Source organism: Lepidochelys kempii, chromosome 1 (genome assembly GCF_965140285.1).
Source record: "Lepidochelys kempii isolate rLepKem1 chromosome 1, rLepKem1.hap1, whole genome shotgun sequence".
Taxonomy (NCBI): Eukaryota; Metazoa; Chordata; order Testudines; family Cheloniidae; genus Lepidochelys; species Lepidochelys kempii.
In genome coordinates, this window is record NC_136380.1 from 311949199 (window position 1) to 312021287 (window position 72089).

At 42.7% G+C, this 72089-nt stretch overlaps 1 protein-coding gene across 1 annotated transcript; it reads right to left on the reverse strand.

Annotated features, from left to right (window-relative positions):
* Nucleotides 1-25031: 25031 nt before the first annotated feature.
* On the reverse strand, nucleotides 25032-44908 carry GPR37 (G protein-coupled receptor 37). The gene is made up of 3 exons (XM_073328240.1): nucleotides 44150-44908; nucleotides 42683-43924; nucleotides 25032-26299 (listed from the first exon to the last, which is right to left on the reverse strand). Exons 2-3 carry the CDS (start codon nucleotides 43802-43804, stop codon nucleotides 25481-25483), a joined length of 1941 nt encoding a protein of 646 aa, XP_073184341.1. The 5' UTR covers nucleotides 43805-43924; nucleotides 44150-44908; the 3' UTR covers nucleotides 25032-25480.
* Between the last annotated feature and the right edge of the window lie 27181 nt (nucleotides 44909-72089).

Consider the following 72089-nt stretch of genomic DNA (forward strand, 5'->3'; position numbering starts at 1 on the left):
ACAAAAAAGCTAGAAACAGACACTGGAGGCAAAAAGGCAAAGTGCTGTGAAAAGAACAATCTTGGAGCTAAAGCAGGAAGTTTTTATAAGCACTTAGTAGATTTAGGAGCACAAATCCCATTGAATGTCAATGGGGTCTGTGCACCTAAGCCCTTAGGGACATTTGAAAATCTTCGCCAAGAGATTATGAGGATCAGAACAGAGCCCAGAAGAGAGCAAATGAGACATGGCCACATGTGGGGCCAGATTGCCCTTCCTGCAGTAACAAATGTGGGAGAGGGTTGAAGGGGGAGAAATCTCATTGGAGATCCCCTCTCATTGAGTTTCCCCCATCTTACATGGTGGCAAGGTTTGTCCCCTCTCACTTTGGGGAATAAGCTGTGGGTCCCACCGAGAAACCACATGAATCTCTTTGTACTTCCAGTGTAATCCTGTGCCCCTGACAGCCCTCCCATTCATACTTAGCAGTACAACTCCAATGGTTTGGCTTTGGCTGCCTCCAGAAACTCCCACTTAATGGGAGATTCCCACCACAAAGGGAGCTTCACCTTATTTGTGAACCTCCCCATCCCCCAGTCTGATCAGTACCCATCCTTCCAACCACTTGGATCCTCAGATGCGTGGAACACTTCTCTTGCGTTCAAGGAGAAGGGAAGACAGCTCCATGGAGGCCTTTAAAATACATTAAAACTATTTAATTTCATGAGAAAAAGTAACTCATAAACAAAATATTGTGTGTTATTTAGGGCTTAGAAAAGGTGCTTGACTAAAGTCCTCGTTTTATCCACAGCACAAGCAGTAACAAAGCAAACTTCCCCAGGATGCCCCAAGGCTTTTATAGCTAGTGCCAGATTGTGGAGATAGACAAGTTATGTTCTGTAAATTTCTGCCCAGCAGGATTAGAGCAGCACTCATAGCAGCAAAAGAGACTGATGTTCAGCACCTAGTAGTCCCTGGACTCTCCAGTTGGATTCCAGCTTCTCTTGCTCTGAGCAAAGCTCATGCTGGCTATTTCCAGCAGAGAGGATGAAACGACAAGGGGCAAACTACTTTCAGCTCCAAACTGCTAGGGGCTGAGGAAAGTGGCATCATTCCTTCTCCATCATTCCAGTACTGTGGAAGCCCATTCCTGTGAATGTCAGGCTTCAGGTACGTGTCTTAGAAGCGCTGGGAGAGAGCAGTTCTTACGGCACCACACCCCTGAAAGCCCGCCGGGATTTATTTTCACCAGGAAAACTAATGCTGACAGGGCCAATATCAACATAATGCAACTCCCACTCCAAACCCTAATCCCGCTCCCCCAGCCTGGAGATGGGGCTAGATTTGCATGAAGAGACCAGATCCTGAGGGAGCCTGGTTGCTTTGAGGGACGTGTTGGGTGGCCCACAGCTTGTCTGAATATGGGAGAAAAGAGTCAGTGCTTTGTACACCCCAGAGATTATTCAACCCTCCCAAGGGCAGGGAGACCTATGAGGATGATCTGATTAGTAAATGCTAGTCAGTCAAGTTAAATCTACCTGGGATTGCTTTAATACTGACACTCCCCCTCCCCCCACAAAGATTAACAGACTTAAATGTATTCACAAGTAAAATAACTGTTATGTCGCTCAATGTCCTGAGCACCTCGAGTTGCAGGAGACACAGCCAAATTCTATCACATTGACTTCAATGTGAGTTTTGACTGAGAGAGTAAGGACTGTTGTATTATGGAATAAATGGGCCCCAAAAGTCAAAGGTGTTAACATGACCCTGAAACTGTCCAACACTAAACAGTTTAAAGATTCAAGGGTTTGGCACAGAGAGACCTCAGTTTGCTTAGTTCTATGGCAAACCACTAAGAAATTCAGGTTTGCAGATGTATTGGTTAGGATACATAAGAGAAAAGGAGCTAAAACAAGTTATGCCGCACTTTAAAAATGAAATTGAATGAATATATAAAACAAACTTAACCAAAACCTAGCAAAGTCCCAGGGACAACCCTTCTTGGTGGGGAGGGAAGGGTTAGTTTCATTGCTCAGTTCCGAGATATGAAGAGTGGTCACTTTTCCTGCTTTTGACAGACAGAAACAAGTGAGAGAAGAGATGAAATTGTAAAGGTGGGGGAAATATGGCATTTGTTGATATTCTCAGGCCTACATGCAGCAGGTTGGTCACATATGCATGTTCTAGGTTGGCAGGTCGACCACAACAGCATTTGGCCTGGGCTCTGGCTCATCTCCCAGTCTGGGATCTCTGCTGGTGTAGTGGTGATGGGCTGGTGTCCCTGCTGATGTGCTGAGGCCTGGGTTTTACAATAATATATTGACCTTCAGGGTCCCTGGGCAAAGGATGAAATTCCTGGAGTGGAGAAGAAGCGCGATAGCCTTCCCCCTTCTGCAGGAATCCTCCAGTCTACATGTCCCCACCCCCAAAAGTCTCTTTTCAAGTGCCCCAAAGAGCGGTAATAGGCAGAATAGTCCATCTTATTATTTGGTTCACCAATCAGGCCTACTTTGGTTCATTGGCTTCTGGTCCCACACTCTTCTTGTTTACCAGGTATGGTCTCAGCACAGTCATTGAGTAGTATCAGTAAAGCCTTATTATTTAGACTAACTCAGTCTCTGTTTTTTCACTTTTACTCATTTTTGTAAGCAATTTTCTGTATAGGCTGATTTGGACTTTTGTTACCTTTTCCCACCAACATTTGTTATTACAGGTGACGGAACCATTCCATAAACTTCCCTCCTCTTTCTCACAAATAGACTCACAACTGAGGTAGGCCTTCTCGGTCCCAGTTATTACAACAGGAGTGAGGGCCAGATTCTGTTCCTTGATATACTGTTGTATGTCAGGAGCAACTCCACTGTTTTACACTGGCATGAATGAGAGCAGAGTCCTGTCCTCTACCTTTCAGCAGGATTTGGTCTGGAGAGTTTGTCTCATTCTCCCCCATTCTGTTCTTTTACACTGGCACATCTCCCTTCCCATCAGACCTGACTGGATTCCTGGGATGTACCTTGATTACCTGGCAAGTGAACCAACTAGCCTCCCATAATCACAACTGGAGAACACAAGAGCTTTATCGAGGGGCAGATTAGGGTTTCCCCCCTCTTACATGGTGGCTTCTCCCCACCCCTTCTGCCAGCAGTCCCCCTGCTGCCCCTGCACTCCTGCTGGGGAAATGGGGTAGGGGCGCAGGGGCTTGCCCTGCTCTGCCCAACCACCTGCCCTGCGCTCCTGCAAGCCCCAGCGCCCAGACCCCTCTCCCCAGCAGGAGCGCCAGGTGGGCGGAGTGGGTTGGGGCATGGGGGCGCTGATTTTTGGGGGGGCCCCCAATTGGCTTGGGCTCTGGGCATGGTCCCTGTTGGCCCAGTGGCTAACCCACTACTGGCTTTATGCATTGCACTGTGTGTGAAAATCAGAATAAGCCATCAGTAAGAGGAGAGCCACAAATAAACAACTATATATTCACTTTCATCTATGTTTTTGTAAAGGGATGGTTTAAAACTGGATAGAGACCTTCATTATTTACCTGAATACTGTTATGCAGTTATAGCTTCTCTGGGTGAGACTCTGTGCTCTACCTCTAAAGACCTTTCACCCTCCCAATCCTGGACTCCAGTGAGGGCTGGAGAGACCCGCTCCCTCCAGTATAACTTGATATCCTGGCTTCCCTGCCTAAGTTACAACAGCCTCCCGGGCTGCAGCGATGCTCAGGATACCTGCAGTGCTGTGTGCTCCAGCCCTATTCCTGACATGCATGCCCCTCCTTCCTCTCCAACACCACGGCCTGCAACCTTATGGCTGTCTTCCACAGTGCTTGTACCTGGGAATCCTGCACTTGCTGGACCATGGTTCTTAGGGCCCCTTTATGCAACTCTGGCCCTTTTACACAGTATAAGGAGGCTGAAGCAGGGATAACATCTCACCTTCTCTCTTAATAAACCTGTGAGACAAACCTCCCCAAATTTTGGGAGTGTTCAGATCTCGAGTTTTGGTTTGGGCCTCATCTAACATCCCTAATAATTGGTGAATTCAGATAATGTATTCTTAAATAATCTCTCTGGAGTCCAGTATTATTATAATTGTATTATAATGCCACACAGCTCCAATATTTGAATATATGTCATCTTTTGACCTCTCTTAAGAACAGGATTATTCCAAATGGGTACACAATACCTATTAATACACATGTCTATTTCCTCTTCTTAGTACTCCCATGAGGAGCTGACTGAATAAAGGATTCCTTGTAAGTGGAGCTTTGACTAAGGTGAAGTGGAGAGTAGTTAATGACCTAAAATGGAGAAATGGGCCTTTTTTCCTATGTTCAGCCATTTTAATACAACTATATGGGGAAAAAGAAATCCACCTACTTCTTGCTCACATAAGAAATGATAAATGATAAAGTTTAAGGTCAGACAGGCCCATGTATCCTTAATACCATCAGCACTTTATTACTTAATTTGATATTCAAGATCTTTTGCTCTACCAGATTAAAACTAGAAAGGTAGTATTTAAATAATTAAATATCTTTGTTGGGATTTCAAAGGCAGCCTACTCTGAGACAGGAGTAATGTAGAAGCTATATTCACTATAAATATTTCTAGTCTTCAAATTAGGAAAGTTGGAAGTTTTATTGTTCTTCTACTGTTGAATTTGGTATGGTTTTTTATCCATACAGCTTCTTGTCTGAAGTAAAGATTTTGTTATTTCTTCCTAAAGTGACATCTACATGATAGATAGATTGGATATGAATCTGAATGTAGCTGTTCAGTTAGGTCAACCGGCTCCTTTACTTTATATAGAGACAATTTGCTAAACTGTCAAACAGTTGGCTGGAGGCAGGAATTAGGTGCTCTAGAATGACTTAGAGGGCTAACTCATTATCAGTGTGCAGAGCTATTTTAAAGTGACCATTTTAACTTTCTTAACAACAGGATTAAACCTGCTTCTCAAGCCAAGAGGCCCCAAAGCCCAATTAAATAAGAATGAGAATGGATAATTGTATTGCTCTTAAGCTTTTTTTATTTTTAACAATTCTGAAGTAAAAATATTAAAAGAAATGGCAGCTGTTGGAATGCTCAACAGACATATGTCCAAAGTATCATGGTTTTCCCCAGCCCACAGTGTACTCTTTTGGGAAGAGAGTCTTGCTTACTAAATGTTTGAACAACACCTAGAAAATTGGGGCATTGATTCTGACCTGAGCCTTTAACTTAATTGGGAGTTAGGCACCGCAATACCTTTGAGAATCTGGGCATAACACAGTACAGATAATAAATGTAGATAGTAAGGTCTTTGGTGCAGGTGGTGTCTTTCTGCTCTGTGTTTATACAATGCCTAGCACAGTGGGGTCCTAATCCATGACAGGATCTCCTAAGCACTACAGTAATACGAATAATAATTAATAGTGAATTAATAACAATCTGAGGGTGAAATTTTGGTGATATTGAACTCAATGGCAAAACTCCCAGTGAGCAGGATTGCACCCTGAGATTGGTGCATCGGGTACATGAGCTTTCTAATGCTAACAGATGTCAAGCAGCCTTTAGAAGAACCAAACTGCTCTAAGCATACAAGGTTCAAGAGGAGATGATCCAATCTGGCACTTGGCATGCTGAAATGAATTTACCAAGTGCCTTTACCAGAGAAATAGGTCTGGACTGATCAGCGATAAGCTGCTTTTAATTTCAAGTCTTTCCTTACCATGAGAGTAATTAAAATGGTTCTTGTTTCTCTGCATAACTGGCTGTATTGTAGTACTTTTTTGAATGTAAGATTAAAGGTTTTATTAATGTTTACAAAGACATCATCCATACATGAGGCTCTTCATACAGTATTAGCGGGTTTTTTTATTATACCCATAATCTCTTTCTATGTGGAGACTAAATCCAATTTTAGTCTAGGAATGCTCCTTTTTTAATATATATAGTTTATAAAGTGCCTAGCCACTGCTCTGGGTGTTGTACAGGAAATGAAAGACAATACAGTCCAATGAATCAAAAAGTCAGTTCTTTAGGAGTAAATATTCAAGCTTTTAGAAGTATAGGCTGAACCTCCAAAAATGTGCCTATGTGCAAAAAATGTGCTCAAACCAGTTAATTGTGCACATAACTGGTTAACAGGTACATACAATTTACTGGTCTAGGTGGACAGTTTTCATGCATGGAACTCTGGGTCTCCTCTTTTAAAAAAAAAAGTGCCCTAACCTTTGTATGAATGGGTAAGGTGCCTATTGAGATCATAGAAACCCTCTATATGGAATGAAATGTTTGACACAATACCTGTTAAATACTGGTGGGATTTAAACATTTAAACTACTACAAAAATTTGGGCTTATTTTTGAACCACTGAAGTCATGTGAGTCATGCAATTGACTTCAGTGGGAGCTGAATCAGGCAATCAGCCAACTGGAGAGATATAAGAATCACTTTTGCCATGGGTTGCTTGATTTCTTCTAAATCTCTCAGATATGGACTTTCTAGCTCCAATTTAACAAAACACTTAAATTATGAAGGGAGAAATGAGTTAGATGGAATTGCTCTGCCTGTGCTGGATGAATCCAGATACTTACCCAGTCCAATATTCTGTTCTTCTAAGGTCATTGACACTGTACTTAGACATTCTATGGGTGTTTTATATTTCAACTCCTTTAGCTGGAACAATGCAGCATATACTCCCAAGAAATGTAAGTGAAGAGTTGAGAGTTCCTTTTGCTCTTATACAGTTATTGAATGGATTGGATCAGCATCTGATGTATTTAGACATGATTATTTTCCTTCTGAAGAGAAAAGTTTCTAATTTGGAATACAACTTGTCCTCTTGGCCTCTTTAGATTCTGAAGTACTTCATTTTTTTTAAAATGGGCCATATCAGCAGTCTAAATTCCAATTTACATTTTTCTTGTGTTCACAATTTATCATGAGTTTTATGTAAAAATTTTAAAAATAGGCACTTAAGTTCTAAAAATATTCACATTTCAGTAAGGTCGCATTTACTAGATGAGCTACTAATTTTAAAAAGTATTAAAAATCACTCTAAAAGTGCAATCACAACTATTTATTTCAGTTTTAATGCTGGTACAAGCTTAGCAAGGACACTACACAAAAGAAAATCCGGTGACATGTAGATTACCAGATGTGCTGGTAGAAAAATAAAGTCAATTTTGTTTTCAGGCAATCAGCGAGGGTACCAAAATAAAATAATAATAATAATTAATAAATAATATTAATAACAAATAAAAAATAACAATAATAGTCTAAGGTTAGGAAATATGGGCCCTGATTAAGAATATGCTTGATAACCTGAATAAGGCTGTTTTTTCTAAATTGTGGTGATGACCTGGCTGAGGCTGGTATGTGCTACTGCAATATAAATATTTAATAATAATAAATAGTAGGTAGTCCTTCATGTCATTGAGGACAACTGCACAATGGACTAGCCTGCCAAAAGACGTGAGAAAACTGTTATTATCTGAGATACTGGGTATGTTCCTCACCCCTACTCCAGCTCATTTGTGTTGGGTAAAAAGGTCAGAGAGGTCTGATGGGACCTTAAAACTCCAGTTTCAGGTGCTGGAGGATTTCCCCTGGTGCAGGCATTGTGGGGGACTGATGTAAGGCTGCCTTATAAAGACCTCCTCACAAGCTGTGGCATAGGACAGGAATGGAGGCAGCGGAGGCGTTTTGGGAGTAAGTCTTCAGCACAGCAGAGATTCTGGGTAGTGCGTTCCGCAGGGCAGCATCAGGGAGGCTGCTGCAACTTAGACGAGTCCCCAGGGCAGTGCATTCTAGTGTATCTTGGAAGCAAGAGCAGCTATTAAACATCCGACTTCTATGGACTCTCCCAGACTTTATCCATCCCTGTGGATAAAGATGCTTTTAAGAAATGTCTAATATCTTCATTTTCTAAAGTATATTTCCTCCAAGATACACAGTACTGAAGATATTCTATCATTGAAGAATGGGTAAATAAGTTCTTTTGCTGAATCAGGACCTTATAGATAATAAGTGCCTTGATGCCTTTCTCATTAACAGGGACTCTGCTGATGAGCTCTTTGAGATTTCACTTGTTATATTCAGTAAAACCAATTCAGTAAAACCAGGCCAAGTCACATAAAAATGTAAATGGCAACGAGTAAGGCATTTTGAAAAGTTCATTACATTTTTACATTGGCTACGGCCACATTTTATCTCAGAATGCCTGATCACTGAATGTAAACAGTGAAGTACACAAAGCACATTTTTGTGACAGCCAAAATGAAATAAATGTCATCCTAAGAGATAACCAAGGTGTCTATATTCCATACATTGTACTTGTCATATACATTTCTCACACCACTCTCAAGTTATGGATTCCCAGCAGTCTTTCAAGTATTTGGAAGATATGGTTCTGAGCTCTGTTACTGCATTGAATGGAAAATATGGACAATCATACTTTCCTTCAGTTTACCACAGAGCTGTAGTAAAGCAAAGCATGTACATTATCTGCAGCATGAGTGGACCTTGTGTAACCTCAGGCTTTTCTGTGGTTCTCTGTGGTTATGACCTATAATGGCAATGGAATCTTTTGCTTAGCAGAAAGTAGGCCAATTTAGAGTCTAAGGCCAGGTCTACACTTAAAACTTTTTCTGGTACAGTAATATCAGTTGGGGTATGACTTTTTAACAACATTTTTATGCCAGCAAAAGCCCCACTGTAAATCTATAGCTCTACCAGCAAACCTTTTCCAGTGTAGTGTAGGCCTAAGAGATCTACAGAAAAAGCATTAGTGTTAGGGAGAAGGTGTGTATTTAAAGCCATGCCAGACCGACAGCTGGGAGGGTTCAGAGAGGCTGCTATTGCCTTACGACTGATCACCCAAAACGAGAACTATTTTGGGTTGAATTTCCTCTGAGTTGGATACGAACTAGCAGAAGCTATAACTCTCCATGACCTTATTAGACCAGCGTGGCAATTGCTAGATATTTTGCAACGTTGCTAGATAAGGCAATTGCCTTGCTGGGATGACGTCATAAAGAATTATGAAGCCTGGCAGTATTGGTTACATACCTCTATATACAACTGCTTTGTGCACCCTCCGGATATTAATCAATATGTGGCTATTTTCCAATTTCAGATAATTCTGCTCTTTCCATATTTCAGGTGGTGCATTCTACTGCAGTTCATAAGGAAAAAATTGTAAGAGAATACAGCACAAAAAGAGGACTCTTTCCTGGGAAATGAAGCACAGGAAATTAAACATGAAACTGAGGATTCCATTTGTTTAGGCCACATTAGAGGTACATGGATAATTCCACCAGTGTGGAACACAAACAGTACTTTATTTAAAAAACATTTGAAAAACATTTTGACCACTTGGAATCAAAGATATTTCTTTCAAGAAATTAACACCGAAAAAAGCATGAAGACATCACTGCAAGATATATATCACTGCATTATGGAGAGTTTTTCCATTCATGATGCCAGAAAAAGTGATATTGATATTTTTTTAAAGAACTGCAGCTTAGTTACCATCATCCCAAAAGACATAACACTATAGTAACCAGCAGGACCTCCTAATTGGCTGTAACACATAATTCACACACAAAAACCAGGAGTCTTTTCCCACATCGTAACAATTATTGAACAACAGAGTGCTAGGGTGAAGGCCACAAAGACATCATTACTGTGATAAAATAAGTTACTAAATATTTATGAGCATAGGGCCAGATTCACTAATTTACTCTGGCTGCTTTGCAGTGCTCCAGCAATCCAAAGCAGCCATAAGCCCCGGGTAACTAGTTAAAGTAAAGTATAGTATAGTATAGTAAAGTATAGTAAAGTATAGTACTTATTATAAAGTACTATACTAAACTGGGAGGAGTGGTAGATACGCTGGAGGGCAGGGATAGGATACAGAGGGACCTAGACAAATTGGAGGATTGGGCCAAAAGAAATCTGATGAGGTTCAATAAGGATAAGTGCAGGGTCCTGCACTTAGGACGGAAGAACCCAATGCACAGCTACAGACTAGGGACCGAATGGCTAGGCAGCAGTTCTGCGGAAAAGAACCTAGGGGTGACAGTGGACGAGAAGCTGGATATGAGTCAGCAGTGTGCCCTTGTTGCCAAGAAGGCCAATGGCATTTTGGGATGTATAAGTAGGGGCATAGCGAGCAGATCGAGGGACGTGATCGTCCCCCTCTATTCGACATTGGTGAGGCCTCATCTGGAGTACTGTGTCCAGTTTTGGGCCCCACACTACAAGAAGGATGTGGATAAATTGGAAAGAGTCCAGCGAAGGGCAACAAAAATGATTAGGGGTCTGGAACACATGACTTATGAGGAGAGGCTGAGGGAACTGGGATTGTTTAGTCTGCAGAAGAGAAGAATGAGGGGGGATTTGATAGCTGCTTTCAACTATCTGAGAGGTGGTTCCAGAGAGGATGGTTCTAGACTATTCTCAGTGGTAGAAGAGGACAGGACAAGGAGTAATGGTCTCAAGTTGCAGTGGGGGAGGTTTAGGTTGGATATTAGGAAAAGCTTTTTCACTAGGAGGGTGGTGAAACACTGGAATGTGTTGCCTAGGGAGGTGGTGGAATCTCCTTCCTTAGAAGTTTTTAAGGTCAGGCTTGACAAAGCCCTGGCTGGGATGATTTAATTGGGGATTGGTCCTGCTTTTGAGCAGGGGGTTGGACTAGATGACCTCCTGAGGTCCCTTCCAACCCTGATATTCTATGATTCTATGATGATTGAAGCTAGGGAAAACCCATCAAAAAGACCCTGTGAGCCTCAAACCAGTGAGGAGATGCAGGAGCTCCATTCAGGAGTCCCTGTGCCCACAGTATTTTCAAATACTCAAGGAATTCACAATATTTGGCGTGGCACCGTGGGCTTCTCTAAACTGTGTTCGGGCAACTTTGTCCCACTAATGAAGGAATTTCGAGGAACCTCCTCTCAGAGTTTCCCCTCCTGCCCCACCTTTCTATCTTTTTCACATGGGAAAGGCACAACCTAACCCAGGGATCGGCAACCTTTGGCACGTGGCCCATCAGGGAAATCCGCTGGCAGGCCAGGACAGTTTGTTTACCTGAAGCGTCCACAGGTTCGGCCAGTCGCATCTCCCACTGGCCGCGGTTTGCTGTTCCTGGCCATGGGGGGCTGTGGGAAGCAGCGGCTAGCGCATCCCTCGGCCCACGCTGCTTGGCCTGGAATGGCAAACTGCTGCCAGTGGGAGCTGCGATCGGCCGAACCTGCAGACGCTGCAGGTAAACAAACTGTCCCGGCCTGCCAGCAGATTTCCCTGACAGGCCGTGTGCCAAAGGTTGCTGATCCCTGATCTAACCCATTAATTTGGCCAAATGTCAAGGGCATTTAAAAAGAATGAACACAAAAAAAGCAGCCTTTTAAGGAGAAATAGAACAAATCTCAATATAATTCAACTTACTTCTCATCAGTGACCTAGAGACCTCTTTCCTGACCTACATGATGCTAGAGAATAAGGCATGTTTGTCCTAGATTTGCTGCTTTTTATTTTTAGAGAAATTATCATTCAATATTAATCAGCAGAATTTTGCCCTCTGTGCAGCTAAAGAGGTACAGAATCATCTAATAAAGGACTGTGATAAACAGTAAAGCCAAGTAGGTTAAAAGAAATATAGCCCACATATTTGAACTGTATAAATAAATAAAACAAAGCCTCTGTACTGTTGTAGCTGTGCCACAGAAATGAAATTGTGATATAGCCTGAAGTAAATGATGCCATGACAGACTTGACCTGACAGTTTTCTGTCAGGAAGATGTTAGTCTGCCTTAAATTATTCCAGACTAATAAGCACATTAATACAGCGCTGCTCAAATATCTATAAGTTAACCCCAAAAAGGATATTAGCAAAAAGATGAAGCCAAACTACTGACCGAAGTAACTCAGTTCAGTTGGAAGAGAACCAGATAACCTCACTCTTCACTTTAGACTTTCATTCTTAACATCAATAACTTAAAATACAATCTCCCCTATATGTCATTGACACTACACATTTGTAGCTATAGGGTCAAAGAGGCAAACAAAGAAATCAGCTGTGGCAAACAAATACAAGCAGCTAGCTTGGTAGCTCAGCTTGGGGAAGAAATGAATTGTGGCAAGGCACCTGTAAAACTTCCCGCAGGTCATCAGGCTGCAGAAGCTTAAAGATGACATATTGTGTAGTGTCCTCAGTGAGATGATTTAAGTTAAGCTAATAGGTTATTGTTTGTAACAACAGTAGCAATTTTTTAAAAAAACTAGTACTCCAGTAGAAACTCATGTACTCAAATTGCATTTGGTCTTAGGTTTTTATTTTGTTTTGTTTTTTTAATGGGAGAGGAAAGATAACATTTTAACACCCATGAAAGCGAGAGACTAATAGCACTGGTGAAAGCCGAACATTTGGTGCAGTCAAAGCGTGAAAAGTCCCTACCCAGTTTTGCCAGTGTTATTCATTCCCACCGGTAACACCCCTATTATTCCAGTGCAGAGCAGACTGCCAGCCCTGCTGCTGCATTGTACTAAATAACATGGTGGGTCTGTGATGCAAATAAAGGTTGACTGGGAGTCATCACACTGATTTCACTTGTGACCACCTGAGCCATGGGTCTGCCCTAAAAGGCAAATCCAGCCCCCACCTCTGAGCATAGCAGTCTCTCTGATAGCAGAATGGATGCAGTTTTACTGTAAAAGGATTTGGGGGCCACTAGAAGGTGCATACCTCTGCTCAGACCATAGCTTTGCAGGGATTTCCTGTACAGAGTGGTGGGGGCTGAGAAGGGTGGAGAAGGGATGGAGCCAGAGGATCCTCTCTGATACACAGATCCTCCAGTCCCAGAGGGCTACTGCAGTCATGAGCCTGAAATATCTGGTTTGGAGCAGCTGCAGAGTCTGCACAGGAAAGGAATATTCAATGGATGGCTTAGGTCTCAGGTAGGCCACCCCCTAAATGAGGAACCCCTTAAAGGGACATAGACTGCATGGAATGGTTTGTTGCACTGATTCCTATTGCTGTGGTTTTGCACATTGGCACTATATTTTTGACAGAACTGTTGTGGTGCATCACTTATCACTTAAACACTTATCAACCGTTGTTATGCCTATGTGTCCTGGGACTCATGACTCACCTATATTTCACATTGCCCAGCACTGTTTTTGAGGAACAGGTATGTGGAAGATTGACTGTTGGCTGTTGTACAACTCAGATCCACATACAAGTGCTGCAAGCAGCAGTGGTTTCTTTCAATGCCTTTTGCTTAGTGCAAAAAGAAGCTTTAGTAAGAAAGGCCACATTCTGATCTCAGGTTTCAGAGTAGCAGCCGTGTTAGTCTGTATCCACAAAAAGAAAAGGAGGACTTGTGGCACCTTTGAGACCAACAAATTTATTTGAGTATAAGCTTTCGTGAGCTACAGCTCACTTCATCGGATGAATGTAGTGGAAAATACAGTGAGGAGATTTTTTATATACACAGAGAACATGAAACAGTGGGTGTTACCATACACACTGTAACAAGAGTGATCAGGTAAGGTGAGCTATTACCAGCAGGAGAGCAGGGGCTGGGGGGGATCTTTTGTAGTGATAATCAAGGTGGGCCATTTCCAGCAGTTGACAGGAACGTGTGAGGAACAGTGTGGGGGAGGGGGGAAATAAACATGGGGAAATAGTTTTACTTTGTGTAATGACACATCCACTCCCAGTCTCTATTCAAGCCTAAGTTAATTGTATCCAGTTTGCAAATTAACTCCAATTCAGCAGTCTCTCGTTGCAGTGTGTTTTTGAAGTTTTTTTGTTGAAGAATTGCCACTTTTAGGTCTGTAATAAAGTGACCAAAGAGATTGAAGTGTTCTCCGACTGGTTTTTGAATGTTATAATTCTTGATGTCTGATTTGTGTCCATTTATTCTTTTATGTAGAGACTGTCCCGTTTGGTCAATGTACATGGCAGAGGGGCATTGCTGGCACATGATGGCATATATCACATTGGTAGATGTGCAGGTGAACGAGCCTCTGATTGTCTGGCTGATGTGATTAGGCCCTATGATGGTGTCCCCTGAATAGATATGTGATATGCCAACTGTGTCCACATATCTATGAATAAAGACTGGGAGTGGATGTGTCATTACACAAAGTAAAACTATTTCCCCATGTTTATTTCCCCCCCTTCCCCACACTGTTCCTCACACATTCTTCTCAACTGCTGGAAATGGCCGACCTTGATTATCATTACAAAAGGTCCCCCCGCCCCACCCGCTCTCCTGCTGGTAATAGCTCACCTTACCTGATCACTCTTGTTACAGTGTGTATGGTAACACCCACTGTTTCATGTTCTCTGTGTATATAAAAACTCCCCATTGTATTTTCCACTACATGCATCTGATGAAGTGAGCTGTAACTCACGAAAGCTTATGCTCAAATAAATTTGTTAGTCTCTAAGGTGCCAAAGTACTCCTTTTCTTTATTCTGATCTCAGTTACATGGGAGTAAGACTGGAGTAATGCCATTAAAGTGAATACAGTTACTCCAGTTTTCACCCCGTGTTACAGATTAGCATATGACCCCAAGTCTCCAGTAATGAAAGACACATTCTATTATTTTAAATAATATCTGAAATATATAGAGAAATGTTACCTTGAAGGGACACTCTTTAGCAGACAATACTGTATTCTAAAAAGGTTAAATGCCTGTGATGGATTTATATTAACTTGTTTATCAACAGCAACGGTGTGGGTTGTTTTATTTTATTTATTTATTTATTTATTTATTTATGCCAGTTACCAGATGTTGCCTTCAGCAAACCATCTTTCTACAGTTAAAATAATAAAAGCTATATTGAAAACAAACACTGGAAATAGAAAATGATTATACTTAGTAACTAAAAACAAGTAAACCACCTCTGGGGTTAGTGAGAACACATCATCTCTAAGAGATAGAGACAGTGCAGTGCTGACAGTAGATAGGAGCCAGGCACTATATAAAGCATCATAAATAGGATATTTTTAATGGGCTGTGTGCCAGGTAAGGAGACTGACGAAGGAAGGAAGGAAGGAAGAACAAACTCTTTAAGCGGTATATTGAAGAGAGGAACTGTTAATAACTACTCTGCATTTTTCAGTAAAAACTCACATTGAGTATCCAACAATAGCGGATGGACCTACTTGAAGAAATTCAGATCCCAAACTTCAAAGATCAAAGAGCCAAATCTCTAAACTCAGTTATGCCAATGTAATCTGGAGTAACTCCACTAAAGTAACTGGAGCTAGTCCACATATGCCCTGGTAAAAACAAAAGCAAAATGTTTAACATATTTTAAAAGTGAGTGTGATTAACAGTTGGAACAAACTGGAATGTGGTGGATTCTTGTGATGAGGTAAAACCTCAAACCGGCAACAAGGGGTTAGTGGGCTGCTCTGGGGTCAGACAGCCACTCCCCCTCTCCCTCGGCCCACCACACCTGCAAGAGATACCCAGACTGGAGGAGGAGTTAAAAGAGAGCAGAACTGCTCATTTGCGGGCAGGCCAGGGAAGAGAAAGGAACTTTTCCTTGAGGCTCCTGAGGAAAGGACTAAGGCAGGGATCGGCAACTTTTGGCACGTGGCCCACCAGGGTAAGCCCCCTGGCAGGTCCAGCCGGTTTGTTTACCGTCCTCGTCCACAGGTTAAGCCGATTGCGGCTCCCACTAGTCGCGGTTTGCCGTTTCAGACCAATGGAGGCTGCGGGAAGCGGCGTGGGCTGAGGGATGTGCTGGCCGCCGCTTCCCCCATTGGCTTGGAGCGGTGTACCGCAGCCAGTGGAACCCGCTATCAGACAAACCTGAGGATGTTGCAGGTAAACAAACCATCCCAGCCCGCTAGCAGCTTTCCCTGGTGGGCTGCGGGCCAAAAGTTGCCAATCCCTGGACTAAGGGAAGGCAGGATCTCTCCCATCAGCAACTGCCTGAAGGACCCTCCCTGAGGGTAGTAAGGGCCTGCTTCTGATAGACCCTGAGTGGAAGGCCTTTCCTCACTCCCCCAATGGACTCAGTTTGTTTGCATTAATTCCCATTGTGTTGTTTATGGACTACCCTACCAGGGGAGAGACTTGGAACTGACTGGCCCAGGGCTAAGCCACAGGAAGAGACAGCCACTGCCCTGAGAGAGAAGGTGCTACCGTGCCACACATTGCCACAAGGAGATGCCATGCAGTGAACTGAACCCCTGGCACCTCTCCTCACCACAGATGGTGAACTCTGGAAAATTGTAGGGTGGTAGAAAATGGCCCAAGCAGGGCAGCCTTAAGGTGCCCTGGCTGTCAGACTTTTGATAGCCTTCATAGGCCCTTGGGCTGTTGCGTGGTGAAGTGGGAGGGTCTGGGCTCCCCTACCAACCTCTCCCCTCTGCAGTTTGAAGGGCCTAAACCCTGACCACTAGGCCACGTTCCCCACAAGCAAAGGCCATCACAATGCTCCATGTCTTGATCTCTTCAAATCAAGCCTGGTGATATGCTTTAGTCAAACAAGGGTATTGGCTCAATGCAGTTGGGTAAGTGGGTGAAATTCTAGGGCCTGTATTATAAAGGTGTTCAGACTACTTTATCTCATGCTGACTTCTGGCTTTAAAATCTATAAATATTTGGCCCTGGTAACAGGCAGTCTCCCCTCCCTACATCTAACACAGTCAGCACTATCTTAGTTACAACCTAGACTTATATTTTGCCTTTGTTCTTAATGTAAGTAACAAAGCTCTCAGGGTATGTCTATACTGCCATTGAAGGTGTGATTGCAGTTTTGGGAGGCATATCTGCTCTAGCTTTTCTCTAGCTACCATTGCTAAAAACAGTAGTGAAGCTGTATCACAAAGTCCTTTTGATTTTTCTAAATGCAAATTTTGGACTTCCTGGTAAATGTTTTTGTTTTGTTTTTTAAGCTTCAGCATTTCCTGTGGAATGGGAATTCTGAGTCCTGACCAGCCCTAATCTTGTCACATGCCCACTGTATTCTAAGACTGAAAAAAAGAGAGAGTATTTGAAGTATAAAACATCTGGTAAAGAGGACAGCAGGAACAAATAAAACTGTAAAAATAAGAAAAGCAGAAGCAAAGAATCTAATGAAGGGATATAGCACTGAAAGATAAATAACAAGAAAGCTTTAAGGAACAGTGGTCTGTGATGGAAAAGATAAGGCTTCTAAGAGGAAAAGACAATTCATTAATAATATGAGTAAAGTTGCTAGAAACAATGAATCCCTTATTACAATGCTGAGAAAGGAGGGTGGTACATAGAACCCAGTAACAACGTTTGTTAAATTTTCAATTCGCTGGCCTCCATCTTGCAGGTAGAATTTACACCAACAAATTTTGTGCCTGCTCATTGTCATGCTCTAGTTAAACGGCAGGGTTCTAATCTGTGTATGGGCATGATTCACGTGTGTAATAAAGCGTTGGTTAATTTCCTTGAGTGTGCTGCAGTGATAGCAGTGAGCAGAAGCAGAGAAAAGAGAAACCCAAAGTTAAACAAAGTCCACAGAGCACAAGGAGTCAGGTTCTCCTTGAGGTTTGTTTGTTTGTTTGTTTGCTTGCTTGTTTGTTTTTTAAAAAGTTTGAACCCCTTCAAGCTGGGGAACCTTCTGAATATGAGCAGACATAGTATTGCCTTGAGCAAGACAAGCTGACACAGGAGCATTAAGAGACCTAGGAACTACCCTCATTCATTTGAATCCCAGTGATGCCTATGTAAATGGTAACATGGTTAACTATTTCACCACTGATTATCGTATCAGAAACATCCAACTAACCTGCTTATCTCCTGGGACGGTCTATTTATTTGAAAAGATTTTCCACACAAATAAGGCTGCACATATGAAAATAAACCAGTATTCCATCAGATTGTTTTTGGTCCCTTAACAGAACAACTCCAGCACCACTTTTCCATGGCAGTACAGGAGCACCACATTAGTGTCTAGAATGCAGTGCCCCACCTGTTTGACCCCTTAGAGACATGGGGACAGATACAGACATCCGTAAAATTCTAAACTGAAAGACGGATGACAAATTAACTTGCTTCTGGGACCCTCCTTTGTCCCTCCCTCCCACAGTCAACAGCTGACAGCAAAGCCCACTCAGGATGTGTCTGTGGACCCAGTTCATCCAGTGGAGAGCGTCGATGTATGAAATAATGCTGACTGAACCTGCATTATACTACAGGGGAATCCCTGTGTTCTTGCAAGGGGACAATGCCATTGACCCTATCCAACCCACAGAGGCAAAGCCCCATGGCGGTGGCCATGTAGAGGGACTACTGCAAGATCCAGGACTAATGCAATAATCATGTTGGAACGCCACCCCCATCAACAGCTCCCAAGCAAGTTCTGACAGGATTTCTCTCCTATCCTGCTTGCTTGGATGTGGAGATAAAACAGTTCTTTATTTGTAAATACACTTTATACTGAGAAGAATCACTTATCTTTGAACAGTCAGATTGCAGAACTGTGCAAAAGAAGTGAGGTTTTCTTATAAGCACCATTTAAAGAAGGGAGTGAAGAGCACCAAGAGAACCTAGAGTAGAGTTAGTAAGTGAAATAAACCACTTAAAGAAGCAATAGAAACAGCTAGTGTAATTAGTTTCCAATCAGAGAGCATAGCATTTAGAGGAAAAAATGTTGGATATAACTGCTGACTGCAAACATAGATGGGCTGCCTTTTTACCTAGGGCTTTGTGCTCCCTATATAGAGCTTTAAGACCAAATAGTTCTTCCTTCAAGCACACACACAGGGATCCCGTTGAATCAAATTGGACCACCACAGGCACATCTGAAGAGCAGCATCTAGTCCTTTGACACAACAGGTAACAGGCTGTTTTGCTTATTCTCACAAGTACGTTGAAATGTCTTCATTGGGATTTATCGCATGCATGTCCAGCTGCTATAAAATGGTTATTCCAGACAATACTGTACAAGTTCTGGACCCCCACTTCAATTATAAAATTGAACCAGGAGATACCGTTATAATGTTTTTATCTCTTTTCCTGTTAAAAAGGCGACACCGCAAATCAGCTTAACTTTTCCTTTCCCCGCCCCCAGGTTTTCAGTTTCTCCAAATCTATATTCTTCAAAGTCAGTCTAGCCATGATCACATTTCTATTGTGGACATCATTGCTCCTCTTTTCATACTAAGAATAGGCTGAATTAATAGCTGATGTAAATAAACTGACTTCAATGGGCCTAGACCAGGATAAATCTGGCCTATCTAGATAAAAGACCAACAATCCTGAGCGCTGTTTTCTTAGTTAGAAAGGGAAAATTACTTTCCTAACTACACACACATTAAGAATGAATTATGCAGATTTAAGAAGCAAAAAAAAAAGCTTTTCCCTTAAGTTACAGCAAGTCTACCACCTTCATTTATGATTCTGCCATTTAGTAAATGATGCAAACTGAGAATTACATAATTCTGACAGCTTACTGATAAACAACATGAATATGAGTGGCTGTTAACCTTTGATTAATAATAATCTGTAAAGCAAAACCAAAGTAGTAGCACAGAACACTTGAGTTCATCCTTGCAAAAATGTGGAGCAAGTTCTCCTTCAAGGTCTGTGTATGCCTACGCATTGTATAGGAGCATGGGCACCCAGCTCAGCATTGTGAATTCCACTGGGTAGCAGAATGCAAGCAGTTAGTACTTACAATGCTTAGCCTAAATTCCCACTTGGGAATGCCACCTACAGCGTGCCCAAGAGATTCTGCTAGGTTGATGCACCTCTACACTGCCCCTGCAGGGGACAGTGCCCATCGTGAACACTTGATTCTGTGTAACCTTAGGTAAGTCACTTATCTTTTCCATTCAATTTCCCTTTGGGTATAAAACTTGCACATCTTTGGGAAAGACTGGCAGTGGTTTACACCCATTATACAGGTGTAAAATGACTCCACAAGGTGCAAGGTAACGGTGAATAAGGCCAGTTCTTGAAGTATAAGAAAACACACGGAGAAGACTTTTGTGCACATGCTTCATATACTCTGCACATTCACTTTGACTGACCTCAGCACCGCTGGAGGAAAGAAAAAGGAGACATTATTGTAGACAACCACTGGTTACCACTTTTCTTTTAAACAACATGTCTGCAATCTATAGAAAAATACCATCATGCTAGTTGTTTAACGCCCTGCTAAAAAGAAGGAGGATGGTGTTGTGGATAAAACATAGAACAGGACCTCAGGACCTTTGGGTTCAATCTCCAGCTCTTCTATAGATTTCCTTTATGACCTTAAACAGGTCATTGGATCCATAGTCACAAAACCACTGAGGTGCCTAAGTCCAACATTTGGGTGCCACTGACATTCTCAAAAGCATCACTCAGTTGCTGTCTAAGAGCACAGGTGCCTGCGTTTCCACTGTTAGGCATTTGCAAAGCCACCTAAGTCTTGATGCCGCCTTACAGCCAACAAGCTGCTTAAAGCCCCAGTGCAAGCCAAACTGGGATTCTCAAACTAGACAGGAATGGATTTTTTTGTCTCTCATCAGCTGGGCCTAATTTGGTGTGTGGTGGTTGTGGGACTCACCTCGGATGTGGGAGACCTGGGTTTCAAATCCCTACTTTAATTCAGGCAAGAACTTGAACCTGGGTCTCCCACAGCCCAGGTGACTGGCCTGAGCACCAAGCAACTTGTACTGGGGAGAGATGGTCTCTTTCTTTCTCTCTTGTTTTTTCATGAGAAAAGTCTGACCTAGCTTCAGTGCCTAACCCCAAGAGAGGGTTCCTGGCTGAGGGTCCAAATGGGAAGAAGTTGCTAATCTCTGGCCCCACAGCAACAATCCTCTGAGATTAATGGGAGGAGCCTAAATATCTTTGAGGATCTGGGCCTAAGCCCCATCCATGCCTTTCCTCAACATTTCACCCCTGACTAGGTGCCTCCCAGCTGGTTGGCTTCTGAGCAGAGCACTGTATGGAGAGTTTAAGCATTTAACTCAGGGCAGAAAATTCCACTAGGCATCAGGAAGCCTACGGGTTAAGTATTGCAACACCTCAGTACCTTTGTGGATCTGGGCCCTAGCTTCTCAGTTCTCCTTCTCTAAACAGGGGATGCAGACATCATTTGTCTACCTTGTTTATTTAGGCTATGGGCTGATAAGAACATACGAATGTCCATACTAGGTCCAATCAATGGTCCATCTAACCCAATATCCTGTCTTCCAACAAAGGCCAATGCCAGGTGCTTCTGAGGGAATTAACATGGCAATTATCGAGTGATCCCACCCAGAGCATAGGATTGCCTCCCTGACCATCTTGGCTAATAGCCATTGAAGGACCTCTCCTCCATGAACTTATCTGGTTCTTTTTTTACCCCAGTTATAGGTTTGGCCTTCACAATGTGCCCGTGCAAGGAGTTCTATGTGTTGACTGCATTGTGTGAAGAAACACTTCCTTTTGTTTGTTTTAAACCTGCTGACTATTCATTTCATTGGGTGACCCCCTATGAAATGTATGTTATGTAAAGGGATAAATAACACTTCTTTACTCACTTTCTCCACACCCAGTCATGGTTTTATAGACCTCGATCACAGGGGTGTCCAAACTGACTAACCCTCTGAGCCGCATATGACAATCTTCAGAAGTTCAAGAGCCAGGGCGTGCCTGCTGGGTCTCCGGGCTTTGGCCCTGCGGAGGCCTCTCCCCACTGGGCAGAAGTCAGAGACAACACACAGGCCCTGCTCGGTCACATGGTGCTACTGGACCCCCTCCCGCTGGAGCTGGGAGCTGTGGCTGTGGAGAGAGGCAGCAGCAAACAGCTGGGAGCTTCAGGGAGAGCTGCTGCTTTTGCTGCTGCCTTTCCCCAGGGAGCTAAAGCAGCAGCCCCTCCCTGCCATTCCCAGCTGTTTGTCCCTGCCTCTCCATGGAGAGCTAGCACCTGGGAGCTGCAGGGTGGGGCCAGAGAGTAAGAGGGAGGGCATGACTCAAGCTGTTGGGAGGAAGGTGAACCTTTAAATTGTGCCTCCTCCCCTCAGCAGGCATGCAGGTACTATTGCTTTTTGTGTTTTCAATGGAGTTATAGGGATGTAAAGGCAGTTTAGTGGAATGGAGAATAAAGACCATGATGTGAAAGTTTCTGTGTCCCCAGAGCAATCCTGCGAGTTATCTCATTCTTTTGCTCAATTAACATGTAAAATATGCAGGCGTGGATACTTCTAGAAATTCTTAGGATAAAAAGTCAAGGAAATATTGGTGAGTGAAAAAAAGTGACGAAGAAAAAAATACCCTAAGAAAATGAAAGCTATTTCTGAAGGGCAATCCTGGCATTAGGATAGGAAAAAATACAGTACCTATTCTTTTCAGCAAACAAAGAACTCATTTACCATTTTACACCTACATGCACTAACAAGCCACACTTCTGTCACAATCACTATATTATGCCTCTTGAACAATGAAAACCTGTTAACGTGGAACAAGTTTAATCAATTTAGAATGCAAATGAGAATAAAAGGGCCACACCAGTGTCCAACAACTATTTTGGACCAAGACAGTAGCTGGAAACAAGCTTAAACAATGTTCTTTTCAGCAGCACAAAAAGAAAGATTAAACCTTACACAATGAATCATAGAATCTCACAGTTGGGAGAGACCTCAGAAAGTCATCTAGTCCAAACCCCTGCTCAAAGCAGGACCAATCCCCAATCTTTGCCCTAGATCCCAAATGGCCCCCTCAAGGATTGAACTCCCAACCCTGGGTTTAGCAAGCCAATGCTCAAACCACTGAGCTATCCCTCCCCACCTCTGTCTGAAGCCAGAGGTATCACTGTGCATTTTCAAAGTGGTAAGTGGGATGTTAGCCATGCAATTGCTACTGATTTTCAAATACTACCCATTCATGTGTCTTCTCTTGTCAGTATTTTGATGTTTTTTTATTTTACAATATTTCTGGAAGAATTAATGTATAGTATGGAAATGTGTCAGTGGGGAAGGATAGCTCAGTGGATTGGCTATATGGGATATATAGCTTTGAACATCTAGGGGGAAAATGGTATTTCCCGGTGCAGTTTATACACTCCCAATGTAGGCTGTAAAGCTAGAGGAGAAATGGAGGCATAATGTGCCCTCATCTCTTCCTGCGGAATTGCAGCTCTGTGCTGTACTGCACAGTATTGCACCCAAAATTATATAAATATAATGATAAAAGTTTCCAAGTGATTTTTTGAACAACTAAACTTTAAATACATAGCATCTCTCTGCATCCTGTGCGCTTGTTCCCAGTCTCTTTTTTCAGATACCTCTTAGGGGTACATTTAACCACAGTCTTCACCAAAATGGGAGAGGGGTTGCAAACAGAAACAAATTCAGACTGCAAAGTGATAGTTTAGAACAAATGTACAGTGTAAATGTTGACTCTTGAAGCACAAGAGGAGAAATAAACAGCACAAACAAAATGTGGGAATGGGGACATGTAACCAAGCAGCTGCCACCATCACATTAAATAAATTTATTTTCATCTTGTTTGCTTAATACTGTCCATAATTTATTTCATGTAATCAAGCACTCTAGCTTCCATATAGACAGGTTTCAGAGTAACAGCCGTGTTAGTCTGTATTCGCAAAAAGAAAAGGAGTACTTGTGGCACCTTAGCGACTAACCAATTTATTAGAGCATGCTGTAGCTCACGAAAGCTTATGCTCTAATAAATTGGTTAGTCTCTAAGGTGCCACAAGTACTCCTTTTCTTTTAGCTTCCATATAGTGTATAGAAAGGGAATTGGGAAAGGAAATGTCTACAAAAGGATCTCTTGTCTACAGATGTGATTGACCACACTACAAAACAGCGGGAGAACTTGGGTCCTGATTCAGCAAGTATTTAAGCATGTGCCTATCTATAGTCAATGGGATTATTCACATGCTTAAAATAGCTTGATTAATCAGGGCCTAATGCAATAATGGTTGTCCAATTTTAACAGATACAAGGAACAGAGTGGACACATACACAGAATAAGTACCTTTTCTGCTGAATTTGGTGTATGTTTAAGTGAAAGTAATGAGGAATTATTTTTTCCCACACCAATATACAAAGTAAAGGTATAAAATCTAGCATACTCCACATAAAGGAAAATCTCTTTTTCTTTTCAGAAGTCACATCAATTTTGCCAAGACATTTAAAGAGTCTGTAGAAGGTGGACTATATTAGGTATACCCACACTTTATTTCAGAGGACAAAAATATGCTCATTTTGTCACTTGAGAAAACAATGGTTTAAATAATAAATTCAATTTCCTAGTTTAACAGGTCTGTAGACAGAAAGAAACAATCAGACAAACACAACATGGTTCTTAAAAAACAGGTTGTGAAGTGCGAGCCTGTAGAGGATTGTGGCCTCCGTGAAAAATACATAATTAATACTCATGATTTGTTTACAGCGTATCCACTTCTAACATTCATGCTGCATATCCCAGAATACTTAGGGAATGTGGGCCTGATCAGACACCCACTGAAATCAACAGGAATATTTCCATTGACTTCAATGGGCTTTGGATCAGGCCCTGTGTGTCTGAAAATGCATTTGTGTTTTAAAAAAAGGAATTCACTCTCCACATCTTCCAGTCCCTCATGTTTATTGTCACCAACCCTATGGCAAAATAATACCCTGGCTCTGTGGTGGGACTCTCATGGATGCCACTAGGAGTTACACTTGCAGATTGAGGGCATGTCCTTAGTGTAGAAAAAAGTGAAAAGAAACTCAGCAAATGAAGCCACACATAATACAAATCAAGGTGAAAGCAAATCTTACTTCTCAAATAGACCAAAGTAACTTAGGCACTGTATAACTACAAGTTTTAAAAGGAAATCTTAAATGTAGCACATTGAACCTTCATAATGCACATTTAAAAACCACTCATGTAAAGCTAATTCCATTGTAAGCATCTTCTTTAAACATGGTAACTACTACCTCCAAGGGTAAGTACGTGAATGGTAAATTAAATATGGTCAACTTAAATTATTCTGGGTAAAGCAAAGATTTTTATCCTTATTAAGGCAAATTAATAATATTTAAATGGTAAAATACAGATTGACAATGAGATTAAAGAATAAAATCTCATTTATTATTATACTACCTTGTAAATTTCCCAGACTCCAAATATTCTCACAATATTGTACAGTAAATTGGATTAAAACTAGCTTCAAATACTTTCCACCACATCTTTTACATTAAACATCTTTCAAAAAATCACGTTTATGTAATCAATTTACAGTGATTATAAAAAAATTAGCAAGGAATTAAATAAAGTAGGTCGACATGGTTGCCCCGCTACCTCAAACAATAGAATACGAGCACCATCCCAAATACAATGATTTAAAACTCCATGTTGGCTCTCTCATTTTAATAACTCAACAGAAATTATTTTCCAAAGCACAAGTGTTAATATGCAAATCGGTTTACAGGGTAGTTCTTAGAAGCAACATTTTTTCCTTGCATTTTGTTCCAACAAGAAAAATATGACGTTTAAAAAAAACAACAGGGGTACTGCAAATAAAGCCACAGAGTCGATTAGCAGTGAGTCCCAACCGAAGCAAAGGTGGACATTTCACGACGGATGGTACTGAAAGGGGAGAGTTCAAGCTCTGTGGTGTACTCATTGTCATTGTCATCACTTGTTACCGTTGAAGACTTCTGTATGCATTCATCACAGCAACAACAACAACATTCCATAAAGGCCCGACTGAACGGTTTGCAAAGACAGAAAAGGAGGACTGGGGTCACACAGGACTTAAAGAACAAAAGAAACTGGCTAATGAGATGGAGGAGATCCATAGTCTGCCGAGAGACTCCTGTGGACATGTATGCAGTCACAATGTTGCAAATGTTTTCGGGAATGATGCAAAACCCATACAAAATGGTCAAAGCCACCACTGTGCAGTTCATCTGACTTTCCAGCTGAATTTGTCGCTTGTTCCCTCGTGTGCAAGCCTTCTCTGCTCGTCTGATTTTCCTTGCTGTTACCAGAGAACAGGTAATAGTGAAAAGAGTAGGCAAACAAAAGTAGCAGCCAAAATACCACCAGAGTCTTGCACCATCATATGTGAGAGCTAATACATAAATGGTATCAGGTAATTCAGTAGAGATCTTTACCACGCACCGTTCCCCTGGTGGGCTGCCACTAAATGGAGAGTCTTCCTTTGTCAACTGGCGTAAAACAACCTCTGGAAGTGCCAACAACAGAGCACCAACCCATATAACGGCCAGTTTGGCAGTTGTTGAAGTACAGTTTTCAATCATCTCATAATACATCTGTACATTAGTGGCAGCACGAAATCGGTCTATACAGAGGGCACATAGTGTGAACGTAGTGACTCCAAGAGAAGCTACCTGTATGGGAGAAAAGTGAACACATTTTTAATACGGACACTGTCTGAAATATATTTTTAAAATATAGGAAATGACTACAGGCTAGATCCCAAGCTGTTAACATTGTATACAGCTTGTATACAGCACCGTCACAATAAAATTCACTAGTAAAATGTCTATTTGCATATTTTCCATTTATAAATCCTCCTTCCTCATATATCAGGTGGAGTTGGTTTCAATTCACATCATTCCAAGTCATATAAAATGACTGTTTAAAAATACCTGGACTACTAAAATGCAAAAGCCATAATATAATTTACTATCCTATGTTTACCTTTAAAGACATTCTGTCGTGTATTTACAGTGCCGTAATAAAAGGGCCAGATTTTCAATGGTATTTAGGTGCCCAAAGACGCAGCTAGATGTCTAGTGGGATTTTCAAAAGCAGGGGAGGGGCCTAACTCCTTTGAAATCAATGCGATTTAGGCACCTAATCTGCTTTGGCGCATCTGACAAATCTTGATGGGGGTGGGATTCACATGGCTGACTTAGGTGCCCAACTGCCCTTTTGGGTGCCACTAGCATTCACAAAACCCTGGCTCAGCTGCCATCTAAAATTGTAGGCACCTGAAGTCCGTAGGGGCCAGATCCACAAAGGGATTCAGGCACCTATCTGCCATTTTAGGCGCCTAATTCTAAAATTTGGATCCTCAACCTGTCCATGCAGCTACCACCAATTGTTGCAGGTGCATAGGCTTTGTGCTGCCTGTGGAGCTCTGTCTGGAAAGCTTTCTCAGGCCACCTGACAGATTGGATCCCATACCAAACACCACTGCCAGAGAAGAAGGCTGCAGTGCCCCTTTCCGCAACCTTTAGCTCAGTGATTCGGGCACTCACGCAGGAGACTCCAGTTCACTTCCCCTCTCTGCCTGAGGTAGAGCAGGGATCTGAATCCACATCTCAGATCTCTCAGGAGGCTGCCCTACTCACTGAACCATGGAATATTTAGGTCGGGGACAGCGGGGGGTGTCTCAGTCTCTCCTGATGAAGCCATTCCACTTTGTATAAATAATTAAATATTCATTGGGCCAGAAGAAAAAAAAGGGAGAATGGCTCTCAGGCCTAGTAATTAGGGTGCCCCTCTGGGATGTGGGAGACCTATGTCCCTGCTCCAACGACTACTGAATTATTTGAACGGGCAGCATGTACTTTGTTAAAACAGGCAGAGATGGGACTGGAACCTTGGTTGCTCACATCCTGGGTGAAGGCTCTAACCACTGGGCTATTAGAGATAAGAGCAGGGGAGTACTAGTGGCACCATCTCCTCCTCCGGTTTTCTTGACAAATAACTGACCTGGTTTAAGTACCTATGAGAAAGTTCATGGCTGTGACTCTCCAGCAGGTGGCGGCACCTCCCTGAACCCCAGATGTAGGCACCTAACTCTCTATGAAAGGTTTATGCATCTGATGAAGTGGGTTTTAGCCCATGAAAGCTTATGCCCAAATAAATTTGTTAGTCTCTAAGGTGCCATAAAGCCTCCTCATTGTTTTTTCTCTATGAGAGGTGGAGCTTAGGACACACCCTTCTTCTCAGTCTTTCCTGCTGGAGAGTTTACGCAGCTCCCCCCTCAGCATGCTGGCTTCTATTAATCCCTTTTATAAATGCCCAATGCACTTTACGGGGAGCCTGGGTGCCTAACTTGGGGTTGTAAATTCCACTTGGTGGCAGGGCAGAGGCGCTGACTTTCCACTTTCCCTGGGGGTGCTCAATCCCTGCTCCAGCCCAGGCCCTGCTCCCATTCCACCCCTTCTCCAAAGGCCCCACCTCTGCTGATCGCAGCAGGTGGGAGGCACTGGGAGGGAAGGGGAGGAGCTGATCAGTTGGGCTGCCAGTGGGTGCTGAGCACACACTATTTTTTTCCCGTGGGTGCTCCAGCCCTGGAGCCAGTGCCTATGAAGCAGGGCACATAAAATTTAGGCACTTCAACACTCAGTCTAAATCCCCCCCCTGAGAACCTCCCCCCCACAGATGTTTAGCCACATATTTTGGTATGTAAATAACTTTGAAAAACTGGCCCAAAGAGATTTAGAATTAAATCCTGACCCTGCTGAAATCAATGGCAAAATTCTCATTGATTTAAGTGGAGCCAGGATCTCACCCTTTTATCTTGAATACTACAATTAGCTCACAGGAAAATTTAGGCTGAATATCATGTCCTAGTAGCAGGGGCTATTGCATGCTAGGATACAGGCCAAGAGGAGTGGTTGATGCCCCATTGTTCAAGCAATTTAAAACTGGACTAGAAGAAGCTTTCAATAATACACTGTAAGGAAAAATGTTAAATTATCAGAGCAATGGACAGGATGCCCCATCACATCATGTCTAGCTCCACTATCTGTCATTCCATGTGTAAGTAGTGATCTTGTACTGTCTCAGAAGCTAACTCCCTATCATTTTATATTGTTTATATTTCAGTTGCTAAAGACAAATTTGTGAGAAGATCACACACATTTTTAGCCCAATCCTGCTTCCAATAAATTCAACTTCAATTCAAATTCAAAAGCAAAACTCCTGTTTACTTCAATCGGAGAAAGATTACATCCTTCAATTTTGTTGTGGTGCACTCTAACTCATTGACTCTCCTAAAAAGAAAAGGAGGACTTGTGGCACCTTAGAGACTAACCAATTTATTTGAGCATGAGCTTTCGTGAGCTACAGCTCACTTCATCGGATGCAACTCTGACTCTCCTAGTTTTATAGATTGTTGCTGTGCCCAAAATGTGCTGGTGCAAAAGAGCAGTGAAGGTATGTTAAGAGGAATTGTTAACTGATTCTCCTGTTCATTTAGAAGAATGCTTACTTGTGATAATAGATTAGCCATGTCTGTTACTAACTGGTAAAATTTATGGAGCTATTGGGCAGCTGACTGTAATTTTTGCTTACCGAAGTTCAATGTGCAGTGAGGTACTTAAGATTCTATAAGGGTGCATTTCAAAATGCATTCTGATTTCCATCATAATTTTGAAATATACTTGTTTATATACATCCCATAAAAAGTTCTGCAAAGATAGATAGTGCAATTATACACAATTATATAATGTATCATTCATGTTGGGCTTGACCATTTAATGGCCATATCTGATTGCTAAAATTCAATATCACTGCAAAATATGAGACCCTTGGGATTAAACCTGTTAGCACTGGCTTAGTTGGGCAGCTTCCTGAGAGAGGGAATGAGTAAGATTCAATCTCTTATTAATTAACCTGCACTGGGAGGAATAATTAATGACGACAAAGCAGAACTGTAAACATTTTTAATTGGTGAAGCTATTAATTTTGAGAATTAAACTGTCTGATAAGGCTCAAAGAAAAGCTTGGTAATACTGGCAAAAAAACAAAAATAACTAAAGGGAAATTAGAGTTACAGGAAAATCTTTAATAAGCATTAAAAAGTAGCAATGATTAAATGAGCTAATAAAAAGAATTTTCATACATCAGGGCTGAGATGTCACAGTGGCAAATTTACAATTTCTGATTTGTGTCTCTGAAACATTTAAATGTCTTGTGTATTCTTGACATCAACATCTTTAACCATCTTCTCTTCCAACATGAATACCAAATGGATCAACATACAGCTCTTAGCCTCTTGCCAAGAGTCTCTCCGTATGCAGAGAAGGGAATGCTCCTGAGTCTTAAAATGGTGAGGGAACTGCAAAAATCAGTACAGGAAAAGAGACGCTGCCCTTTTTTAAGTAAACTTTTTTCCTCTCTTTTAATGTCTATTCTAATTGAGTAACAGAAGCACCTCCTTTTAGTGGTTCAGAGTCCCACTATATCATATAATGTTTTGCCATGGCTGAACCGTTAGATGCTGCAGTTAGAACTGGACTAATGAAAGAAGGCATGTCTACCATGAACAAACATAACCTACGGGGTTCCTGTCATATTAACTGATTGACGACTTAAGAGGTTTAAGACAGTGAAACAGGGCAAGAGGAAACAACTAGGAACAGGAGAAGTCATCTTTCAAAATGCAACTGTTAGTTTACTGATGAAACAGGATAAATAATGCTAGCATGTGTCTGGTTCATGCAGTGGTTTCCTATCTTGCACACATTAATGAGTTTAATGATTGCATGGAAAAAATGGTAAAAAAGCATTATACAGTGGAATACTCTAATCTAAATCCTTTTCAGCTCCTCCAGAATAGATATGAATAGGGATTCACTGTAACTGCCTTGCTTCAAGGCACTGTCACAATTCTGGGGTCTGATTGTCTCCCCTGCAGGATATGAGTAATACCCACTGAGATCAATGGGTGTTGACCACAGCCTGTGTGATGGGGGGAAGGGAGATTTGTCCCCAGGGCATTCAATCTACTTTAGTGTGTGCCTCCATATTAACAAACTGCATGTTAATCTTCAAAAATATGTTACAGTAGTGCTACGAATGAGTTAAACTGACAAAAGCAAGGACATGGATAGCTATGAGCTACAAGCCAGTGGCTCTCAACCTATTTACCATTGAGGGCAGCATTGAGGGCCACATCCACACAATATATATACTACCTGTATGGCCCTGAGGATGTCACATGGGCTGCAGCTGTGTGCTGATTGGGCCACAAGTGGCCCACGGGCTGAGAAACACTGCTATGAGCGAAGTTCTCTCTCAGGGTAGATAAAAATCAGTGATTTTAAAAAAAAAAAATTAAAAATGGATTTTTATTTAAATCGGATTTTTCAGGAAAATAACCTATCTAAAGATAGTTTTAATTAAGATACATTATAGCTCAAAGATATCTCATCATGGAATAGGGATTATAAATTCTAATTCTATAGTATGAGACAATAGGCTCTACGCAAAAGAATAAATGGACACAAATCAGACGTCAGGAATTATAACATTCAAAAACCAGTCAGAGAACACTTCAACCTCCCTGGTCACTCAGTTACAGACCTAAAAGTCGCAATACTCCAACAAAGAAACCTCAAAAACAGACTCCAACGAGAAACTGCAGAACTGGAATTAATTTGCAAACTGGACACCATTAAATTAGGCTTGAATAAAGACTGGGAGTGGATGGGTCATTACACAAAGTAAAAACTATCTCCCCATGCTAATTTTTCCCCTGCTGTTACTCACACCTTCTTGTCAACTGTTGGAAATAGGCCATCCTGATTATCACTACAAAAGTTTTTTTTTCCTGCTGATAATAGCCCACCTTAATTGATTAGTCTCGTTAGAGTTGGTATGGCAACCCCAATTTTTCATGTTCTCTGTATATATCTTCCTACTGTATTTTCCACTGCATGCATCTGATGAAGTGGGCTTTAGCCCACAAAAGCTTATGTCCAAATAAATTTGTTAGTTTTTAAGGTGCCACAAATACTCCTCGTTCTTTTTGCTTATATTCATATAATGTTTAAGAAAAGATTTGTACATGCGTTCCAATAGTTCATGGATTAGGGACCCAATCTTATGGGGTTCCAGGGGCTTCTGTATAGATTATTTAGGTTAATCTTTTTATCTACCCAATGGGACTCAGTGCTCAGTCTAGAAGATACCATCAAAGATGCTTAGTTTTGCAGTTCTCAAACTGTGGATTTGTGTCTCCAGAGATAACATGCTTGTTAACAGCAAAAATGTTTTTAAATAAATAAATAATATATAGCGCTGAGAACAGACCTCAACCCTATTGTCCCTCTCTAAATTTGTGTACACAGAGTCAATCCCTTACCTCTCTCTGAAAGTGCAAAGTTTCAAAAAGTTCAATGAACAGAAGATTGTTGGGGTCAGAATAGATCTGGACAAGGAGAAGAAGCCTGGAGATAAATGTGAGAAGGGAGGGACAGGCACTAGAAACAGAACTAAAACTGTTTGAGCAGCATATTCCAGAAGTATTGAGGTCTTTCTGAGTGTATCCTTCATTAATTTGAGATCTACCATACCATTCTCTCACTAGAAGGGAAAACCTATAATGGCAGCAGGCCTTAAAAAGAGATCCAGTTTGGGAATATTTTAATGACATTCTTCTAGCTGTGGGTAAGACAGGAATACGTGCAAAATGCAAACAGTGCAACAAAGAAATACAAGGCCTGGTTGCCTGAATGAAATAACCTCATGAGAAGTGTTCATTCTCAGGAGGAAGCTGTGTTGAAGATGATGAAAAGAACATGTCTACACATGCAGGACCTTCAAGTTGGTAAACTTTTTTATTTCATACTTCTTACTTAAGGACTGCCTATCTTCCTTCTGGACTAGTCTTGAATTCTCATGTTTGAGCAAAAAAAAATATAGTTGTTACTCTATAGTACTACCATTTTAGATGCAGCCGTGATAAAAAATAAATAGTTGAAATAGGCAGATCTTCCGTTTACAATTTCACCTTTAAAGTAGTACTGAGTGTCAGTGAATGCAATGTGTAATACTAAATGAGCAGTATGGTAATAATAATTAAATAACTGCATGGACTTATTTTGTTTAGGAGAATCCATCCTCAACATACAGGATTCTGAAGACTATCCACCTTCAAGATCACCATCATTTTCTATAGTTTCAGAGTTATCTGCCAATTATAGTGTTTCAGTCACATCATGTATGTCACATAGCCACAGTATATCACCTGTAGCAAAAAGAAAAAAATATCCATCATCCAGAAACAACCATAGATACATTTGTGATAAGAACCAAAAGAGGTAATTGATGAAAAAATTGCCTGGTTTGTTTATGCAACAAACTCTCCTTTCCATATGATTGAGAACCCACACTTCATTAACATGGTTCAGTCATTAAGACCAGGGTACAGTCCACCCAACAGAGCAGATGTTGCAGGCAAATTGCTGGATAAAGTGTATGAAAGAGAAATTGAGCAGTATGCAAAAGGTCTAGAGGCTAAAATTGTTAACCTGAGTCTTGATGGGTGGAGCAATGTCCACAATGATCCTGTTGTATGTGCTTGTGTGACAACAGAAGAAGGGAATGTCCTCCTTACAGAAACAACTGATACATCAGGAAATGCACACACACCAGAATACTTACAAGAAGTAGCAGAAAAAGCTGTAACAAACTGAAAAAAAAAATTCAAATATCTAGTATGCAGCTTGGTCACAGACAATGCTGCAAATGTGTCCAAGATGAGAAGAAATTTAGAAGAGAGTTAAGAGAGGCCCAAGCTAATAACAAATGGTTGCAGAGCTCATTTGATGCACCTCCTAGCCAAAGACTTCAGTATTCCAGAAATAAAGGCTAATGTTGTTGACATTGCGAAATACTTCCGTAACAACCACTTTGCAACAGCTGCTCTGAAAAAAGTGGGCGGAACCAAGCTAACTCTCCCACAAGACGTGCAGTGGAACTCAGTAGTGGACTGTTTTGAGCACTATATCAAGAACTGGCCTAATCTGATGACAGTTTGTGAATAAAATCGTGCAAAAATAAATGGCACAGTCACAGCCAAAGTTCTCAACATTGGGCTTAGAAGAAATGTTGAACACATGCTGAGTACCCTGAAGCCTATTTCTGTAGCTTTGAAGAAAATAAAGGGAAATAGCTGTTTTATTGCTGACGCTGTTGAAATGTGGAAGGAATTGAGTGAGATCTTAAAAAGAGAAATATGCAATGACAGAGTTAAATTACAAGCATTAAAAAAATGAATGGGACAAACACTATCTCCAGCTAATTTTCTTGCAAATATTCTTAATACTTGGTACCAGGGTCAAACCTTAACTGCTGAAGAAGACGAGTTGGCTAGGACATGGACATCCAGCAATCATCCCTCCATAATTCCACCTATAATGAACTTCAGAGCTAAGAGTGAACCATTCAAGTATATGTTTGCTGATGATGTTTTAAAAAAAGTCACACTAAGCACTTGGATTCAGAGACTGTTGAAGTGATAATCTCACTTTTAACAGTAGCTTCTTCTACCGCTGTAGAAAGAATATTTTCTTCATTTGGACTAATTCATTCCAAATAGAGAAATTGTTTGGGACCTGAAAAAACAGGAAAGCTTGTTTTTCTTTTCGAGATTATGAACAAACAGGACAATGGAGGTGAAGACGACTGAGTTAGCTGCAGAAGCCAATATTTTAAGTGTCTCATGTTGCCTGGCTGACATTGTTGATTTAATTTTTGTTGGGGTTTTTTTGGAAAATATTTCATTTAACTACTTTAGTGAAAAACAATTTTAACAAAAACAAACCTGATTTTAAAAAACGTGAATGTTTAACTAAATTCAAAAATTCATATGCTTGTTTTTGTTAAAGTATTATATATTTGCTGTTGAAGAAAAAAAATCCAGAATACATAATGTTGTTGTTTTAGTTAAATAAAACAATTTAAAATGTCTGTCTGGTGATTTTCTCCTCCTAATACAGCATAACAAGAAAATCCTCCAAATATAAATGATTAACATGTTGAACTGGAGATAGTTCACCTCCCAATGACCTCATAAATATCTGCTTCAATTACCTTTGGTAAATGAAATAACCAAACAATCATTCATTTTCTGATACAGCTGTAAAACTAATCTGAAAAGTTTTCAAAATAAATCACTGTTTAAAAATGTATAGTGTGTACCTTCTAAAAAAGAAACCTACATCTATCTCTGAGTTGTGAAGAAGATGTATTAAGGTTATAACAACCAACAAGAATGCACTTTTATGTAGAAATCCATGATTAAATAGAGTTTTCCTGACTTGTGATTTAAATCAATTTGATTTAAATCAAATCCACCTTGCTCTATCTTTAACCCATGGCATTATGCCTAGATAACTGCAGAACTCCAATAACTCACTGTAAACAGATCTCCAATCAAGAAGTACAACACGGTGGGTATGGTCAGAGGGCCAGATCCTCAAATGGTGTAAATCTGTGTTGCTCCATTGGCTTTGATGGAGCTACAGTGATTTACTTCAGCTGAGAATCTGGCCCAGTATTTCAATCTTTACTCTAAAAATCTGATTCCACTGAGTTATAGAAGTTTAAAACTTGAGCACCACAGTGGTGAATCAGGCCCACTATGCCTTTGATTTTATATGATTAACTTACACTTTTAAGTTAGCCAAACTTTCCTCACTTAATTTTCTGATTTAGCTCCATGTGGGTCTCTTACATCGCAGAACTTTTCCTTCAATTCTTACATGTTCATGAAGACACCAGCAGACGAGGGTCATGTTTCTCTTATTAGATCAGAACTGAAAATTCCACATTTCCAATTACATGAAAACAAATCTGATCTGCTAAGAGGAAAATAAACTCCCCCAACTGTCTTGTTCAGTAAAACCTTAATTACAGAAGAGGAGAAAATGAAAGATTTCCCCTCCTTCTCACCAACAAAAACATGCCCAGAAAATACTTTGCCATTAAAAATATCTCATTGAAAAATTTTCATGTTGTTCCTTTAAAAATATTTACAAGATATTGCACACACACTTAAGATGTACATTAAAACAGGATTTTATTGGGCACCAGGGCAGTCCTTCAGAGTTGGCATAGCCTTTGGATCATTAACTTCTTAGCCATCAGTCAATCTTTGAGTCATTAAACAGTGACACTAAATTCATGAAAACATTCACTGGAGGAGTAAGCCATCTTATTGCATCAGTTCTCTTCTCCTACCCTATTGTCCTAGTTTACCAGTCCCTGTTCATGTACTTCAGCAGTTAACTGAATGTTCTAAAGCTTTCATCAGTCGGTCCTACTTCTAATTCTGGCCACTCTCCCACAGCATTCAGTCCTCACCTCCAGAACTTTAGATGTGGATCCTCCAGCTGATCAAGGGAGAGACACAAATTAAATGACAGGTTTCAGAGTAACAGCCGTGTTAGTCTGTATTCGCAAAAAGAAAAGGAGTACTTGTGGCACCTTAGAGACTAACCAATTTATTTGAGCATAAGCTTTCGTGAGCTACAGCTCACTTTCATCAAGTGTAGCTCACGAAAGCTTATGCTCAAATAAATTGGTTAGTCTCTAAGGTGCCACAAGTACTCCTTTTCTTTTTACAAATTAAATGAGTGGGGAAAGGCAACAGAAATAAGACTGGCAGAGATAGGATTAAGGAAGAATTGTTGAACAAAACAAAAATGTAGCTTAGGTCATGACATCCCGACCTGGGGGGGCATAACCTTTCTTTATGGCTAGGACTCCACCAAATTCCTGGCCGTGAAAAATGTGTCTCAGACCGTGAAATCTGGTGTCCACCGTGAAATCTTGTCTGTTGTGTACTTTTACCCTACACAATACAGATTTCATAGGGGAAACGAGCATTTCTCAAACTGGGGGTCCCAACCCAAAAGAGGGTTGGGGGGGCGGCGTTTGCATGGTTATTGTAGGGAGGCTCCCAGCCAGCAACTGCCGCTCTCTGGCCGCCCAGCTCTGAAGGCAGCGCCACCGCCAGCAGCAGCACAGAAGTAATGGTGGCAATACCACGACCCCCATACAATAATCTTGTGCCCTCCCCACTGCCCCATTTTGCGTAAGGACCCCTACAGTTACAAGGCCCGGAAATTTCAGATTTAAATATCTGAAATCATGAAATTTATGATTTTTAAAATCCTATGACTGTGAAATTGCCCAAAATGCACAATGAATTTGGTAGGGCCCTATTTATGGCTAAATGGGAAAGGGATCTGGAAACATTTTCTGTTGTAACATGGGGTCATTCTATAGAAAATATTGAGAGCCACTGGATGCACCGATTCTGAACCCAGAATGAGACCCCATTAGTCCCTACCTGCTCACTCCTGTTATATCCATAAAGAAACTGTAAATGTTTTTTTCTGAGACTTGAGAGTCTATTCTCTTATTTTGACAGCTCTATATGCACACCGACTCTGCATTCTTATTTTTAATTCAACATCCTGTGGTGGCTCCTAAATCCTTGTCATTTTTGCCTACAGTAAATAAATACAATCAGCTCATTATCTGCAATACTGCATGTTCTTGTACTTCCTTATAACTTAATATTTTGCAGTATTTAGAGTATCTTTTTATTAGTCAATGTTTGTGTTGAATGAAGGGAAAAAAATTATAGCAGCTACAATGAAACAACAAAAATACAGAAGTAAAATATAAATCCTTATTCTTCCTATGATAAAATGATACTTACCTTGCTCACTGTTCTATGTTTTAAGATAGGCAAAGTAGCATCACTGTATGTAGCACATTACTCTGGTCCAAAATGAAATATTCCCATGCCTAGAGTGGACTAGAAACACAATACTCATCTGCTATTAGTAATCAGCATTTGTATGTTGGAGGAAGAGGCGTATCAAGTTCAGGATCAGAAAAGCCCTGTGGTAACCATGAACGTTGGTATCATGGACACGTTCCGCAAATGTCTATAATGTGGCTGCTTCTCTGTGGTAGTAGCACAGAGCATTTATCAAGATGCTGCTTGGCACACTGCTCTGTATTTGCTACCCTTTCATATGTCCAGGTGCTGCTAGTATACTGTGCTTATTTCAGGTGGCTGTTCTTGAATTCTGCTGGAGGGGCAGTTAACCCTAATGTCATGACCCTGGGACTCCTAATTAGTGCACCAACGCTTTGTCAAGAACAGTGAGGAACTTGATGCTCTTTCAGATCAACTGGTTTTTATTGTTGTTTCTTTAAAATAAACAAACAATCATTATTTTTGTTCATTTGTAATAGATTCAATGTTTAGTTCCCTTTCTTCTTTGAAATCTACCAATAAACATAGGTAAACAAAACTTACACTTTTAGGAAACAGCAGTTTTCTTAAGTGAGGCTCAAACTCTTCACCATTCTGGATGAGGAGTTCATGTCCTGATTCTTAGCACTACCACCATGACACTATTGTTAAACCTGCCCCTTCATACTTAACAGGAACACCCTGTCACACAATCACTCAGTAACTGTGAGAGAGGACAGCCCAATGCCAAGACAACATTCAGTGGTGCCTGTGATAGAGCTGTCTTTTTCTTTCCACAGTTGTATGACAAATATTGCTGATCCAATTTTGAACCCAGTCAGACACAAATTCATTTCTATGCTGAAATACTGCATACAAAGTTAATGCAAAAAGCAAATTTTTATGGACAATTTATAAACCCGCTGAAGACAGAGGTTTGTAGAGGAAAGAAACACTGACAGAACACCAAATACAGCAGTGCGAGTGTCTGATGTCATCATGCAGCTATAAAATAAAAGCGTAGCAATTTATTAAAAACTTCTTTTAAAATTATTATTTGTTAAATTCAGAAGATGCTATACCCTGTACAAGTCCTTGCCTTGGAAAGCTCAAAATATTTAATGTATTTGTTTTATTAATGCTGAATGTATCAAACGAGGCTGTATTAACAGTCTTGGAACAGGCACAGAATGGCCAACTTTCCCATAAATGTGCCTCAAATTTGCATGAAGGGACCAACTCTGGGGTAGAGAGAGAGCAGTCAGTTTTCTAGGCCAAATCAATCCTTACACTTGCCACTAAGAATGATAATTGTGTGGTGGCGTTAGTGAGTTGGAAGTTGCCCACCAGAAACTGGACTGATGCCACTAACACATTGCATACAGATCAATGAACAAGGCATCAAAAGACATTGACTTTTATTCACTACCAACCTGAGCTGGATTCAAATCAGCACCTGAAGGGTGATATGCTCTACACCCCTTTCCCAATCCCTGAGCAATTAAATCCCTCAATAGGTAACTTTTTTCAGTTGATACTAAAGCATGTTATATCTGTTTTCAACCTACTTTAACCAAACCAGCCATATTTCTATTCTAACCTCTAAAAGCACGACAGACACACACAACTAGAGGGAGATTCCAATTAAAGTCTGGAAGTTGGGGGCATTTTCTAATCATGGATGACACAACCCTGCTGTTACCTTACAAAAGTTACTTAACTTGTCTGCTTCCAATTTCCAAACTATAAAAATCCCACTTCACAGCAGGCTTGTGGGTTCTATTTAAGTAATGTTTGTTAATGTTTGAAGAAGAAAACTGTTAGTATCATTAATATTGCTGGTTACCATACTTCTATTAAAGCCTAACTAGGATATGAAAAACAAATCAAATCAAAAAACAAACCATGGAGTGCATAATGATGCTCCATTGCACAAAGGGGAATGGATACACCAACTTTTAGCATTCCTGAGTTTTCTTCTAATTCTTCCCTTATAGAGGCGAAGTTCACCCAAACCAGATGAGGCTGAGGGTCTCAGTGCCCAGAGGGGGAGGATCTGCCAAGGCCAATTTTACAGTGCTTCTTGAACCCCCATACCACCTGGCTCTGACCTGAGTGCTGCTCCTAAAACCCCTTTTAGAGAGTAATATCAAGGAAAGTGGATGGGAAAACAACGTATATTACTCAAGCCAACATTTTCAAACCTGGGTGCCAAAAGTTAGGCTCTTAAATCTATACTTAGAAATGTAAATAAAAAGTGGCAAGATTTTCAGAGATGCCAAACACAGGGTTAAAAAGTGGCAGAGTTGATGGCACTCCTAGCTTCTGCACCCTCCCAAGCTACGATCCCCAGGGGCTCTCTCCCCTCTCATTAGACATGTGTAAGGGGCATTGGAGCCTTTATTAATCAGTTAAGTTTATTTCTCCACAAGGTGTTCAATACTCTTTTCATTATTTTCAGTTATGTAGTTGAAAAGACAGCTAGAGATGACCCAAATGTGGCAGATTTATGGTGCAGAAATGCATGCTTATGGTTTGCTGCAACAGATCTTTATTAAATGGGGAAAGTGCACTTTAAATTAGATGCTATTAAGAGGTCCAATCTTTCAGACATAACGCTGGAAGCTCAGACAGAAAAAAAAAATCTTTAAAAAAAAATTTTCACAGAAGTGTAAACAATTTTATAATTGCTTGTATCTTCTTGTTAAAAATTTTCCGCACAATTAACATCCATTAAGCAGCACTAATAGATAGCAATTAGGCATAAATTGCTAAACTAAGACTATTCATATATATAGTTCATTGCGTTAGTTAAGACTTTTAAATACAGTACAAAGCAACCTTGAGTCACCTTACAGTTACATAACTTGCTCTGGATAATCAGACATTCTCAACTGAGCAACTAGTTCTATGCACCTTTGAAAGTACAGGTGGGTACAAAAGCACCTATGTGACATAGGACCACACATCCTAAGTCAGGGGTTCTCAAACTGAGGGTTGGGACCCCCCAGGGGGTCACAAGGTTATTACATGGAGGTCATGGGCTGTCAGCCTCCACCCCAAACCGCGCTTTGCCTCCAGCATTTATAATGGTGTTAAATATATAAAAAGTGTTTTTAATTTATGGAGGGGGGGGTCACACTCAGAGCTTATTGTGTGAAAGGGGACACCAGTACAAAAATTTGAGAACCACTGTCCTAAGTCACTGAGACACTTTTCAAAAATCACACCTTATATCTATACAACTAAGCTAACTTCAAAAACTGCCACTCTTAAAAAGCTGTATAGTTAATTGTTTAAATGTGTATAAAACTAGTTGATGATTACGGATTTCTGGAAAATTATATTTATCTCTTACCTTCTTAAATCAGTAGCATCTACATCAAAACAGACAGTTTCTTGTAATCTTTCTCTACTTTATGAAGTATTCAGATCTTTTGCAAGCCCAAACTTTTGATAACGTTAGCAATTACATTTTCAAGAATGATGTGGCTATACTGTGTAATTGTCAGATAATACAGGACATAAAAGCCACTTCAAATCACTGACATGTAACAGGAATCAGCATTACAATGATAACAAAAGATATTTCCTATTTTGTATAAAAATGCAGCACAGGAAAATAAGGAAGTGCAAAATAACACTATAGGAAAGTCTTGGGATATTTTAAATATAATAGATATTAATTTCATTGAAACGGATGCTGCTTATGCATTTAGTGTATTAATTACTGGCAAATGGGACTTTTAAAATCAAAAAATTCAATTTTATGACCATCATTATATTCACTACTAACCATCCATTCTCAACAAAATAAATTTGGTTATTAATAACCAAATGTGTTTGATTTTTCTACTTCATAAATTAGGCTTTTTAATATTTTATTTTAAGTTAATGTAGCGTGGAAACTGTTGACCACTGGACTCCACTGACTTAAATTAGATGCATCGAACTGTAGCACACCACCCAGTAACACACTGTGCCTAATATAAAGAAGTGATGACAGCTATTTTAATGGCTACATGTCTGATTCTAATCCCTAAAATATATCACCATTTACTTATATTTTATTCAATTCACCTATGTGATGTGGAAATTGACACTATAATTATGAATGAAAAAATAGTTTCCTGTGTGCCTAATAAACCTTTTAAGGACTAGCTGATCAACAGTTGTTTTTTGCTCACTATCCCATACCTTTCAGTAAAGAAATAATGTTATACAAATAGTGTCAAAGGCACATAGCACAGCTAGCCAGAATTATGGGCTACACACTACCAACAAGCTTCAGTTTTCTGCTTCCAGTAAATAAAGTGGAGAACCTGAACAGTAGCAGGATTCTAGCCAGCTGGCTGAAAGCTTGGTTGGCAGAGTGTCTGAACAGTTGCCAAGAGGTTAGGAATTAAATGGAACCTGAGTCATTTTTTAAGAAAAACCAAATAATTGTGGGATTTGGAAATAGAAGAATAAGTTATTAGTGCACATCTCACATTCACAGTTCTTTGACTATAAAGGCACCTCTCTCACCGCAGGATCAGCTTAACAAGAAGAAAGACTTAGACAGTTTTTAAAGATACTTCCCCTGCAGGGTCACAAGAGGCAAAAGAAGTGTAGCAGAATCAGCTTGAGTGAGAGCAATATCTTTTATCAGATTGTATGACTATGTGAGAAATACCCGAGTATTAGCAGCTCTGAAAATCTGCCAATATATTCCTCAGTTTCTTGTGTAATTGTGGGTGGGGTAGATAAATTAATTTTCCATTCTTTAAAAGAAGTTTAGGGAATGGGAGGGAAGTCTTCATTGCAAGCACTTTTGGTGGTAAAATAAACTGATTCTGGCTGTAATCAACGTGCACAACCTCCACATTTAATATAATTTTTAAAAAATGATTGGAAAAGAAAATCGTCTTTTTGATGTGACATACAGAAGATCAAGTGATCTGACTGTTCCGAACAGGGCTTACTGCCTCTACACACCCGGTGGACAATGACTCTATTCAGTAGCTGTCAACATACTCTCTTAGTAATAAACAGCAAGTCCTAGTTATGGAAAAAAATATGGACGCATAAACTATACATTTCTTCCCACTTTGCTACCAGAGGCCTCCTCTTTCTGCAGGCATGGTTGCTGTGGATGGGATAAGAATCCCTATGTCTAAAGTTTACCAGAGAGTGTAAGTTTGTAAGATCCTTTGGGAGGAAAGGCACTGTATAAATGTAAGCTATTATTATTATGAACAACTGTAATTACCTCGATGTATGGAACGATTTTGCAGGAGAAGTCTGCCAGCAGCCACTTTTTGGTGAGCTCCTGAAAGATCACCAGGGGCAGGCAGAAGAAGATGATGAGGAAGTCCCAGAAGGCCAGGTTGGCCAGCAGGGAGTTGGAGATACTCCTCATGTAGTAGTTGTGGCACACGATGCACATCACTGCCATGTTGCCCATGATCCCGATGCCGAATATCACCACGGACAGGCACATGACCGCATAGGCGCCGTACGACTCCTCGGTCAGCGGGTAGAAAGGGTTCTTCAGCCGGGCCCGGCGGCTTGTCCCATTGCTGCGGGCTCCTGCGCCCCTCTCTAGCCCACCGCGGGAGGAGCCATTCAAAGGCAGCGGCTGAGGGGCATCCTCCTCCTCTCCATCACCCCTGGCTGGAGGTGCCGGGCTGCCCAAGGAGCTGTTGAAAGGCTTTGCCAGGTTGCTATTCTTAAGGCTCCTGGGTTTCCCTCCCCCTCCTCCCTTGCCCCTGCCCTGCAGCTCGCTGGCTCCTCTCCTGCTCCTGGCAAGCCTCTTGGGGCTGTGGCTTGAAGCATGGCTGCTACCTTCCTCCCCGTGCACGCCAAGCCACTGGAGAGTAGAGTATCCTCCCATCCCCATAGCTACCGATCGGTCCGTAGTCACCCTCCCCTCGCCAGGGTCCTGCCCAGGGGTCTCAGGCTGCCCCCTAGGCTCCAGGGCAGGAAATCTACTGCTACTGTTCCTCACGCCCAAGCGAAGGGCAGCGTCAGCAGCAAAGTCCCTAGCGCCGTGCATCGGTGCAGCCTCTTCCGCCGCTGCATGTGGTGCTGTTGCTTTGGATCTGCTGGCAAGCGCTTTCTGCCACGACCCTCTGGCACCGTTTCCTAAACTGAATCCGCGGACGGTCCGGCGGCTCTCCTCTTTGGGTGAGGGCAGCACTTGCTGGAGCAGCCCAGGGGCTGCCTGGCGCCGGGTTGCATGCGGAGCACCTTCTCTCTCGCGATCCGCTCTCCCCTCCAGAGCGGCTGGGGCCAAGGGCGCCCGGGGGCCGGCCACTTGGGCGAAGGGGGTCAAAGCTCCGAGCAGCTGCAGGACCAAGGCGAATGCGAAGGGTGCGCGGTGGGGCTGCATGGCGGTGAGGTGGTCGCACTCGGTGGTTCCCCCTTTATAAGCAGCTGCTGCCCACGCTGGTGGTGTTAGGAGTTAGACCCATGTCCCTGCTGCTGACAAACACTCGCACACCGGCTCCAGCTGCACGGGGGAAAGCGGGGGGCGGGGGGGGGAAGGAGGATGAGTATTAATAAAGGACACTGCTGAGCCTTTGCACGTTTCAAGTTCGATTCATTTCCGCAGAAAATGTACCGAAAGGAGAGAGAGAGAGATCAGACAACAAACGAAGGGCAAATAAACTGCACGCCGAGGCGGGATCTTGTCCCTCCCCCCCCCCCCCCCCCGCCCCAGCCTGGCGGGACAAACCTTGAGAAGTTGCATCAACGTCTCCGAATGATCTTAGCAAGTGCAAACGCTAGAGGAACCCGCCGCCCCCCATCCAGCGCGCCGCCCTTTCTGGGGTAACACTTGCAGCGGGTCTTGAGCTGCCTAATCACATCCTCTTGATGTTGGCTTTATCCCGGCGGTTTGCCTCTACTGCACGGAAAGGTCTCTGCGAACATACAAGCTCCCTCCCCCCTGCCAGATCATTGCAAACACTCCTTCCTCTTCTCCAGCGCCTCGGAGTAAACAGGTTGCTGCATCCAGCCCAAGGGTGCTTAAGAGCTTTGCAAAACTCTTGCTGGAATTAGCGACCGCATCTGATCGGCGGGTAACACCGCAAGGTGAAATCAGATCATGAAATTAGCAGCGGCCAAGCGGCTCCTCCCGCCCGTTGCAAGTTCAGAGGGGAGCAGCAGCAGCCCCGGGAGTCCCCCAGCTAGTAACGTGTTGACCGGCTGCTTCTCCTTCGCCAGCGCGACGGGCGTGAAGAAGGGGCGGCGAGAGCCGCGGGGCCGGTGGAAAGAAGCGAGCCAGCGCTGCGCTGCATGGCCAGAGGGGGGAGGAAGAGGAGGAGAGCTGCCTGCGCGCGGTGGCTCAGTACTGCTGCCTGGAGCCGGGTGGCGTGGCTTGGCTCGGCTCGGCTCGGCTCCCCGCCCCCGCCCCGGGGGGAGCTGTTCGGAGACGGCCTCCCCTGGCGGCTCCCGCCCCACGGAACCCTCCTGCCGCCCGCGCGCCCCTTTGCAGCGGCTTCCCCTTGCGGGGAGGGCCGGGGGCCCGCAGTGCGCAAGCGCCACTCCAGGGGCCCGGCACGGCGGCTCTGCGCGCGACCTGCTGCCCCAGATAGCGAGCGGCGGCGGGAGCCGGGGGGCGGCTGAGCTGCTCGCTTCCGCGCCTGACCCACTTTCCCAGGGCAAGCCGCTGCTCCCACCCAGCCTAGGTAGACCTGCCTTGCTAGGTTAGATCCGGGAAGGAGCTGCCCGGACATGGCAAGCGCAGCAACCCCGGGGCTCACTCCCTTGCGGCTGCCCCCCCCCCCCCACGCCCCGCTCCCCCCCCCCGTGTTCCGGGTCTCCTGTAATTCTCCAGTCACACCCTCCCGCCACCTCCACTCCCCGTCCCAGCTACTCTTGCTGCTGCTGCCTTCTCCCACCTGCAGCACTCCTGGGCCTTCCTGTCCCATCCTGACCCACTTCCCTCCCCGCGGCCAGCTCCTGCACCCTGGCCAATGGGCGGGGACGCTTGCAGGTGGCCCTGGGGCTAGAACGCGGGCTCTCCTGCTCCGAAGGCTGAGGCCTGGATCCCATCCCCGGCAGGAGAATGGGTGGCCGTGGTCGGGCTGAACCCTTTGCGTTTTCATGCACAGTAGAGTGTGACCTGCTGGGTGGGGGAAAGGCCTCCTGAAGGAACCATTGATTTTTTTTCTCTTTAAATGAAGAGTTACTATTCCCTGCAGTTGCAGCCTCTGGCTACTTGGTAGTCATATCGGGGCCTCTTAATGGTGTCATCTGCGCACCAAGTAGCTTTCATTTATGTGCCCTCACAACACCCCTATCAGGTAGGGAAGGGCTCTTGTATCCCCATTTTACAGATGGAGAACTGAGAGTCAGACTTGCCCACGAAGACTGTGTTAGAAGAGGGAATTGAACTGGGGTACTGGAGTCCTAGGCTCCCAATGGAGCAGTCTTCCTTTCCATCAGTGTTACCTCATTCACCACTGGATTTGGAGAGGAGAAGATGTGCATCCAAGGGTAAGGATGGCAAGAACGAGAGCCAGATTATGGCATCCTGGGACCCTACACGCAGCAGGATACAGGCTCCCCAAGACCTCTCCTTTGTTGTTGTGATCTCTCATCCATCCTCTGACTCCAACCCCACTTAGAGTGTTTGTGGCAGGGGCCAAGTACACAAGGGAAGTCTGTTGGACCATGGGCCTACCATTACTCTTCGAGCATGTTAAGGCTTTCTTTCTTCCCAGACTGGCAAGGGTGGCAGCAGGGTTCCCTCCCCTCAGGAGTGGCAGGAATTGTGGCAAGGGAGCTCTCCTCCCAGAGGTTGGGGGAGCAGCATGGGGTTCCCTTCCTAATAAGTGGCAGCATGTGCAGTAGCAGGGGCCCCAGTACTTTCCGCAACAGCTGGGGTGTAGCTATTTGTGTCAGTGGGCCCACAGCACTTATCCCTTCTGCTTCACAAAGAATCCTCTGCTGGGATGGTTTTGGCAGAGCCCCTAGAATAAGGAGACCAGGAGTTAACCCTGCATTTAGATAGTACAGGTCAAACCTCTTACAGCTGTTGTTTCAGGCTGTCTGCAGACTAGTAAATATCACTACGTTGGTTACACTCAGGTTTTCAACCTTTTCTCTGTAATCACAAAGGCTAGAAACTTACTTTTTTAATTAAAGAAAGAATTCTGATGTAATCTTCAGGACTTGGGGTCCTAGAAAAACATAGTGGTCTTATTTGTGGACTGTGACTCTGGGTATGTCTATGCTGCAGTTAAACACCAGTGGTTGGCCCATGTCAGCTGTCTTGGGCTCCTTGGGCTCAGGCTGTGGGGCTACAAAATTGCGTTGTAAACATTTGGGCTCAGGCTGGATTCCGGTCTGAGGGATCCTACAGGGCAGTGAAAACATACCTTATGAAAAGGGTCTGCTCAAGGGGTAGAAGTGCTATGGCATTACCTTCCCCAGTGGAAGTGCTAGAGAGGGCTTTCCAGAAACTCATTGTCCTGATGATTTCAGCTGGTAAAGCTTGAGACAGGGAACAAGGGAAGAGAAAGGGAGCTGCCCAGGCAGAGTTATGGCTGATGGAGAAAGGGATATCCAAGGATGGGACTGTAAATTTAAGCTCTTCATATTTTGGTGTAAAAGTGCTTAATACTAGCCCAGCAGCAAATAATCATCAGCAGCTCCTCAAGGAGAGGCAATTGTTTGTGTTCCAAATGATTGGGGAAGGCAGGCCCAAGTGTCTCTCTCCCTCTCCTCCCTCCACACACTCTTATATTAGTTTCTTTGCTGCCCACAGTCAGAAAATCAGAGACTTTCCTCCTAACTCTCACCATGCCTTTCAAATTTCCCCTAAATCGCTGCTCCTTCTCAGTGCACCATAGTTGACCACACTCAGACACACTAAAATCTCCACTGAAATTGCTTTAGAATGCCTCCATCCCTGTTATTTCAGGTTTTGTCCAAATTTAACCTTTTGCAGACATTATTTTCCCCTTGGTCAGCCCCCAAGCTTTTAAAGATATTTCTGGCTCTGTCCCAAAACAAGCCTTAAAGCCACTCTTTTCTCACCTTTCTCCCAAGTCCCTGGTCTATTCAGTTCAACGTACAAAAACAAGGTAGTTAAAGTACACCGATCACCCAAGGCATATTTTATAATTGTGAGAGCAGGGACTAAAATCACGACCATGGGCCCAATCCTGTGAACTCTCCCCCTGGGGAACTCCCACTGATTTCTTAGAGTTCTGCAGGGAAAGTGTGGGACCCTGAATGGAGGAGGCAACGTAGTGACAGATGATGTGGAAAACGATGAAGTACTCAATGCTTTTTTTGCCTTGGTCTTCACAGACAAGATCAGCTTCCAGCATAGGCACTGATTCTGTGGGTGCTCTGGGGCTGGAGCACTCACGGGAAAAAATTAGTGGGTGTTCCACACCCACCACCCGCCACCACCTCCTCCTTCCCTGAGCATGCTGTGTCCCCGCTCCTCACTATCTCAGCACTTCCCGCCTGCTGCCTAACAGCTGTTTGGCGGCGCTTAGGACTTTCCAGGAGGGAGGGGGAGGAGGCAGAGAAGAGGCGGGGTAGGGGTGGGGACTTGGGGGAAGGGGAGGAATGGGGTTGGGATGAGGGTGGTGCAGGGGCGGGAAGAGGAGGTGCCAGGGCGGGGCCAAGGGGATCGAGTACCCACCGGGCAGAGGGGAAGTCAGCGCCTATGGCTCCCAGACTGCTGCACTGGGCAGCACAGTATGGGGATGAGGTGGGCAGCCCTCAGTGGTGAAAGAACCGGTCAAGGACTATTTAGACAAGCTGGACATACACAAGTCCATGGGTCTGGATCTAATGCACCCGAGGGTGCTGAGGGAGTTGGCTGATGTGAGTGCAGAGCCACTGGCCATTATCTTTGAAAACTCCTGGCGATCGGGGGAAGTCCCGGACGACTGGAAAAAGGCTAATGGAGTGCCCATCTTTAAAAAAGGGAAGAATGAGAATCCGGGGAACTACCAACTGGTCAACCTCACCTCAGTCCCTGGAAAAATCATGGAGAGGTTCTCAAGGAATCCATTTAGAAGCACTTGGGGGAGAGGAAGGTGATCAGGAACAGCCAACATGGATTCACCAAGGGCAAATCATGCCTGACCAACCTGATTGCCTTCTATGATGAGATAACTGGCTCTGTTGATATGGGGAAAGTGGTGAACGTGATATATCCTGACTTTAGCAAAGCTTTTGATATTGGTCTCCCACAGTATTCTTGCCAGCAAGTTAAAAAAGTATGGATTGGATGAATGGACTATAAGATAGCAAGCTGGCTAAATCATCGGGCTCAATGGATAGTGATCGATGGCTCAGTGTCTAGTTGGCAGCTGGAGTGCCCCAAGAGTCAGTTCTGGGGCCGGTTTTGTTCAACATCTTCATTAATGATCTGGATGATGGGATGACACTAAGCTGCAGGGGAGAGGTAGATGCACTGGAAGGTAGGGATGGGGTCCAGAGTGACCTACACAAATTGGAGGATTGGGCCAAAAGAAATCTGATGAGGTTCAACAAGGACAACTGCAGAGTACTGCTGCACTTAGGATGGAAGAATCCCATGCACTGCTACAGTTTGGGGACCGACTGGCTAAGCAGCAGTTCTGAAGGACCTAGGGATTACAGTGGACGAGAAGCTGGACATGAGTCAATAGTGTGCCTTTGTAGCCAAAAAGGCTAACCGCATACTGGGCATTAGTATTAGCATTAGCATTAGTAGGAGCATTGCCAGCAGATCGAGGGAAGTGATTATTCCCCTCTATTCAGCACTGGTGAGGCCACATCTGGAGTATTGTGTCCAGTTTTGGGCCCCCCACTACAGAAAGGATATGGACAAATTGGAGAGAGTCCAACGGAGGGCAACAAAAATGATTAGGGGCGTGGGGCACATGACTTACGGGGAGAGGCTGAGGGAAATGGGCTTATTTAGCCTGCAGAAGAGAAGAGTGAGGGGGGATTTGATAGCAGCCTTCAACTACCTGAAGGGGGGTTCCATAGAACAGTGGTCTCCCAACTGGGGTGCGCACACCCTAGGGTGTGCGTGAGATGATACTAGGGGGTGTGCGGCTGCAGGAGTGCCGCTGGACGGCACTCCGCCATTTTATTTCTTCAGTGGCAGCTTTGCACGTCCACGGTTGGTGGTCCCCTCTGGCGGCCCACCTGCAGTAAGTCTTCTGTTCTTCTTCCGTTGGCCGCGCACCAGCGGCAGGTCTTCCGATCTTCTTCCATCGGCGGCACACCTGCGGCAGGTCTTCCGGTCTTCACCCTGGGGTTGCCCGAGCCAAAAAGTTTGGAGACCACTGCCATAGAGGATGGAGCTTGGCTGTTGTCAGTGGTGGCAGATGACAGAACAAGAAGCAATGGTCTCAAGTTGAAGTTGGGGAGGTCTAGGTTGGGTATTAGGAAAAACTATTTCACTAGGAGGGTGGTGAAGCACAGGAATGGGTTACCTCGGGAGGTGGTAGAATCTCCATCCTTAGAGGTTTTTAAGGCCCGGCTTGACAAAGCCCTGGCTGGGATGATTTAGTTGGTGTTGGTGCTGCTTTGAGAAGAGGGTTGGACTAGATGACCTCCTGAGGTCTCTTCCAACCCTAATCTTCTATGAGGTGCGCTTCCAGGGTTGGGCTCCAGATTTCCTTCATTGATATTAAGCTAAGAGGAAGGCTTAGAGCAGCCCTTTGTGCCTGTGCATCTACGGCCTGCTTCAATGTACATTGGAATAACTGGGACTGTTACCATTGACTTCAATAGGAATTGGATCAAGCCCGCAATGAAGAATGGATCCTTCCATATTTGCATCATTATTAACTTCTTATTATTTATTATTTATGTGCGTGTTACAGTAGTGACTAAGGGGCAGATCCTCAAAGGTATTTAGGTGCTAAATCCCATTGATTTTAATGGGAGTTAGGCACCAAAATACCTTTGAGGATCTGAGCCTAACTACCCCAATCAAGCTCAGATCTCATTGTGCAGGGCATTGTACTAATGCATAGTAACAGAAAGCCCCTCTCCTGAGGAGCTCTGAAAATTCTCAGTTACCCTGAACCCCCTCTTTACGTTCTTTGTTTGAGATGTGCAACAGTGGCAATTTTAAGAGATTTCTAGACTTGAGAACAAGTGTGGTGAATCAGGCACCATCATGTTAAATGTTCCATAATGTTAATTAAGCCATTTCTGTCTCAGTAATGTAAAGAACACTTGGGACAGCTAAGGGGTCAAGAAGATTCTTAGGGTGCTTAATAAATAGAAGTCTTATCTAATAAAAATCTTGATGATCAGGAAAAAAATATGACCAGCAGGAAAAGAAGAGCAAGGAAAATGTATTTTTAATTTTTTTCATATTTTTCCTGTTTGATTCTGTGCTCAGGTGGTGCGTAAAAGGAGCTGATGATAATGAGCATACATTTATGGCTCCTTTCTTCCTGAAGGCTCCCACAGGACATTATAAAGAGATATGATAAATTCACTGCTTGTTCCTAAAGGACAGTGGTGTTAGTGAGAGTGTTGCTTCTAGCTTTCATAGGGAAACAGCAGACAGGAGTCATCAGACACATTGCCCTTTTGCATAATTCTGGTATCAAATATGGATCAAAAAGAGGAAAGTTATGTTTGGTTTACGTCACTTATCCTTTAATGGTGAGGTGAGAAATGAGTAATGCTTGACTTTCTCTGTGTCAGCATTCCTTCTGACTTATATAATAATACCAATAACTGATTTTTGAACACAAAACAGGGCCCATAAATTATTGCTCTTTGCTGACAATTTTGCCCCATTGTTGTACTTCATTAAGTATTTTGTTTGGTCGAAAGGACACACAGGAGCAGAAATAAAGATTTTCTAGGAATCTAGCCACATAGTCATCTTGTCTGAATAGGTGAGGATCTCCCATTGTTTCATGTGGCTTCCATAGGAGCCTTTTATGGATGTCTCTATAGCTTTAATCTTGCCAGGACATTCATGTAAAAGAGAATTGCATTCAGAGGAGTGATTTCACACAGGGTGCTTCCTTATCTTACTGGGATGTAGTCTTGTGTAGGGTTTGGGTTGTCATCGTGCTTCTTATCATAATTATTTGGCTCTCGCAAACTATAGTGAGTCTCTTTAATTGGTTTTTAAAACAATTAATTTGCCATTATGACTATCCTCACTCTACCATTTGCTGTTGCAGAGCTTGACCCCTCGAAAGATTCAAAAAGATGTGTTTGAGAATTTGATTTCCATGGTTTCAAATATACTATTAATAAATTCTGCTGTGGTCCATAATATTTCTGGTTTACTTATTTCTTAGTTTACCAACCTGGTAACTTTCGTATTAGTTATTTAGCTCTTCTGATAAGATCTTCCATTAAGATTAATGATATTTCTTCCACTGCTAATGGTATCATTCTACTTCCAATTCAGAAGCTTTTTACCCCTCCGTAGTGTCCTGTTCAGCTAAAGGAGTTCTACAAATTGTCACAGCCTCTGTGCTAAACCATATATCATCTTAGAAATAGACTGACAAAACACAAGAGGATTAACCCATAAAAATTAACTTTTCTCTGTTGGTTGGCACAAGTGAAATCTGGTTTGGACAAGTGAAATTTGGTTTGGCGATGTCTTTGCAGCCAATATAGATGATGATAGGAAAGACAATAAAAGAACTCTAATCCCTTATTAGAGTACGGAAGTATGGCATTTGAAAGATTTCCAAGGACATACATTACCATCTCTTGGTGTGCAATTACATTTCAGCTATGGTAAAGAAATCAATAGGATCTCAGTGTCTACAACTTGCTTTTTTGACATTTCAGACATTCATTCTCTTGAGGAGACTTAGTCTGAATGTGTTATTATGCTGCAGTGAAAAAGAATTTCTGCTATCTAATGAGCTCTGATCAGTGTTAACATCCTACAGCTGGTCAATGAAGAGGGGGAAGAGTAAATCTACCTGAAGTAATGTGTCCTTTGTTGGTTTCAGACCCTGGCACATTCATCTTGCTCACTGTAGTTACCAAATCATTTCTTGTTATCAACTTTCTCATCTGAGTGACACCTTTCCTCACTTTAGATAACTCCAGTTGTAGAGACAACTCCTCCCCTTATCTCTCTCCTGTTTTGATACATTATATTGTCAAAAAGTCTGAGTTTATATAGAACGTATTTCTACTGAGTAGAGTCAGTGGAATTTATCGTTTAGGGCCTGATCCACAGCCCATTAAACCAGTGGGAACCTTTCTATTGACTTCAGTGGGCTATGGACCAAGCTGTTAGTTCAATGGTAAAATGCCAGTTTTGAAAAAGAGGGACTCAAAGTTCTGTCCGAAGATAGGGAATTACTTATGATTACTGTTGTGATTCTGCATGGATTGAACTCCATTAGGCAAGCATATGACAATCTGAATGTATGGATTACTGTCCCGGTATAGCTTCAGATTTTAAACTATAATACTTTTCCTCAGCTCTCCTTTTTGAAGGTCTAAGTTTTCTCTTAAAAAAACAGCATCAAATGTTCATATCACTGAGGCTCCATATATCCTTGCTTTGAAAGGATTATTTTATTATTTTATTATTATTATTATTATTTAATTATTATTATTTATTATTTAAAAGGACAATTATTCTTGTTTTGAAATACAAAGCTAGCCATTAATCACAGATAGGCCCTCTGGTTTCTGTTACTTATAACAAAACAAGTGATATATATTACACAATAACATACAACCGGTTATTATTTACATTTCTGTCCTATTCATTGTCCATGAGGCAGAACAATACATTGTGCATCTAATAACATAGGTTAATAGCAAGCATACCACAGCGAATGAGGAAGGAAAGGAATGAAGTCGGTCCATTGCTTAGAGGTGAGCAAGTTGTATTTATATCAGATAGAAAAGGAAGCAAAATATTTATAACTGCATTTCCTAGTCAGAATATAGATTGAGACAAAGAGACTGAAAGCACATCTTCATCTGCACCACATGTCTCTATTTCAGACACCAGTGTTTGGTTTCATCTCTGTTACCAGTAATCTTGTTCAGAAGTTTCTGTGCAGAGGATACATTCCCAGACAGAAAAGTCTTATTCTACATCTCCTAGACCTTTGCAAGAAACACCTTGGATGGGAGAGTCCTTCACCTGTAAATCTATTTATAGTACATACAGTATTTTTCTCCTTTTCTCTCTCTCTCTCTCTCCCGCCTCATCTTTCGCTCCCTCCCTCCCTCCTTCTTTCAAACAGCAGCTAAGATTTTCTCCCTGGTACAGGAAGCAACAGGAGATACAAAAGGGCAAGAGAATACTTGTGGATGCAGGTTTAATCTTTTCAATATTTTGCGGAATCTATGCCATCTTTCAACATACACAAGAGCATTCTCACTAGAGCAAGAATTTTAATTTCTACAGTATCTCCATAGGAGGCTTTTTCCCTTCAGGGATTTCTATCTCATTTTGTTCTCATCTTCTTTTATACACTTCAGCCTACTGTCCCTGTTTCACCAATATTTTTAATTTCATGAAACACAGACCTGGCTCCACTCTTTCATGACCTCCAGCTTTGATTATTACAATTCATTAGGAATGGAGCCATACACCTCGAAAAGGCTCTGACTGCTATTAAAGCTATAGTCATTCTGCTTAGCAACACAGGTCACCCTGATATCACCCTAGATCTCCACTCTCTGCGCTGAGTCCCCATTTAATACAGAGTCCAGTTCCAGGGCTCTGTTCTCAAATTTAAAGTCTTGTGTTGGCATGGCCCAAGCTACCTGAGAGATCAGCTCTCCCTCTGCACCCGTGGTCTCCTATGAAAGCTGTATTCCAGCCAAAAATTGGAGGCTCATACAGATGACAGAACTTTCACAGGAGCTGGGGCTGGACTACGGAACTTGCTTCTGCAAGAGATAAGAACAAATATGGAAGTAACCACTTTGAGAACTTCAGCTTAACTTTCCCTCAATAAATTCTTCACACATGGACAGAAACATAAACAAATGAGAGACCTAAAAATAATCAAGCTATTTCTACAAAAGGTAGAGAAAAGGAAGGAGAGAGAGAATGAGATTATTTCTATTTTAAAGTACCTGGGAGAGGTATAAATACCTAGATGGATAATTGTCACCTCAGTCTTGTCCCTTTTGTTTGCCACTTGTCTTAGATGATTCTCCAGATGTACTAGTTTCATTCCTGTGATGGAGAGATGCCACTTTATTATTGAACTTGTTTTCTAGATGGGCCTGCACTTGATCTGGATTTAAGTGGTTCTCAGAAGGAAAACTCTTCTGCTGCTGTTGTCAGTGGAGCAGTATCTATGCTTAGTAAATATCAGGTGTGTAATGCCGGAGTGAGATCATGTGTCTGTGGTGAGTAAATGGATGTTTGGAGCTGGATGGTGGGGCTCTGTCCGTGTGTGTGAGAGAGAGAGAACCAAAGAGAGAGAGAGCAAGAAATAGGTGGTGCAGTGAGGGGTGGGGAAGCTATTGGAGTGGGCACATGTAAGGGTGGCTGAGGCCAGTGTGTGTGTGTATATGTGTAAGCAGTGTCAGGATGAGCTCCACCCTGACATCTGGTGGTGAGGTGTGGCAAGTTGTGGAAAAGAACTTCAGGGGCCGATCTCATTTGCATAGGCACACCCACCCTGCCTAGAATGAGACCATAGCTGCCCAAATGGTCACTTTGGCTGCTGTGGGATCCCCAGTGTCTCTGTTATTGGGGCAGGAAGAATAAATTATTACCCTGATTATGGGAACTGTGCTTGGAACTGTACGTGGCCTTTTGTTATGATGGAGGGATTCACCATCAACTAAGTAGCACTCGCTAGGCAAGGGTCATGGGTTCCAAAACTGTGTGAATGGAGAGAGGCTAGGGACAAGTATTAATACTTGGTGGCATGGGCCCCTTGGTGAGGGCCTTACATGCTAATTGCACTTCCTCCTCTCTCCACTGTGGAATATCAGAGCTAATTTTGATTTCATTAGAAGTCTAGTTATAGGCTGCTGAGCTCACTTTGGGCTGACAGTGCACCAGCACTGGGGCTCCCCTACTACAAGCTGAATTCACCTAAGAGCTGAAATCACTGAGTGTTGTGTTAAGTAGTGGGGGAGCCTGAAGATATATTGTGGAGCAGTTTGCGGGACGGCTAGTGAAGCAGTTCAACGCGGAGCAGTGTGTGGATGGCAGGAGCTGCTTGTGGGCTGTGGAGCTGAGCGAAGGAGTTCGTGGGGCGGCTGGCGGAGCGCAGCTAAGCGAAGGAGTTCGTGGGGCGGCTGGCGGAGCGGAGCGCCGCTATGGAGCGGTCAGCTTCAGATCATGTAAGGTGCCTCTTACCCCCGTCCCATTTCCACCCAGGTTGGGAGGTAAAGCTCTGCAGATAAACTTTCAAACTCTGGGGCTGCCCTGACCAGGGACAGAGACTTTTGGGGCATTGGACTTTTGGGACTTCGGGTGATTTGGGGTTGCTGGACTCAAGAACCAAAGGGAAAAGGGCATGCCCCAATTTGCCTGGGGTGGGTTTTTTTTTTTGCTCACGGGTGTGTTATGAATCCTGTTGGTGGTGTTTCCCCAACATAATACCACATTGTTTCTCTCTGTTATTAAAAGGCTTTTGCTACACTCAGACTATGTGCTTGCGAGAGGGGAAGTATTGCCTCTTGGAGGCGCCCAGGGGGGTGGTATATATTTGTCCCAGGTCACTGGGTGGGGGCTCGAGCCGGTTTGCATTGTGTTATTGGAATGGAACCCCTAGATATTGAACCCGGCCCTTGTTGCTGCCAACTCTGACGGGCAGAAGGGTTACATATGTGTGTCTGTGTGTGTGTTGTGTGTATGGACGTCTGTGGTGTTTTAGTGGCATGGTGTGACTGACAAGTGTGGGCAAGCAGTAGATACATAAAGGAATGGGGAATGGAAGGTAGTACACATGGGGAATGGGGTAGAAAAGAGGAAGAGACTGGTGATTACAAAGTGGAGGGAAAGAGAAGAAAGGAGGAAGCTGAGAAAAAAGAAAACAGTCATTGAAGGGAAGGAGGGGTTCTCCTGAAAGAACATGGAGAAGGAGCTTGAAGGGGAAAATCAACCCAGGGAAAGAAAGGAAAAACGAGAGATTTGGAGAAGATGGGGATTAATAGAGAGTCAAAAATGGGTAAGGAACTAGTTAAAGGGGAGACTACAATAGGTCATGCTGAAAGGTGAACTGTCAGGCTGGATGGGGGTTACTAGTGGAGTTCCTCAAGGATCAGTCTTGGGGAGAACTTTATTTAATATTTCCATTAATGACCTTGGCACAAAAAGTATGTGTGCTTATAAAATTTGCGATTAGACAAAGTTGGGAGGAAAATGGAGGAGCACCGGAATATCATACAAGGAGATTTGGATAACCTTGAAAACTGAAGTAATAGAAATAGGATGAAGTATAATAGTGCAAAATGCAAGATCATGCACTTATGGTCTAAAAAGAAGATTTTTTGCAATAAGCCAGGGGTTTATCAGTTTGAAGAGACAGAGAAGGAAAAAGACCTGGAGTATTGGTCGATCACAGGATGACTATGAGCTGCCAATATGATGTGGCTGTGAAAAAGGCTAATGGAATTCTAAGATGCAGCAGACACAGTATTCCCAGTAGAGATAGGGAAGTGTTATTGTCATTGTATAAGGCACTGGGGAGGCCTCATCTGGAATACTGTGTACAATTCTGATCTCCTGTTTAAGAAAGATGAATTCAAACTAGAATAGGTGCAGAGAAGGGGTACTAGGATGATGAGAGGAATGGAGAACTTGCTTTACTAGAGGAGACTTAAGGAGTTTGGCTTGTTTAGCCTAACAAAGTGAAGGCTGAGGGGCGATATAATTGCTCTCTAAAAATACATCAGAGGGATAAACACCAGGGAGGGAGAGAAATTATTTAATTTAAGGGCCTATGTTGGCACAAGAACAAATTAATATAAACTATCCATCAATAAGTTTAAGCTTGAGATTAGAAGAAGGTTTTTAACCCTCAAAGGAATGAAGTACTGGAACAGCCTTCCAAGGGGAGTAGTGGGGCCAAAAAACCTAACCAGTTTCAAGACTGAGCTTCATAAATTTATGGAGGGGATGAGGGGAGGGATAGCTCAGTGGTTTGAGCATTGGCCTGCTAAACCCAGGGTTGTGAGTTCAATCCTTAAGGGGGCCATTTAGGGATCTGGGAAAAATATTGGGGATTGGTCCTGCTTTGAGCAGGGGGTTGGACTAGATGATCTCCTGAGGTCCCTTCCAACCCTGATATTCTATGATTCTATGACAAAGTTGCCTATAATGGAATGTAGCCAATCTGCAACTGCTGTTAGCAAATATCTCTAACAGCCAGCAACGGGACACTAGATGAAGAGGGCTCTGAGTTATTGCAGAGAATTCTTTCCCAGGTGTCTGGCTGGTGGGTCTTGCCCACATGCTCAGGATCTAATTAATTGCCATATTTGGGGTTGGGAAGGAATTTTCACCCAGGTGAGTATGGGCAAAGACCTTGGGGTGGTTTTGCCCTCCAATGCTGCCATGGTCACTTTTTGGTTTGAACTAAAGTAAATGATGGATTCTCTGTAACTTGAAGTCTTTAAATCATGATTTGAGGACTGGAGTAACTCAGCCAGTGGTTAGGGGTCTATTATAGGAGTGGGTGGGTGAGTTTCTGGTCCTGCAATGTTCAGGAAGTCAGACTAGATTATCCTTTCTGGCTGTAAAGTGTAAGTCCTTGAGTCTGAAGGAAGCACTGAGAAAGGAGCTGCCACATCTCACCTGTGCCTGACTGTCACTCCATACACATTGTAAGGAGAGTGATCACTTTAGATAAGCTATTACCAACAGGAGAGTGGGTTTGTGGGGGGGTCGGGGGGGCGGGGAGAAAACCTGGATTTGTGCTGGAAATGGCCCAACTTGATTATCATACACATTGTAAGGAGAGTGATCACTTTAGATAAGCTATTACCAGCAGGAGAGTGAGGTGGGGGGGGAGAGAAAACCTTTTGTAGTGGTAAACACCCATTTTTTCATGGTTTGTGTGTATAAAAAGATCTTCTGTACTTTCCACAGTATGCATCCGATGAAGTGAGCTGTAGCTCACGAAAGCTTATGCTCAAATAAATTGGTTAGTCTCTAAGGTGCCACAAGTACTCCTTTTCTTTTTGCGAATACAGACTAACACGGCTGTTACTCTGAAACCATTCAGTTCCTGATGCCTTTCTCACTGTTCTGGTTTTTCCCCTTGAATTGTACATTAGACCCTGCTATCAGGCCCCTCAGGTTCGTTCACCACCTAGACCCTTATCCTTACATCTACCCCGGTACAGAGGAGGGCTTTCCTCTCCCTAATTCATGATGTTAAGTCTCTGCAAGTGCAATCCAAACTTGCATTAGCCTTTTTTGTCTGACATAACACATTGCAATCTCAAATACAATTTGCTGTCCACTGCCATCCCAAAGTGTAAGTCTCTTGGAATTTATGCTTTTCAGGTTGCTTTCTTCCTGCTGTGGATTGTTCTTCCTAAAATGTATTAGTTTGCTGCTTCCTTTTCACTAACTTAGATCTCAGTTTGTTATTTACTGTCTATATTTCTAAGATCAATACTGTAGGTCCTTTTTATTATTATTTACCAGTCATGACTGCCTTTTGCAATAACTCCAACTTTAGTATTCTCTGTAATGTTCTTGTACATGCTGTTTACCTCTTCTTTAATATCAGTGTTAAAATCAGAACTAACTTTGAACCTTTCAGCAGCAGCATTGCACACCTCTCCACAGTATACTGCCATTTATCATCACACTTTGTCTAGGAACCTTCATTCTGTTTTCAATCTACCTGACAGTGCTCATGTCCAAGGCAATTTGAATTCATTTTGTGAAATTTAGTGAGATGCTGTATTAAATCCTTTATTAAAATCATGCTGTATATCTTTTATTCACTAGTTCTGCAGTTCTATCAAAAAAGCAATCACTTTTTTTTCCAGCATGATTCGTTCCTTCCGAACCCATGCTGCTTATTGCCCATGGTTGTATTATCCTCTGAATGTTTGCAGTTCTTTTTTTTCTCAGCACTTGTTCTGTTATTTTGCTAGGGTCTGAAATTAGACTCACTGATTGGTGAATGAATGAAGGATCAATCATCTTTCCTTTTTCAAAGCTTGATGTCACACTTGTTTTGCTCTACTCCTCTGTTTGTGTTCCAGTTCTCTGTGACTTTTCAAAAATAATTGTCAGTGGTTCAGCATTTGCAGGGTGCACCCAGGGATGCACATCATCTGGATTAGCTGGTTTAATGATTTTCCAAGTATTTCTTTACCTGCACATTATCAATAGCTAGTTTTTCATGTCTTTCTTATTTTCCAACTGTCAAAACTTCTTATCTTTATTTTTTTTGACAAGTACAGACGTTAAAAATGTATCTGCCTTAGAACCATAAATTCTAACACCCTCCTCATTTACTAATGGGCCTACTTTCAAACTAGTGCTTTTCACTCACCTTTCACCTCTTATTAATCCCTTTGGCTAATGTTAACCCATTCTGGGCTCAATCATGCGAGGTGCTGAGCACTCTGGTCCTGATCCAGCAAAGCACCTAAACACATACTTAACTTTCTGCACCTAAGTCCTAATGATTTCTATTGGATTACTCACATGCGTAAAATTAAACGTGTGCCTAAGTGCTTTGCTGGGCTGCAACCAGAGGGCTCAGCCCCTTTCAAGAACAAGCCCTTGATTGTTGCTGCCATTATTAACCCACTTCGTATATTCTTGTTCATCCCCCCCCCATCCATTAATAAATGGAGTGGGATTGTTCACTATTATATGGTGTGTGCCAGCTCTTCATTTCATACATTTTCTATTTTTCATCAAGTTTTTACTCCGTAGGTTGTGTTTATGAATTTTCCCTAACTTACGGCTTGATCCAAAGCCCTTTGAAGTCACCATCTCCCTGTTGACCAAAATGGGCTTTGGATCAGGCTCTTAGTTACCAGCCTTATCGGTTATTTAATTTGGGTCCCCTTTTCCAGTTATCATCCTTGGTGGATTTTTTTGTTTTTTTTCTCCTCCTCTACTTCTAGCTCTCTTTCCCTCCAGTTTGCTGCCCCATAATAAAAGACCTTTCACTTCCCTGCTCACTGACAACCTTCACAAAGCTATTAACTGCCTCTCAGCAGCTAGAGTGGTATTTTAAGTCCATTGTCCTGTGATCACATGTTCTCAAGAGTGGCTGCTTGCCTGTATGTGTCTGCCACCTCCTACAGAAAGAGGCTGGTGTACGTGCACAATTTCCTAAATTAATTTTGCAGACTTATTTTCTTGAGCTACGGTAATGTTGTTCCAATTGTCAGTATCTCTTAATAAGGATGTCGTGGGATCACCGAGGAGAAGAGGCAACTCCTAGATGCAAACTCTTCCTCACGAACCCCCAGTAAAGCACAATAGTCTTTTGTCATATGGGGCACCTGAAGCTACAGATGGATCTTGTCTATAGTTACACCATCTCGGACTGTGATTTCTGAAGCTAAATAGCATCAGAGTGTATCAGTATTTAGATGGAAAAGCTCCATGATAAACCCAGATGCTTCAGAAAATAATGCACTCTTTCCTTGGAATCACTACTGAACCAGTGCTTCAGCATGATTTTACCAGGCACTGGATTCTTAGAGTATGTCTTTCCCATAAAATATAATGCCAAGGCCCTGTGTATCTTGTGGTCAGTAAAAGATCCCATGGTGCTTTTTTAAGATTAGGAATGTTTTAAAACTGCAGTTTTGCTGATAGTAGAGAGACAAGGAGGGTGATGTAATTTACTGGACCAACTTCTGTTGGTGAAAGAAACAAGCTTTTGAGCTTTGCAGCGCCTGCATTTGAATGGTAAGTGATGTGATTCGGACACATGATGGGCCAGATCCTTGGAGCTGGCTAAGCACTACTAAGTGCAGGGCCTGAGAGAGTGAAGGAGTAAAGCCACCTTTACAATCCCCCGACCCTGTAGCCTGCTTTGGTGCTCAGGACTGCTCTAATGTACGCTAACTACAACAACCTTCTATGTAAATTTGCTCTGGCCCAGAATCGCAAGAGTAACCTGAACTCTGTCTATGTTCCCTCCTGCCCTAAACAGACTCCCTACTCTGGAGGAATCATGAAAGGGTATTTTAAAGCCAGCATAGCCAGCTCTCTGCCAATCAGGGTTTCCCCTGTCAGGAGAACCCTCAGCTGCCCTTTTGGGGCTCCTTTCTGGCACATTTATTCTACAGTAGGGCAAAGGGGTCAGACTGAGGGCCAAGAATCTGGCCTGAATACATGTACATTATTTTTATCCTCTCAAAGAAGGTATTTCGTCAGAAGCATGAAGAACAGAGCATCCAAGACATCCTGCAGAAGGAGTCTGGATAACTAACTGGAAGAAATGTTTAAAATGGTCTCTTCAAATAAAACACAGACTGGTAGGTTTATGTAAAAAGAGGGGCTCTGGATTAAGGTTAAGTGGAAAGCACACGTCATTTATTGTTCTCTTTAGTTTTATATATAGACCACAGATTAAGAATAATTTAAAAACTCATTTGTAAAATGAGTTTTATCCCCTTTGATTTGTTCATTCTTTTGCTGTGTCAAAATGCATTTCAACTGGATGCAGTATACCTCCGTATCAGCAAAAGTCTTTATTGTGTCCACTTCAACATAGGTTTCTGTTATCCACTAACAGTACATTTATGTGAAGAAACAAACAAAACAAATATATTCATTAGCATACTAGTATCACAAAGGCAACTGTAGGTCTGTAAAGCCACTAGCACAGGAAGCTAGTTCTCTCTGTTTTGTGTCTTCCATTGTTATGTTTTTGTGAAGGAGAAAGACTGTTTGCATAGGTCCAATAGTGTGGTAAGTCACCCACTAGAGCACCCCAGAGAAATTAAAGTAAGAGGCTGCTATTTTCTATAGATGATCAAAAAGATTTAATGAAATGGGGAAATAAAACAAAACCAAAACAGCCAGCTTGCAAGGGTGAGAGTCCTGATTTCATTGAAGGTCTTTGGATTAATAACCAGACAGACAGATGCAAAACAGGCTATACGTGGGGGGAGGGATTCCTAACTGGAGGGCTGCGGGTGGCATAAGCGTCTTCATTCCTTGAAAAATACAAAGGTGGTGACAGAACAACTGTGAAGGACAGCTGTCAAAATGGAAGAAAAAATCTGCACAGTGCAAGTGATTGTATGCTGGTAAGTGATGTTAAACACCCAGCTACCTTTTCCACTCTCATCCAGACAAACCGTGCTTTCTTGATGTTCCCTGCAATGATATTAAACCTGGATGAGGAACCAGAAATTGTTTTCTGTATTCAGAATTTTAGAATGTTATGAATGCATGGTTGCTAATGGCAGTGATCTCTGCTTCCTGGGAGTCATCCTGCAGGAGAGCTGATTTTTTTGGGGTAGAAAATTTTATACAAACACCAGATCTGTCATGGCAAATCCATCAAGATTATCCCCCTGTACGCTAGCCATTCCACTATACTATCAAAAATAAATAAAATCAAGTAAAAATAAACATCTTCATCAGGCATTCAGTAAATTAGGAGTTGCCCTAAAGGACACAAATCCCAACATGTGGGTGCCTACAGGGCATTTTTTAATAAAATATAAGTATGCTCTGGCAGCTAGTACAGAACATGGAAGTATTATATTAAATTGTATAATTAATTTTATTATGTTTTATTAGGAATGTAGTTGCATACACACAACAGCTGATTGAAATTATACACGTGCCCAATATGTAATGGAACCCTATACAATAAAATATATAAGAGAACATGCACTCAATATCCTGCATAAAATACAGTCAATATCCTGCAAAGAGGCCTGTGGCACCTTATAGACTAACAGACGTATTGCAGCATGAGGTTTCGTGGGTGAATACCCACTTCGTCGGATGCATGCACTCAATATCCTGAAATTCATACAATATACAGGGAAATTTCACAAGTTGCCACACACCTGTACAACACTAAAATGTACATTTTATATGTAGTATACATGCAGGCACACCCAGTTATACACATGTATACTCACAGGCATATAATATAATATTTAAATAGTACCACTCTCCTCCCTCTAGCCAAAATGCTGGAGTGTTGTATATTAAAATAAGATCATAATAGAGTAGAAATATTTTTTTTAAAAACACAGGGTCTATTTTAAAATAATGAAAATGGGGAGAGATCAAAGGAAACAAGACTTGAGGTGGGAGGGAATGTTATGCTGTAGGGCTGTCATAACAGAATTGTGATCTCAGGCTGATTTCAGACAGGATGGTGGAATCTTTAAACCGTGGGTGGTATATAAGCACAGATACCCATCAGTTCAAAGCTCAAGGAGTAGGTCTTACATGTAGCTAGAGTGAAGCCTGGTAAGGGATTTAAAGAACCATAGGCAGCAACCAATGTAAAGAGTGTAGGGCAGGTGTAATATGTTGTGATCTAACAGTGAACACTCATGCCTCTGCAGTCTGAATAAGCTGCAGAGCTGTAGCTGCACTACCAAGAGCCCTCTGAAGCGGGAATTAGAATAACTGAGCTTCAGTGGCAAAGTCATCAGGGAATAAAAAAGGCTCAGCTGGTGTAAATGGCATGATTCTGTGACTGGAGGAGTGAGACTCCTCTGATGGATGACCTCTGCCGAACTGCAAGGCTGTGTTCGCGGGCTTGGGGACGAGTAAGCGCTGCTGCAATCAACTTGCAGCATCACTCAGACTTTTCTATAGAACAGGGGCTGAATCTGCAAGTTCCACAGGGCAAGTGAAATACAATTTGCATCATCGGCATAATAATATTCTATCCTACATTTAGTAATGAGGCTTCATATATACAGCATGGGAGATGGGAGGGAGCCTTGGAGGATGCCACATTTCACATTCCTCCACTGTGGACCAGCACATCCAGTTGTCTCATTTTCTCGGCAGCTAAAGGAATGGCCTTGTGGTTAAAGTGCTGCAGTGGGACTTGGGAGATCTGAGTTAAAACCCTGATTCTGACACAGATCTTTTTTGTGACCCGAGGTAAGATATTTCGACTGTCCATGCTTCAGTACCCTGTCTGTAAAATGTGGATAGTAGCAGTTTGTATCTCCTGCCCTTTATCTGTCTTGATCTATATAGATTCCTTGGAACACAGATTAACTGCTACTATAAATCTGAAGTGCTTAGTACATGAGCATCCAGCATTGATTGGGCCTCTATGTGCTGCCATAGTACAAGAAATTAACAACAATAAGGATGACTGAGAGAAGTTTCAGAAATACCTGCAATATCTCTTAGTTGTTAAAACAACAACAAATAATCAGTCATATTAAAAAGCTACCAAAAAGCCCAGCCTGATCAACATGGTACTAAAAATTATTATAGGTAACACAGTATGGTTGCCCACCACTTTCTGTTATAGGTTTCTCTTGTCAGTTTCTTATATCTTTTCCTAAGCAACTGTTTGAGCTACAATTTCTAATGATGGGTGTCTTTCTCAGATTGTCTTTTTTTTCTTCTTATATTGCAACTAAAAGAGTTCCGGTGTTTCGATATTGAGATTAAGGAAAAATACATTGTTTTGTCCATGTGAAAAATATACAACTGTTTCTTTGAGAAGCTCTAGGACCCAGCAGAACTTTACGCACTTTGCCAGCAGAGCTCAAAAGTCCTTGAACTACAGCATGGTTGCTTTTTTATCTAGATTATGAGCACTGATCAAATTTTTTCAAACATGGCTGTCTAAATTTAGGCTTCTAAATTTCTGATAAGCACCTAAATAAATGTGCCCAGATTTGCATCTCTGAGGAATCTGAAGACTTCTATTTAAATGCTTAATCGTAGATTTATCTGAAGTTGGATCATTTTGTTATTTGTATTCTTTGGCTTTTGGAGCTAAGAAAAAGGTAACTTCATCTTTCTTAAAATACATTTTAATATAGAAATATTTGAGTATCTTTGCATGATATTATACATGTTCATACATTTTAAACTTATGAATTGATATTCATCAAAGTTAACTGGCTTTTTAAGTCTCAGTAAGATCTAAAATAAAAGCCAGGTTTAGCATTCCTAGCTTCAGCCACTTTTCTGGTTGGGAAACGCTGGAAAATTATTTTTATCATACCTGCTTAATCAAAACCAGTTGAATCAATTCTTCTCAAGCTTTCCAACCTTTTGTGCTGAGATAAAGTAAGCAGCACTGAATCCCCAAGGAAATTTATTTGAAAGAAAGTCTTGAGCAACTGAAAAGGAAAGTATGAATGGAAACCACTTTAAAGTAACAAGAACAATCGTTACAAAACACACCTGTTCTAACATAAATGCCAAAGGTAATGGAAATGCAAACACACCTGTTTTCTATGTTATGCGGTACATACAGGGTAGCTCCTGATCTGCTCTGTGGGGGTATTATTTACAGCCTTCCTCTCACCAACAAGAAAGTCACCTAAAAGAGGGAAGGAGAAGGCAGAGCCATGGGTCTATTCCCTCCCTTCCCTATTTTCCCCTCTGCTTCAATCTATAAAGTGGGGTTGGAACACTAGATGTGGGGGAGAATGGAGGGGGAAGGGAAGAAATTTGCAGCAGCTTGATGCATATCGCAAAATACATCTCCACCAGTGAACTCCTGGAGAGACTGCACCTTCGGAGGCACAATCTGTCTTGGTGCTTACCCAGGCAGTGCAGCTCTGCGCCACCCTTTATTCAGGGATGGTCGGATAATAATTGACAGCACCATGTACACAGGTTATTCTGGTGTGCTTGGCCCAAGACAGCTGGTCCCGCCCCACTAGTTTCCCTGAGACCAGCGTGATGGCTCTTCTGGAGTCCACTAATGCAATGGTCTGTATGCCATTCATCCTAACTGGCCACGTGTATCTATGGGGGGCCATCGAGACTCCCACAAGGTTTATCAAGCCACAAAGATCTTCATGATCCCCCAGATTGCACTGCACGGGCTCCTCCACATTAGGGCACTGGGCGGCTATATCCCTTACTTCCCCACAAGCATAACACCTATATCCTGCTCTAGGTGTCCCCCTATTCTTTGGGCTAGTGGGTTTTACCCCACAACCATCTCTCCCCAAGTTCCTTCATGGCCTCAGGCCGCTCTTCAGCCTCCTTCCTCCCCAACATAATTCTGCCTGGTGCTTCAGAAACCTGAGCCCTCAGGGCAGGGACTGGCCTCTTGACCAGGCGCATCTCTTCCCCGGTAGTCTGAGAATGTTCTTTGGCCATCAAGTGTCTCTCTACGAGGGCAACTAATTCATCATAGGAGGCGGGGTAATTTTGGCTGACCTATCCTCGTAAGACTGGTGGTAGTCCTCTCATGAACCTGTCCAGGACTACGACTTCCAAAATTTTCTCCAGGTGGTGGATCTTGGGTTGCAGCCACTTCCATGTTAGATGGATCAGGTCAAACAGTTGGGACCTTGGTGCTTTCCATCCCAGTATCTCCACCCATGGAATCTCTGGGCCCTTATAGCTGTTATCACCCCAGACCTCACCAGGATCTCAGCCTTCAACTGGGGATAATCTGTAGCCACTTTCGCCGCCATGTCGTAGTAAGCCTTCTGGGCCTCCCCACACAAGAGAACAGCGAGGATGCCTGCCCACTGGTCTAGGGGCCAGGCCTCATGTAGGGCCATTCTCTTGAAGGCGAGAAGATACGCCTCCACATCATCATCCACGGTCATCTTCTGTGGATAACTACTTGCCCTTAAGGACCATGTCCCTTCGTGGCCATGCATCAGAGTGGTCAGGGCCTTCAGCTGGTTCATGACCTCCTGCAGGATGGCTTGATTCTTGGCTGCCTGATTCATCAGCATTTGATTTGTTTCCTGCTGTAGCTGTACCAACTCCTGTTGGGCAGCCATCTGGACCCTGGTAGCCTCTTGTTGTGCTGCTGTGGCCTGCACCAGCGCCCTCACTACATCATCCATTTTGGGGGTGGGGGTTATTTACCTTGCACTGGAATGGTTCACCACAAAGTCTATCCCACCCCTGACACTACATGTAGGGTGACCAGACAGCAAGTGTGAAAAATTGGGATAGGGTGGGGGTAACAGGTGCCTATCTAAGACAAAGCTACGAATATTGGGACTGTCCCTATAAAATCAGGACATCTGGTCACCCTAACCAAATGTGGCAAGGCACCTCTTTTCTCTCACCACACTTACCACTTCCCCCTCTGGTGATGGTGGGCCTGGGGTAATCAAGCACTCAGGCAGAGTTTGCTTTCACCCTTCTGTGCTCCCTTGGTCATATTTTCAGGGTAGGCCTCAGGGTAGGCCTAAGGGATGATCCTTCACCAAACAAGAAGGAAACAGTCTCATAAACAAAAAAACAGGGGGGTACCTTTCCCTGCCCCCTCACTGGTGTCATCCTGTTGGTTGCCTTGGGGTTTCAGTCCTTCCCTTAGCAGGCACTCAGGTTTGGCTGTTTCCCCTATGGGAAGAAGCACAGCCTCTCACCCTGGAACAGCCTATTTCCCTGCTGCCACTAGCCTGGCAGCAGCTTGTCATAGAATCATAGGACTAGAAGGGATCTCAAGAGGCCATCTAGTCCAGTCCCCTGCACTTATGGCAGGACTAATCTAAACCGACCCAAACAGGTGTTTGTCTAACCTGTTCTCAAAAATCTCCCATGATGGAGATTCCAAAACCTCCCTAGGCAATTTATTCCAGTGCTTAACCATCCTGTCAGTTAGGAAGTTTTTCCTAATGTCCGACCTAAACCTCCTTTGCTGCAATTTAAGCCCATTGCTTCTTGTCCTATCCTGTCTCTCTCTCCCTTTGCTCTCCCCCAGAGGAGGGGTTTTTAAAGGCCTTAGGCAGCCCGTAATTGGATGCAGGTGTCTCTAATTGACCTGTATCAGAGAATATCAGGGTTGGAAGGGACCTCAGGAGATCATCTAGTCCAACCCCCTGCTCAAAGCAGGACCAATCCCCATTTTTTGCCCCAGATCAACTTAACAGCCCCCTCAAGGATTGAACTCACAACACTGGGTTTAGCAGGCCAATGCTCAAACCACTGAGCTATCCCCCCCGTGGTAACCTCTTCTCAGCTTGTAGGAAAAAGGGCCTTTATCATTCTAGGGCTAATATATTGACCCTCTTGCAGCCATCCAGCCTGCCTTTGTCACAGTTGGTATAACTTATGTTGCTCAGGGGTGAATAAGCCACCCCCTCGAGCCCCCGAGCAACATAAGTTACACCGACCAAAGTACCAGTGTGCACAGTGCTATGTCAGTGAGAGAGCTTCTCCTGCCGATATAGCTACTGCTGCTCACTGGGGGTGGATTAATTAAGTCGATGAGAGAGCTCTGGCCTGTTGGCTTAGAGCGGCTACACTAGATAGCTTACAGCACAGCTGCAGCACCACTGTAAACTCTCTATTGTAGCCATAGCCAGTGTATAAAACAACAGACAACAGGGGGATACAGACAGATGAGCAAGCACAAGGCAGCAGTGAGACAGTACTGGCCGGTGTGATAGGCAGTAGTCTCAACAGACTAGCTGCCTCACTTTTTATTGAGATCTTTGCTGTGTTGGGCCATATCTAGCTCAAATATTTATTTGAGATACACATATTGCTTAGAGGCACCCCTTCTGGCCAAAATGGGGACAGAGAACTGGAGCAAATGCAGAATCATGACAAGATCCTTCCTCCTCTCCCACTGCCAAGAAATTTACTTTGAATTTCTAATATCAACAATGGCAAATTTGTCACTTACTAAGGCCAGAAAGGGCCAGGAGCACAAGAAGAGAACGAGCAACTGAAATCAAACAGGGACAACACTGGTCAACTTTGTACTACTGGAAAAATATGGGCTATTTTGACCACCATGTTTTTAAATCAAGCCTGAGGACCTGTGTAACTATTTCTCTTGGAGGACAGCCAGCGCGTCTAAGCCAGCGCATGTAGAAGGCTGGATACGCTTGAATGCACATTGGACCAGTTCGGCAGCCACTTGAAGCACAAGTTCTCACTCTAAGTGAAACGCCCCTCCGTCTTGGTTACGTATGCTGCCGAAGATCTTTTTTTGTTTCTCTATGATGCGTAAGAGACGGGAATGGACTTGGCTGTCAGCACAAAATAGAAGCAGCAGGAATTTGGCAGCAGGTAGAGCTGTTTAAAAATCTGAACACTAACACTTCCTAAGGCACTTCTCGGGGACAGTAGAATGCATAAAATACTAAGAGTTCTGCTAGCATTTAATAGGCCAGGGTGGCCATGCTTTCAATCTACTTTCGATGCAATATCTGTTAGTCAAAGTATTTTTTTCAATGTATTATTCTTCTCAAGTCCTAAATTGCCCTAAGTGTATATAATCAGATATACTTCTTATGGCTCAGATGGATTGTTAGGTTAGTAGATGAAAAATCTTAGAAAAAAACGTTGGTATCTACCAAATACATGCCTGCTAATTATTATACTAATTATAAAATTAAAACAGAGACAAAGGGACCATCGCTAACTCAATGTTTTATTGGACATTGTTATTGAGTATGTTTTAGTACATGCGTTTGAAAACACTTGTGCTTCCTTCTTCAGTGCTTTATAGCAATTTTTTAAAAATATAGTTAGGGATGCATCCTGGTAACAATTGTGCAGGGTCTATAGTCATTTATTATCCCAGACAGTCCTTGTCAAGTCTGACAATAGAGCCCAGTGAGCCAAGCCTTTTAGAAATGGAAATGCCATTTTGTTAACATGCATGATTAAAAAAAAAGCACTGACACCGCTCCCCCCCCCCGCACAGAGTTATAATTGTGGGTACACGATTGGCCCTCTAAAAATGGGTCTTTCAGCTTTCTGCCAACTGTGACATCTTGTATGGTGTGTGGATAACTGCACTTGGCATTGGAAAACAGAGGCAAAAGGTCTAATATTCTAGAAATTTGGTCCTGCTTGCTAGGCTGGATTGGGGATACCTGGATATAGGGATTGGGGATTCCTGTTTTATTCCCCGTCCAGCTCTGTTTGGATCCTTTAGCAACACTAATAAGATGGAGTCAGTATTAACTTTGGCCTGCACCCTCTGTGTGCTCTGGAACAGCCACCGATGACGTACTCCAGGGGAAGGCCCTCGTGACTGAATCCATCACTGTATGGCTGCTATGTAGTCATCGGTGGCTCAGGGCTTCTGTGCATGGATGGTCCTTGCAGACGTGAGGGACCCAGCAGCTTGGTGGACAAAACCCAAAATGTATGGAAGAGGACAAAATGATCCAGAGAGCACTGGGGACTTCACAGAGCCTCCTCTTCTCTAGCAGTTTTTTCCCTAGGCCTATGATTTTACAATTTATTAATTAAGAACTAGGCACTCTGTTAAAAAGCGAGCAGGGCCTATTTGAACGTGTGCCCACTCTTTTAATGCAGTGGTCATGCTGCTGTATATTACCTGGCATGATGTGCATGATCAAAAGAAAAGAAGCATGAGGTGACATTACGATTGAAATGTGAATGGGAAAGCAGCTCATGCGTCTCTTTGGCTCAGATCTCTACATTAATTCACAGGGGCTCATGAAATCCCATAGAAGCTCAGGCATGATGAGTGTCTGAGATTTTTAGCCGTTTCTTTAGAGAGATACGTAAGAAAAAGAAATGGGGGTTTCATAGAATACTTTGGCAATTTAAAAAAAAATAATATTCCCTTCACTGGGAGATTGATGATGTTTTAGTACCATTAGCAATAACCCTCTCTGAATATCCTCTAAGGATGCTACTGTTATTACCACTGAAAACTTGGCAATCCACTGTAGCAGCATAAAAATTAAACTGATGATCTGTAACTTAAATATCTAACAATAAGAAATCATATGCAGTATTTAAATATGTTACAGCTTGGGAATTCATAGATGTAACTAACGGATAATTCGACAGAGCAAATATTAATGAGAGGAGCCTGGGCTGGGGGAGGTGGGGGAAGGAAGAATGGGCTTAGTAGTACCAGGTACAGTGGCACTGGAGGTGAAGCAAAGGGACAAGAGGTTTGGGAAGCAGTGGCATGGGTGGTTATTAAGACATTAGAAGGTCTGATCCTAGGACCATTGAAAGAGTCCCATTGATTCATAGATTCATAGACATTTAGGTCAGAAGGGACCATTATGATCATCTAGTCTGACCTCCTGCACAACGCAGGCCACAGAATTTCACCCACCACTCCTACAAAAAAAACCCTCACACCTATATCTGTGCTATTGAAGTCCTCAAATCGTAGTTTAAAGACTTCAAGGAGCAGAGAATCCTCCAGCAAGTGACCCGTGCCCCATGTGACAGAGGAAGGTGAAAAACCTCCAGGGCCTCTTCCAATCTGCCCTGGAGGAAAATTCCTTCCCAACCCCAAATATGGCAATTAGCTAAACCCTGAGCATATGGGCAAGATTCATCAGCCAGATACTACAGAAAATGGAGATCAATGGACTTTGGATTAAGAGTTAAAAAGAGAGAATGTTTAAACACTAAAATTAAGATATTTTTATTTATCATGGACTAAATCTTAAGGTCCTAGCTCAGGGTCAGATCCTGCCTATCCCCTATGTGGGACCTCAGTGTGAGAGGTGGCAGAAGAAGCTTCCCCCTCCTGCAAACATGAGGGAGTGTGGGGATCTGGCCCGTTAGCTGTTTTAAGCCAACCCATGAGCTCCCGTTGGGGAACGGGGTCGGGGGC

Coding starts and splice junctions, on each gene's coding strand:
- GPR37 (XM_073328240.1), bottom strand. CDS start 43,804: ATGCAGCCCCACCGCGCACCCTTCGCATTCGCCTTGGTCCTGCAGCTG. Junction 26,300..42,682: donor AAATCGTTCCATACATCGAG/GTAATTACAGTT, acceptor TCTCCCATACAG/GTAGCTTCTCTTGGAGTCAC.